Source organism: Schistocerca piceifrons, chromosome 7 (genome assembly GCF_021461385.2).
Source record: "Schistocerca piceifrons isolate TAMUIC-IGC-003096 chromosome 7, iqSchPice1.1, whole genome shotgun sequence".
In the NCBI taxonomy this organism is placed as follows: Eukaryota; Metazoa; Arthropoda; class Insecta; order Orthoptera; family Acrididae; genus Schistocerca; species Schistocerca piceifrons.
This window is the reverse complement of record NC_060144.1, coordinates 447,133,888-447,205,976: the sequence shown is the minus strand read 5'-3', so window position 1 is coordinate 447,205,976 and position 72,089 is coordinate 447,133,888.

Sequence of the window (72,089 nt, the reverse complement as noted above, 5' to 3'; positions counted from 1 at the left end):
AGTGAGTTACAAGTGATTTATTTTAACACTTTCAACATTGCAGCCCAGTCAGCAATCGTCACAATCTAATATATATCTAATCTAATATATAATATATAAGAAACTTAAGCTAAGTATTAAGTCTTGGTGGTGGCTTAGTACCTATGTACCGCATTTTAAAATGTGACTACGTCTACTCAGGCTGATTTTCTTTTATCTCTAGACCATTCCCTTATAGACATATTATAGAATCAGGTATATCTTCTGAAGAAGGCTCAATTACTTGGGCTGAAACCTAGGTAAAGGGTGGTTTCATTACCGTAATCGAGGCTGATAGTTTCTTATACACTAGATTTATTTTAAGCCATCAGTGTTTTGATTTGTTTGATGCTGACTTCCATCTGCCTATCGTTTACTAATCTTCTTATCTCTAGGTAACTACTGGATTAGACATCGTCTGTAATGCATTTGTGTATTCCACTCGTTATCTGCTGCTACAAGGGTTGACTGGCAGCTGGAGGGAGCTGTTACTGCTAAGTAACACTAAATTAATAGGAGCTCGTAGAAGATGCCTCACCAATTTGCCCCTTCGTCTAGCGACTGCCTTCCATATTATTATTTACCTTATTCTGTTTAGCACAACTTCATTTCATACTCCGATGTGATAATATGTAAAATACTTCCAGTTTGTGTTTCTGAGTTGTCCTCATTTCTCTTGCATACAATGAATACGGCGATTGAGAGATACACTATCAAGAAGATCTTCTTTATTTCAGCATGATTACCTGATACCAACATGGCTCTCACTAATATATTCCTTCACCGGTGTCATCTACGTGTGACGCTTGCCTTTTTTTTTACTACCCTGTGTCATCTTGTTTCCTACATAGGAGGATCCTTTCACTTCTTTTACGTACACTGGTCGTCATGAAAACAGCTGCACCCAGAAGGACCCACCCGATCCACAGAAAATTGGGTAGCTGTGTTGCACACCGCCAATAATTAAGTTTGCACCGTCGGCCGCGCACTTCGGGTTCGTGGGTGGGGCCGAACGTCGTACCATCGGATGAGATAAGAGGGCTCCAAGCGGCCACGTCGGCCCGTACGACAGCGGACAGCGTCACTAGAGCATCACCTGAACGTGCATTGGGCCCAGGTGACACGTTCGATGGCGAGTTGCCCAGCTAGACGAGTTTTAGAGGGACCGCAAAGTGGAGCTATGGCAGGCTGGGTGGTCCTGTCCGCGACAGTGGATACAGAAGGGCACGCATGAACGACATCTAGCGAGCCAGTGGGTGTGTTGGACCTTCCATTGAGCTACGGACCCCCTTGAAGATGTCTCCCGCAGTCGGAGACGAAACGTTGGGAATCACCACAGAATTCATCAACCGACCACGGCATAACAGCCCGGATAATTATAATGGATATGATATTTCCGGCCGTGAAAGTTTACATTTTGGTATCTAGCATCTGGTTGTCCGAGACGCACCCCAAGGAGGAAAGACCGATGGATTGTTCGCCACCGCCGAAGAGATCCAACGGCAGAGATAGGGGTCATTCAGTGAGCTGTGTGGCCTTCTAAGCCGTATCTGGTAAATTCCATTACCATTGGAAAGCGGTTGCACAACGCAGGGCTCGCCGCGCGTCGACCGTTACGATGCCTGCCACCCACATCGCGACCGCCTCGCCTGGTGTCGACAACGAAGCGCATGGGACCCTGCGGACTGGCAGCGGGGTCATCTTCAGTATCGTGTCCCACTTCTGCCTTGGTGGCAACGACCAGCGGGTCTGTATCTGGAGGCGCAATAGAGACTGCTACGAGCAGCGGTTTGTAGTTTTCCTTCACAAGAACCGCCCGCCTGCTATGATGTGTGCAGCGATATCCTGCGATGCTCCTTCATAGTTAATGTTCCTAACGGGCTCTACGACAGCCGCACAGTACTTGGAAGGGATCCTGACATACTTGAACGCCCTGGTCCATGCCCTATTTTAGCAGGTCAGCACTCTTTTTACCATCGTCACCTCCAGAGCAACTGTGCATAATCTTCCACGGCCTGCCGACATCACCAGATGTCTCCACGATCGCTGATGTTTGGGCTGCTGTGGAGCGTGCCGTCAGGACTTCAAATTCACCCACAAACATGCGGGAACAGCTCGCTCAGGTGCAATCAGCGAGGGATGTAGTGTCTCAGGACTATATCCGAAACATGTACAACGCCATGCCGCGACTTCCAGATGCTTATATTCACAGGCACAGGGATCTGATGCCATACTAACGAATACGAGTACTTTCTACGGCCGTGTAGGGTAGTAAATGTTGGTCCTAATCTCTCTTACTTTTTTAATTTCAATGAGATATATGTGATGATGGCAGCAGAATTGTCAGACGTTCTTCTTCTGAATTTATACAGCCGAATTTCGTTAAATGTCCTCATCACCCATCTAATGAACCAGAATCTGCTACCACTGAAATTTTTTACCTGGTTAGTGATACATACAAGTAAGGTACAAGGATACGACTGTCGAAAGCCACTACACTAGACTCAATAAATAATACTGAACAAGTTTATTTACTAATAACAGTTCCACATACAACACACATTGGTACTTGAAGCACAAAACCGAACAATCACAAATGATACTTCATATTTAAAATATTCAAGGCAGCACTGACCACTGTCCTATAAAGTTATACAAAAAAGGTACAGCTTAAACAATGACTTACAGCCCTTACACATTCACTCGGTTACTAAACAAAGGGTTTCGAACAACAGTTAAAGAGGAAACCACTAGTCAGTTAAGCAGCTTTAACATGGATGATAGACATTAGGTTTTTATGGAGAAGCATTGTTCATTTAATTACACAACTTCAATATGGTAAAAGAGCCATAAAAATTTACAGCAAACAAGAGACTGACGCATACTGCAGACTGATTTGAATTTGTTTGAACACGTTTGATATGCAAAGCTACATACCGGTACAAGAACAATATCGTGTGGCTAATGGCCTCAGCTACTTTAACTTAAAGTGGCCAGGTTTTACAAAGCTCTACAACACTTGATAATCTAATTACAAAAATTATGTTAAACGAAAACTATCACAGCTGGTTGTTACCAGACATTTACATTCAAAACATGACGTGCACATAAAATTTTTAGTTTAAAATCATTTCGTACACATTGTAAACTGTTAAAAACTGGCAAAGGAAAATTGTTTCACTGCAGGTCGCTTACAATACCAGGGCCTGAATAGCGGTGCCGGACAGATACGATGTATTCAGGAAAAGCGTCTTGTACAAAATCCACTGGTCAACATAGGTTCATCGCCAGCTTTACTTAGTGCTTGCAGATAACAGCTAAGAACTCTAAAGGAAAAGAAACAAGTATAAAGACCCATGTCGTCTCATGGCAAAGCTGTCATGAATTCATCAACTGATACATCCTGTGACCATTTACTGCACCTGAAATTGCAAGTAACTGAGTCGTTAATAAACTTCACACAACTGGCTGCCAAATGACAAACCTTGGTTAGAAAACACTGCCGTCTTGCCCAAAACTCGAACGTGACAGAGTGTATGCCTACAGTTCAGTGTTCACAGGATATATATTTAGACCCACACACTGGCACACAAGCACGTAATTCTGCAAGGCAATACCAAGGCTCAAACAGTACAATGAAGTGTATCAATTGTACAGTAAACTTCCGTGGACAGTTGCTATTAAGCTGAGGCACAATTAACAAGTTCCCTCTGAACTCAGCGTAACATTTAGAAACGGAAGCTCGCCATTTATACGAGCCGGCTGAGAGAATGAAGTCAGCCACACGGATTCGCAGCACGATGCGGAACTTGCTCCCTCGTACCAGGACGTCCCAGGCCCGCAAACAACGAACTGCGTCCTCCCGTGTAACTTGTGCCCACTCTCGGCGGTTCCAGACTGTTAGCCTCGTTGTCTGTCCACACCCGTACACATCAGCATGGGTGTGGCAGCTCTCACGTGGACACAGCTGCTCTCACGTCCTCCAAAACCCAAATGCCTCTCTCCTTTCGCACTAGTGCACAGCCTGCAAATCGTCTCTTGCCGAGGTCTGCTCTCTCTCCCCACACCAGCAGGATGAGCAACTACCGCATCAGCGATGTTGCGTGACGAAGTGTCAGCAAGAACGTGTCCAAAAGGAAATTCCGGAGAAATTCTGGTCCATATACAGGGGTGCATAATTAATGTTCCAGATTCAGAAAGCTATAGAAAGCGAACCACTTCTCCGAATGACGTCAGATTTGAACAGAATATTGTTGATCCAGGGGAAATGTCAGGGACCAAGAAAAGGTTTAACGAAAATTTGACCAATACATCTACATCTACATCTACATTTATACTCCGCAAGCCACCCAACGGTGTGTGGCGGAGGGCACTTAACGTGCCACTGTCATTACCTCCCTTTCCTGTTCCAGTCGCGTATGGTTCGCGGGAAGAACGACTGTCTGAAAGCCTCCGTGCGCGCTCTAATCTCTCTAATTTTACATTCGTGATCTCCTCGGGAGGTATAAGTAGGGGGAAGCAATATATTCGATACCTCATCCAGAAACGCACCCTCTCGAAACCTGGCGAGCAAGCTACACCGCGATGCAGAGCGCCTCTCTTGCAGAGTCTGCCACTTCAGTTTATTAAACATCTCCGTAACGCTATTACGGTTACCAAATAACCCTGTGACGAAACGCGCCGCTCTTCTTTGGATCTTCTCTATCTCCTCCGTCAGACCGATCTGGTACGGATCCCACACTGATGAGCAATACTCAAGTATAGGTCGAACGAGTGTTTTGTAAGCCACCTCCTTTGTTGACGGACTACATTTTCTAAGCACTCTCCCAATGAATCTCAACCTGGTACCCGCCTTACCAACAATTAATTTTATATGATCATTCCACTTCAAATCGTTCCGCACGCATACTCCCAGATATTTTACAGAAGTAACTGCTACCAGTGCTTGTTCCGCTATCATATAATCATACAATAAAGGATCCTTCTTTCTATGTATTCGCAATACATTACATTTGTCTATGTTATGGGTCAGTTGCCAATCCCTGCACCAAGTGCCTATCCGCTGCAGATCTTCCTGCATTTCGCTACAATTTTCTAATGCTGCAACTTCTCTGTATACTACAGCATCATCCGCGAAAAGCCGCATGGAACTTCCTACACTATCTACTAGGTCATTTATATATATTGTGAAAAGCAATGGTCCCATAACACACCCCTGTGGCACGCCAGAGGGTACTTTAACGTCTGTAGACGTCTCTCCATTGATAACAACATGTGTTCTGTTTGCTAAAAACTCTTCAATCCAGCCACACAGCTGGTCTGATATTCCGTAGGGTCTTACTTTGTTTATCAGGCGACAGTGCGGAACTGTGTCGAACGCCTTCCGGAAGTCAAGAAAAATAGCACCTACCTGGGAGCCTGTATCTAATATTTTCTGGGTTTCATGAACAAATAAAGCGAGTTGGGTCTCACACGATCGCTGTTTCCGGAATCCATGTTGATTCCTACATAGTAGATTCTGGGTTTCCAAAAACGACATGATACTCGAGCAAAAAACATGTTCTAAAATTCTACAACAGATCGACGTCAGAGATATAGGTCTATAGTTTTGCGCATCTGCTCAACGACCCTTCTTGAATACTGGGACTATCTGTGCTCTTTTCCAATCATTTTGAACCCTCCTTTCCTCTAGAGACTTGCGGTACACGGCTGTTAGAAGGGGGGCGGTGTAAGCGTCAGAAAGTGCACACCAACGGACACGCGGCAGACAGCTGCATCTCAGTTTGCGTCCGAGACGCCAAACATGACTGTTTCCACGAAGGATCGTGCATTACTGGTAAAGCTCTTTTACAAGAACGGCGACTGTGTCAGTAGCCCTGCAGAGGATCCGGACACTCAGGGCTATGAAAAAAGGCACTGGTCCGACGACTGCTAAGAGTTTGAGAAAGTGATTACATCAAATCGGAAAAAAACGTATTTTAAAGTGCATTGTGGCAGAGGGAGAAAGCAGTTGATGCGACGTCTTTCAAAGATGTTACCACAGCATTGTAGGAGGGGTCGAGCGGTGGTGTACACGCATGCAGTGCACGGGAATTGCCGAACGTTGGATATGCCTGCGAGCACGGTGCATAAAATCCTACGAACCATCCTGTAGTACTATCCATACAATGTGTCCCTGATTCAGAGATTGCTTCCTGCTTACCTGCCAGCAACATAAACGTTCGCTTTGGAATTTCTTGCTCTCGTGGTTGTGGACAATGAATGACCACTGAACATTATTTGGACAGACAAAACACATTACCATCTCCAAGGACATATTGTGGTGTCACCGCCAGACACCACACTTGCTAGGTGGCAGCTTTAAACCGGCCGCGGTCCATTTAGTATATGTCGGACCCGCGTGTCGCCACTGTGTGATCGCAGACCGAGCGCCACCACAAGGCAGGTCTGGAGATACGGGATAGCACTCGCCCCAGTTGTACGACGACTTTGCTAGCGACTACACTGACGAAGCCTTTCTCTCATTTGCCGAGAGACAGTTAGAATAGCCTTCAGCTAAGTCCATGGCTACGACCTAGCAAGGCGCCATTAGCCTTACATAGTTTGATAGTTATCGTATGAATTGTCTCATCAAGAATGCTGTATTCACACAAGGAATAAAAGTTAAGTATTCGAGGAGCTGCATACTTTTCTTATTAGCATTCACTACTTATCCTGTTCCAGAATTCACGCCCGTCTGCGTTAGATAGCGTGCATTTCGGCCTCCTCTATCTACAAGGTGTTGGCACATTTGCCAACACATCACATATCAGTACTCAGAATTGCGGAACATGGGCAAGGGAGAATCCGCACAAACGTCAACCGGTACCACTTCATTCTGCAAAGGTGACTGTGTGGTGCGGGTTGACGGCAGCTTTCATAGTAGGGCCGTATTGACCGAGGAGATGTCCTGCAGATCCTGTTACCTGTACAGTCACTGGTAAACGCTAAGACAGTCTTCTGCGCAACAACCTCATTTCAACCCTTCGGCAACTGGGATATGTGGTTAGGATCATTTTTATGCATTGTGCAGAAAGTGAAGTGGCTGCTGCAGAGGAATTTCGGAAATGCTAGAATTATCAGCCATCATTTCCCTATAGCCTGGCCATCAAGATCACCTGATCTCTATCTGTGTAACTTCTGGTCGTGGCGTTATCTGAATGATCTTGTGTTCAGTGGTCCAGGAACGAACGTAGCTGAATTGTAGGTATACACTGCGCAATTCTTTCTGAACATGATCCCCGAACTTTTGGCAGCAAACGGTGGACAGAATATTAAACATGTCTTCCACTAGTCTCACGGCAGTTGAAAACCGAGCTCATTTTCCCTTTTGCGTGGCTTTCGGTCTCAAGACAATTAAAAACCGATTTATAGCATCCGATGCAGTACGACCTTGCCGTGGTGGATGCGCTTACCTAACTATCAGTGCTACAACTTTTGACTACCCACCTTGTGCAGTCATGCACACTGAACAGTACGGATGGCGTAATGTGCTACTCAAAACATAGCCATCGTATTGCGTTTCATCTGTCATTTGTAGTCGACCCCATTTAGATTGATGGAAGAGTCGCTGCATGACACAGGCTACATATGTGTAACTTCACTACCTTTTAATTGCATGCACATTTTACGTGAAGGTTTTTACTCTTAGCCCTGATCCAATAGGAATGTTTTCAGTGTATCTTATTTGGTTTTACTGATAGTCACACATGCCATTTACTTGACTTGAGCCAGCCGGTGTGGCCGAGCGGTTCTAGGCGCTTCAGTCTGGAACCGCGCGACAGCTACGGTCGCAGGTTCGAATCCTGCCTCGGGCATGGATGTGTGTGATGTCCTTAGGTTAGTTAGGTTTAAGTAGTTCTAAGTTCTAGGTGACTGATGACCTCAGCTGTTAAGTCCCAAAGTGCTCAGAGCCATTTGAACCATCTGAACTTGACATGAAACTCTTTGTTCTGAAATTTGTTGTCGGCAGTATGTGAAGAAGATTGTTTCACAGTTGTTGAAATCTTTATACCTGCAATTGGTTGGCTGATTTTCTGAAATCATACATATAATGTACATACTAAAATATAAACAGTAGACTTAATATTGAACCAACCATCTTTTGTTGTGTGAATTCAGAACAGGGATATCTTGCATAAATAATTTATTCAGAGAAGAGAAGATAATTTCACTTAAAAACCTACATCTTCTTCGTTGATGACATAAATGTTTTCGATACGGTAGATACGGAGCAGTTATGAGGCATAACTGAAAATCATTGAAACTTCAAACCCTTGACTCAAATTATCCAAGACAAGGACATGAATTGTTTTAGATATGGGGCAAAAGTCACCGGAAGAAGATCTAATTAATCAAGGAGTACGCCAAAGTTGTAGCCTCTCTTCAACGGTCTGAACCTAATTTTCATCGTCTTTTAGGATGAATTGACCATCCGCAGAAAACATAGCATTTGTGTAGGCAGTATGCTTTTTTCTAATAATCAGTTAATCATAAAAGGCGATGACGATAAGCTACAGAGATTATTAAAAATGCTAAACGGTATTTGTAAAAGTTGTAAGTTTCATATATCTAGGATGAAAACAAAAGTTATGACATGCAAAGGAAACTACCCTATTCGAGACAAGATAATAATTGACTATCGACCAATGAAACAAGTTTCAAGCTTACTTACGATAGCTGGGATTTAGCTTTTAACGACGACGATGAAGTGAAAGAACGATTCGTCGATTTCAATACGCTTGTGGGACAATTCGGGAAGAGGAGACTCAACATAAATTTTGTAATACCAGCATTGATGTATGGAAGCGACACGTGGGTGAATAAAACAAATCATAGGAACAAAATACGGTACTCTGGAATGCGGGTCTACACCAGTGAAGAGACAGGGCGGCTGTTTTACACTGAAGGGCGAAATAAATTGGTACACCAGTATAATATCGTGTAGGGCTCCCGAGAGCACGCAGAAGTGCTACAACACAACGTGGCACGGACTCTAATGGAAGGAACTTGTAACACCATAGCTCTAATGCTGTACTGATTTATTTTGCTTTTGTTTCATTTAATGTTACATTGCTGTGCTTCTGTAAATGTGTGTGATTGAATCGATAACATAAAATTGTATACTGCTTTCTTTATACAAACTTTGATGTCATGGTTTAGTTCTATGCTGTGTAGCATATCTTTCATTTAAACTCTTTGTCCCTTTTGGAGGGAACAAAACTTACTGTATATAATTGTAATTTTGTGTGAATAATTTTTTGTAGAGATGTCAATATGTGTGAATGTTTTGTTTTATTTAATGCATTTGGTTGCTGTTATGTAAATTGCTGATCCTCACTTAGGGTTTTTAGTTAGTTTGTATGTAAACGGTGTAGTGGTTCCCCTCGGGAACGAAACTGTGTAGCGCGCGCAAATTGTGGTTGGCCTATGTAGAAAAGGTGGAACTGATAGTCGGGGACGAGCTACGAGTCGGGGACGAGCTACGAGTTCGTGCACTGCCATGTAAAAGATGCATATTGTGCTGGTTCCGAGAGAGGCTTTTCTTGCTACTTTCCAATGCCTCGGATGGATGGATAAATAGCTGGAACTATTCTGGAATTTGCATCTATCATCGCCACCAAGAAATGACTGAGTCCAGCAATTCTACCTGCAATTCCACCTACCAACGTGCAGTTGCCACCACATTGCGCAATCATTGCATCGGAATGCTATAATGATGTACAGTGAAGGATCAGCTTACTGGATGTGCTAATGTGCTCAAATATAAGGTAATTTATGTCTGAATTTATGTACCTACCTTGATTTTTCTCCTCATCATAACACCTCTCAGGTTCCTCTCCGTTTGAACTAAAGTGATATCCGAGTGTCCTTACTAAAAGAAATTAAAGCCTAGAGTTTTGCTAATTAATGCCTCTTGAACTCAGTAAAAAGAAAGTTAAAGTCAATGTGGCAAGAGAGTGAGGAGTGAGTTAAAGTAAATGTTGTTTGCTGAAAATAATTTTCCTATTCAAAAACTGCTATTTAAAGTGCTGTTGCTAACTTCAAAATTAAAAGTTCTTAAGACTGAGGCTTATAAAACAAATGATCACATTGTTGTCTGTAGTAAATTCTAAAAGGTGAGTCAGTTTCTTGCAATTTGGTCAGTATTGTGTTTCGCTGTAGTAAAAGTGAGAAAGCTGCAGTTGTGAAACGTTATACACTCATGTTTGCTAAGTGTTTGTCTATCTTGTGTGTTAGAAGTGCATATTAATAGTAATGTTATAAAGTCCATTCACTTTATGTAAGCCTGAAAGTAATAGGGTGTTTCGGTATCTCTTATAATTTTGCAAATAGTTTGTGCTGCTCCAGTTGTTAGCTTCAATCTTAAAACATATGTGTGTGTCAGAGTTCATTGCACTCGCGAGCAGCCAAGTCTAGGTTGTGTTTGTCCGTTATAGTTACTTATACCTACTTTCTTAAACGAGAATGTTAATCATTCTCTTGCCTAGTTAGGATGGCGACCGTTTTCTTTATACGTTAAACAGTGCAGATAGGCAAAAATCTTGTTTGTTACTGTTCGAATATTTACGTAAGTGTGACTTTCATTTCCGATAAGCCACCTCCGTTAGGTACAGCACGGTCAACCTAACAAAATTCCTTCCAGAGGGTAACACTGCTCTGTCGCTTTATACCACAGTTGCTTTAACAAGATAGTGTTATTTCACGACCTGCTTCCAACTTTAAGGTTATGGTATACCACTAGCAGACGGGAGTGTTATAAACTGACGCCATGAATCCATAAACCAGTAAGTGTAACGAGCGGTAGGACATCTCTTCTGAACAGCACGTAGCAAGGCATGCCAGATATACTTAATAATGTTTATATCTGGGGAATATGGTATCCAGCGGAAGTGTTCAAACTCTGAAGAGTGTTCCTACAGCCACTCTTTAGCAATTATGTACGTGTTTGGTGTCGCATTGTCCTGCTGGAATTGCCCAAGACCGTCGGAATGCACAGTGGATATGATTGGATGCAGGTGATCAGACAGGATGCTTACGTACGTGTCACCTGTCAGAGCCTTATCTAGACGTATTGGGGTTCCATATCACTCCAACTGCACACGCCCCTCACCATTACAGAGCCTTCATCAATTTGAACAGTCCCCTGCTGACATGCAGTTTCCATGGATGTACGAGGTTGTCTCCATACCCGTACAGGTCCATCCGCTCGATGCAATTTGAAACGAGACTCGTCTGACTAGGCAATATATCTGTATTCGAATACGCATGCGTACACCGTTTCTTTGGCGCTTGAGTGTATGTTCGCGTTGAATGACAGAATTAACCAAAGCAAGAGAAATTGCGAAAGACACGTTTTTAGAAATAGAGGACAGTAGAACTCCAAAGCTTGCCCTTGGATATGGTTCTTCTGGAATGGATATGGTTCTTCCGGAATGAGAGCTGTTGTTTGACCCTTTAAGATATGGCAGGAAAATGAGGCCAGAACAGGCTAATAGCCTAATCCTAGAAAAGGATGTGGGTAAGTAGAAAGGGGATACGCTCTGAATGATTTAGCCTTGCACATAATTGGTCAAGATAGCAAAGAATGGAAATTACTTAACTCTGCAGGTAATAGAATATCTTGAGCAATGCAATGTGAGTTTTACAATAGGGAACACAGAAATACTGACAACGAAGTGCAGGCTAATATACTCTGTAACCAAATGGTTCAAGACAAAGTGGCCGTATTTTTAGGAGTCGAAGCTGAGACCAACATTATAACTACTCAAAATGCAACAGTGGTCAGCAATTGTTATACGTTATCAAAACTTACAAGAAAATGGACAGTGGGGACCAAATGATACTACAACAAACATAATATAAAGCATACACTATGTAATCGAAAGTATTCGGAAACCACCAAAAACATACGTTTTTCATATTAGGTGCATTGTGCTGCCACACACTGCCAGGTATTCCATATCAGCGACCTCAGTAGTTATTAGATATCGTGAGAGAGCAGAATGGGGCTCTCCGCGGAACTCACGCACTTCGAACGTGGTCAGGTGACTGGTTGTCATTTGCGTCATACGTTTGTCCGCGAGATTTCCACAGTCTTAAACATCTCTAGGTGCACTGTTTCCGACGTTATAGTGAAGTGGAAACGTGAAGGGACACGTACAGCACAAAAGCGTACAGCCCGACCTCGTCTGTTTACTGACAGAGATCGCCGACAGTTGAAAGGGTCGTAATGTGTAATAGGCAGACATCGATCCAGACCATCACACAGGAATTCGAAACTGCATCAGGATCCACTGCAAAGTACTATGACAGTTAGGCGCGAAGTGAGAAAACTTGGATTTCATGGTCGAGTGGCTGTTCAAAAGCCACAAATCACGCCGGTAAATGCCAAACGATGCCTCACTTGGTGCAAGGACCGTAAACACTGGAGGACTGAACAGTGGGAAAACGTTGTGTGGAGTGACTAATCACGGTATACAACGCGGCTATCCGTTGGCAGGGTGTGGGTACGGAGGATGCTCGGTGAACTTCATCTACAGCGTGTGTAGTGCCAACAGTAAAATTCGGAGGCGGTGGTGTTAGGGTGTGGACGTGTTTGTCATGGAGGGGGCTTGCACCCCTTGTTTTGCGTGGCATTTTCACAGCACAGGCCTGCTTTGATTTAAGCACCTTCTTGCTTCCCACTGTTGAAGAGCAATTCGGGGATGGCGATTGCATCTTTCAACACGATCGAGCACCTGTTCGTAATGCACGGCCTGTGGCGGCGTGGTTGCACGACAGTAACATCCCTCTAATAGACTGGCCTGCACAGAGTTCTGACCTGAATCCCATAGAACACTTTAGAGACGTTTTGGAACGCCGATTTCGTGCGAGACCTCACCGACCGAAATCTATACCTCTCCTCAGTGCAGCACTCCGTGAAGAATGGCTGCCATTCCCTAAGAAGCATTCCAGCACCTATTTGAACATATGCCTGCAAGAGTGTAAGCTGTCATCAAGGCCAAGTGTGGGCCAACGCATTAAATTCCAGATTACCGATGGAGGGGGCCACGAAGTTGTAAGTCATTTTCAGCCAAGTGTCCGGATACTTTTGATCACGTAGTGTAGGTACACCTGTAGGTACTGCATGATTACTCATACAATTACAATACACTTAAATCTTAAAAGGTAGTAAACAGTATACAACAGTTGTTTATGTATATATTAATCATTTACAGTTGATGTTCCTGAGACATACTGAGTCTCATCTTTATCTACGATAATGATATGGCTGAAGCAATGAATTAACATTTGTGCCGGTGCTGGGATTTTAATCTGGATCTGTTGCTTCCCGGGCAAGGTCACTAACCGCTGCACCAGTGGCACTGCGTACTAGCTAATATTCTGTGCTGCTGTGACTGCCGCAGTAGAAGTGTGTTGCGGCAGTTAGCGCATCTGCCTAGTAAGAAGGAGACCAGGGTTCCATTCCTATCACTGGTACAAATTTCAGTTTGTTGCTTCAGGGTACATCATTATCGTACTTCCTTAGGTAGCTACCCACAGATTTTAACACTCTCAGTTGTTCACACCGCCATACTTCCGTGATGAATGAATCTGATTCAGCAAATGGTTAATTTCCTTTAAGTTTAAGAAGTCATAGAATTCCGTCACAACAGTATTTCAAACTGACTTTCACTCATTATTGCTATCAAAGCGTCTACTTTCATTTGAGGTTCCTCAGATATCCATACATTATTCATTGAAGAAAATACACACTTGAGTGCTGCATTCGTGCTGCGAAGACATCACAAATTCCACAATCGTAGAAACATTGGCTGTGAAGTTCTGGGACATTTGTACCCAATGCATCAGTAACAGTTTTTTTCTGTGTGCTATGTCTCTATTTTTGGAGGTGTGACAAATTGCTGCATAGTTACACATTCTTGGAGCAAGTCATTACCATTAATTTTGCAGTTTAGTATCACATTTGTAACAGACTCACAGCATTTTTGTACCTCATCCCATATAGTTGCATAGTTTTAAAGAACCCATTTGCAGTCTGAATAGGTGTTAAAATGATGAGTATTGTGAACTGCTGTCACAAAATTCAGACGGTTTCAGTGAATTTAGTAACGTTTATACGTCCCCAGATTCAAGTTTACTTAATTTACTTCTTATAACGTGTGGCATGGATCTGGTTTTTCGTTTTTCTGTTATACCCATTTGTATATCGTGAAGTGCTTCTCCAGCCCCTTCAAATATAACATGCTGACCTTCTACCTTGAATACTGCTGTATGAAAAGTTGATGCCTGATAATGTAAAAACATAAAAATGACTTCAGAACATGGGTTTAAAAAAATTACTTTCATATTGTTGAGCATTTTTCTTCACTCAAATAATATGGTTTCAGTGTCCATAGAACCGCACCCCGTCTTAGTGGTTGGTTTCAAGGCCAACCACATTGTATTTCTGTAGCCAAGCAATTATTTGTACACTATGTCTAAAAATGTGCAGAATTTTCTTAGGATTTCTATATGGGCAGAGTATATGTTCAAGCAATAATAAATATTGTGAATGACAGGCTCCACATCGACTGTTAAACTATATGCAGCTCTCTTTATACCATTATGGGCAATGTGTGCTACTCATCCTACGGCAATGATGTCATGACCAAGCCAGCCCTCTAATTTGAGGAAAATATCGTTTTCCTCTCTTCGAGAGCGTCCACCGAGTTTATGTTGGCATTGTCCCGACAGCATGCTACACCCTTATCACTCAAAGTATTTTCTGTGACGTAATCACTTAGTTTACAACAATGTTTGTAGTTTCACCAGGCTGGTCTTTAAACTGGAGGGTTCTCACACATATGCCTACAAGAGGCAAGAAGTATCGGAGAATGAGGGGAAGATTTTTGTGTTTCCATGATTAGAAGCATCATAAAGAATAGTAATGCAGTGTACTTTGTACAGTTCCCATTGGAATTCATCACGATCATGTGGAGCAAGCACGATAACAATAACGGCTTCACATTTTGTACGGCCACAAATGTACTTCGGTACGAAGCATTTCTGAATAAGTTTGTATGTACAGTCACGAACGAAAACTATGGTTCTCTTGTACTAAATGGAAAGCCCATGTACCTTCCGTCGCACACTTCGAACAAGTTGCTGAAAGAAAGCCGTTTAACTTCCCCAAGGCGCAACGCTTGTAAATGACAACTTGTGTTTGGACGTTTTGAAACCATAGTGTACATTGAAGTGACAAAACTCATGGGGCACCTCCTAATATGGTGTCGGAAATCCTTGTGCTCGGTCTAGTATGGAAACCCATTGTAGATTTCCTCAACAAGTCGATGGAAGTCCCCTGCAGAAATATTGAGCCTGTAGCCTCTATAGCCGTCCAGAAGTGCGAACGTGTTGCCAATGGAGGAGTCTGTGCACGAACTGACCTCTGGATAATGTCCCATAACTGTTCAATGTGATTTATGCCTGGCGATTTGGATGTTGAAGTCATTCGCTCGAATTGTCCAGAATGTTCATCAAACCAGCCGCGAAGAATTGGGGCCCAGTGTCATGGCGCATTATCCTCAAAATGAATAGGTGCAAACATTATCCAAGTAGCTGGACATAACTATTTCCAGTCAGTGGTCGGTTCAGTTGGACCAGAGGACCCAGCCCACACGATTATGGAACCATCACCAGTTTGCATAGTGTTTTGTTGACAACTTGGGACCTTGGCTTCATGGGGTCTACACCCACACTCGAACCCTAAAAGCAGCTCTAATCAACTGAAATCGGGACTCATCTGACCAGGTCACGGTTCTGCAGTCGTCCAGCATCCAATCAATATGGTCACGAGCCAGGGAGAGGCGCTGAAGGTCTCACAAATCTACACAAACAAACTGATCCCGGTCGTTAACTGAAGGCCGCCAGCCACTGCGCTGGCCGTGAGAACGCCTAAAATTTGGTATTCTCGGCACACCCTTGACACTGTAGGTCTCTGAATACAGAATTCCCGAACGATTTTTGAAATGGAATGTTCCATGCGTCTAGCTCCAATTACCACACGGCGTCAAAAGTCGGTCGTGCCGCCATAATCGCGTCGAAAACCTTTTTATATGAAACACCGGATTACAAATAACGGCTCCTCCAAAACAGGGCTCTTTTAACCTTGTTATGCGGTGCTGTCGCCCGCTATCCCATGACTTTTGTCACAACAATGTACGTTGAAATTCCCTCCAACGGTAACAGAAAACTCGCCTCCACATTTCGTACAACGGACATTGTACTGTGTTCGCTCTCTTTTTATTTTGAATGGATACCTGTTTTAAAAGCAAGTAGTGTGAGAGTTGGTTTTTTACTTTGATTTAATTAAAAACAGAGTTATACGTATTCATGACACTAGATTACTAGTACGTTACTTACTTCTCTTGAAGACCCGAATTGAAAATGCAGTACCGTATAGGCATTGCGAAGTTGGTTAAAGTCTAAACGAAGTGAATTAAGAACCGATTTGCTGTGCTACGCGTCGTACAGTACTCACTCCAACGAAATACCCATCAAAGCATTACGATTACACCAAGGCAATTGCAGCTCAGTCATACCATCTTCAGCGTAAGTATTATTGAAGATCTCGAACTAGAACGCGTCAAGCAGATCGTATAAGCGTGTGTCATATTAAATGCGGTAGATTAGTGATACTGTAACGCCGGAAATGCATATCCTCCTATTTCCATCTATTGTACTTTTATTTTTTTCCTTGTTTTGTTACCTCAAGATATGACATTTCTGTCCCTTTATATATTGTAATTGTTTTACTATTTGTATGTATATATATATTTATGCATTTATGTCGATGTATAATTGGTTTGTTTCGTAAATATTATTTGTATTTTTACGCTGGGTCTTGCCTAGGGAAAACTGCTATCGAACGATTACATCGATAGGTCGTGTGAAGAATCAAAGTGTGTAGGGTCTTTGGTAGTGTTAACTCTGCCGCGTGGAGCGCGGGCAGAGCATGGGGGAGTCTGGCTGGAGTAGCGAGTGGAGCAGGTGTGTTGCGTGAAGCTCCCGCGAGTTGCCGCGCTTTCGGGGTTTGGCAGCATGTAATTGCGCTCGACTTGCGATGATAGTTTCTGACATGGTGTCGCGGACAGGAAGCATTAGCTGGCGCACATCAAGAGCCCGTTTCGTCTGGTGACCGTGTCGAGAAGAAGGCGCGCCAACATCCAGCTTCTGCAACAGCGACGGCCGACAATGAGTGACTGTCGCCACATCCTCGATCGACGGCTTCAAACCTTCAATCAACCACCAAGGAAGACTGGAAGCACCTAAAGTTTTAGAACTGTATGGCAGACCTCAGCTTTTCAAACTTTTAAAATTGTTGCATCACAAAATTACAGCTACTTAGCATGAACCTTTGTTGCTCATTGTCCCAATTGCATTACCAAGCAGGGTCCCTTCCTTTTCCGAAATGAACCCGAGTGTCGTTGAAATTCAAACGCCAGCATAATTCCATTTCACTGCTTTAATTTCAAAGCTCAGTTTAAGTATTCATAGCTGGCTACAATATTTAGATTACGCAAGCACAAATTAAGAGTGCGAGTTTTGTTACCGTATTTTAGCTTACCTGTGACTGCAGTTCAGCTTGGTACGTACTAAATCTTACTATTGTTAATTGTTCAGAATCATTTAATTCAAGTTCAAAGCTAAATCTCTTATTTCTAAATTGCGTAGATTCAAGTAGCTTTTGAAATGATTGTTGAGGTAGTCCAAGACTAACCGTATTTTACTGAATTTCGATGTGCTTAAGAAAGAAAGTTTCTTATTAATTTCAGTCACTAAATTAACTTTCAGTTTTCCGGTTTTATTAATTATTTTGCTAAATTAAGTCAGAGTGCAGCGAAAGTTATTACTTCTGACAAACTTTCAGTTTTCACACTACACGTGTCAACCTTCAGTTGCCACGCTTCTAGTGCTAATTATATGTGTAATTACCTTTCTTTTTCAGTTACTATAGTAATTGTCCTTAGGACTGGCGACTGTAATTTCCCCCAAATCTCAAATATCTAATTACCGCTAGTTAATTGTTAACGTAACGGCCGCACATTTACTTTCTTCATTAACTTTACCCCTTTTCAAAATTAATTTCCACCAGTTTCATTCGCATTTTTCCTTTCATTTAGATGTAACCCTTTCCTCCCTCTTTACCGACAGATTAACTTCGGTGACGATTGCTTTTTCCCAAATTTCCATTAGGTACACGCGGTTTAATTTTTCACTGTCATTAAGGTCGATAAGTGAGTGGGAGGTTACAATACGATACTGAAATTAAGTATGGATACTTTCGAAATACTAGAAATATGAAAAGTTACACGTTGAACCCTCACATGACCGAAAATGTGATTTGATTTGTAAAAACTGGAACACTTAAGCGTCCCGCGAAACTCGCCGGAGCTGTCCTAGCCAAATCGGGACGTCCACTCACAAAAGACAACAGGAAGGTGTTTTACAAAAGAACAGTGAGAAGAAAAGATTATCGATATTCTAAGTCTGGGAGGTGATAAAGTTGATTCGAAATGGGATGCTAATGAGTAGCCTAATAAACCAAAAGGTAATGCGAAGGTTCGAGTATTACCGAGCAAGGCAGGGTCAGCTGGCAGTACTTTACTACAGGTATAAACACAGACGTTTGAAAAGTGCATTGTTAGCAGTCTTTAGTAGTTTCTAGGGTGCTGATTACTACAGTAACTGAATAGGAGCAGAAGATCTTGAACTGTTTTTTTTTTTTCTTTCGCTGTTACTTCGCCCTTCCTGCTTTCTTTCCTATCTAAATTTTTATGTAGATAAAAATGTAGACTTTCCTGCAGGGATTTAATGTTATATATTCAATAACGTATAAGTTGAATTACAGATGTATGGAATATAACAGACATCCTTATAATCACAAGACGGCAAAGTCAGATTAACAGCAACAAATAAATAATTGAATAAATAAATATTCCTGCGTACACTTGATTTGCTACAAACAAACATACTTCCTCACTCCGAGTACGTGACGTAGCTGGAGGACCCTGTACGACCGAGCGAAAACTAATCGTACAGTGTCTGGGAAAATAAACAGGAGGTAGTACTGGTCAAATCCGGAAGGAAATTTCTTGCAATGTCACGTCCCGAAAGCAGTACCAGTTGACATAAGGGGTCAGCCTGCCTTCTCATTCCCATCTTCATTTATTTATTTATTTAACCTGAACTGATTAGGGACATCAGGCCCTCACTTACATTTCACCGGAGTTTCACACATACACTACCTTTTTACATCACAGTTGCTTAAGAAATAGCAATTTTAATATGACAAATAGTATTAAAATGGTTTGAGAGTCTACAGTGACAATGTTACTTTAAACCGCATGTTACATAGAAGTAGACACTTTAGCCAGCGCTGCATGTGGTGAAACGTCCCCTTAGAACAATTATACATGACTGTGCTTAAATTGACACACAATTTTTTTAGCGCAACCCAATCTGACTTTCAATAATCCCTACAAAAGAATGGCCCTGACTAACATTAACCTATACCTTTCACAAATCACTTTCCTCACAAAAATCTTCGTTACTCGAACTACTGCAATACAGCGAGCGCCACTACTGCCAGCTAAATAAAAGATTCAAACTACTGAAGGCACTAACTACTGATAGGCATAGTTAGCAAATGAAAGATTTTGATAGAGAACAAACAGTGTATTTACCTCAATAGTGCTCAAAAGTCATAATGTATATAGCAGTTCATGACATCCAGTCTTACAAATTTAAAACTCCGCTATCTCTCTCCCCACATCCACCACTGCTGGCGGCTAACTTCCAACTGCGCAACGCTACGCGCTGTCAACAGCCAACCGCCCAACACTACAATGGCAAATTCCAACAATGCCACCCAGCCACAGACTGCCCACAGCACAGCCAGTGATTTTCATACAGAGCGCTACGTGGCGTTACCATTAAAAAAACCTAAACAGCCTACTTACAGTGGTTATCACGGACGATGGCAGACGTCCTCCATCCCTTCTTCGCAATGAATCATGCACTCTTTCAAATGCACCCGTAACTTCTGCAAATTGTCAACATGTTGTGCACTTTAAATGTCCGCATAGCCAGAAATCCAACGGATGCTTTGCTACTGAACGTCATCGGCCAACCCATCGCCCATGAGACATTGCGGTGACACACTGCCGCAAAGGCCACAAAAGATGGGTTAGTACCCTGTCGTATGTAAATCACAGTCTTTGTCTTTCTGCGACGGTAATGTTCTCCAATAGCGGTGGTAATTCCTTGCGCAGAAATCGGTGCTACACAGCTGCTGTTGATATGGTTGGTAAACTGTTGGCCCTATGAGTCCGTCGCTGACAATTTCTGCCCACACATTGATACTGAAGCGATCATAATGCCTCACTTCTGTTGTTGTTCAAGGATTTATTTCTGCCTGCACGTAGGTGTTGCGGCAATTTATTATGCCCTCTCTTGTCCATCCTGTCTCCTCTGGAAAAAAAAAAAAAATGCAACCTTCGAACTGCGGCTCTTCAGCGTTGATTTCCTGACATACATAGTCATGTCACATTAATGTGACCGCCGCATATGTTCGACGCCAATGTGCAGTAACTACTCACAAGAGGTAGGTGGCAGTACTAACAGCGAGTATAATGAGTGTCGGGTGGATGCAGAACTCAGTGCGGTCGTTGTCGTAAAGCGGTAACGTGTCGTAAAGCGGTAACGGAGGGATTTCTCAGATGTACAAAGGGCATGCTCATCGACTTTTGGGCCAAGAGTGGAAGCATTCCCAAAACGGTTTTGTTTTTAAACTGTTCGCGTGCCTCCGTGGTTAAGGTGTACCGTGAATGGTGAAATGGCGCTATCCAAAACCTGCGCCGACGCAACTATGGTGCAGCATAGGCGACACGGGTGATACACGGTTGCGGAGACGTGTGTGAGTCAACAGACGTGCAACTGTTGAGGAAGTGACCTCCCAGAGGCTACCAACAGTGTCTCTTCAACGAATATTCAGTGAACGTTGCTGCGTATGGGCCTCTGCAGCAGGTGTCTGGTTAATGCACCCATTTTCACTGCTGTTCAGCGGTACCGAAGGCTGGAATTTGCACGCCTATAACGCAACTGGACGTTTATTGAGTGCAGACAGGTGGATATTTCAGATGAATCACATTTTATGCCCTACCGGAAAGACAGCTGCGGGCTTATTCGGAGTGAAACGCCTGAAAGCAAAGACCCTACTACAACGCTGGGGCTCTATGGCCTGGGGAATGTTTTGGTGGCATTCCCCGATTGATCTAGTCATTTTGCAATGCAAAATGTGTCAATAAAAGTATGCATCTATCCTTGGGGACATCTACATCTACATCCATACTCCGCAAGCCACCTGACGGTGAGTGGCGGAGGGTACCTTGAGCACATCTATCGGTTCTCCCTTCTATTCCAGTATCGTTTTGTTCGTGGAAAGAAAGACTGTCGGTGTGCCTCTGTGTGGGCTCTAATCTCTCTGACTTTATCCTCATGGTCTCTTCGCGAGATATACGCAGGAGGGAGCAATATTCTGCTTGACTCCTCGGTGAAGGTATGTTTGCGAAACTTCAACAAAAGCCCGTACCGAGCTACTGAGCGTCTCTCCTGCAGAATCTTCCACTGAAGTTTCTCTATCATCTCCGTAACGCTTTCGCGATTACTAAATGATCCTGTAACGAAGCCCGCTGCTTTCCGTTGGATCTTCTCTCTCTCTTCTATCAACCCTATCTGGTACGGATCCCACACTGGTGAGCAGTATTCAAGCAGTGGGCGAACAAGTGTACTGTAACCTACTTCCTTTGTTTTGGGACTGCATTTCCTTAGGATTCTTCCAATGAATCTCAGTCTGGCATCTGCTTTACCGACGATTAATTTTATATGGTCATTCCATTTTAAATCACTCCTAATGCCTACTCCCTGATAATTTATGGAATTAACTGCTTCCAGTTGCTGACCTGCCATATTGTAGCTAAATGATAAAGGACCTTTCTTTCTATGTATTCGCAGCACATTACACTTGTCTACATTGAGATTCAATCGTCATTCCCTGCACCATGTGCCATTTCGTTGCAGACCCTCCTGCCTTTCAGTACAATTTTCCATTGTTACAACCTCTCGATATACTACAGCATCATCCGCAAAAAGCGTCAGTGAACTTCCGATGTTATCAACAAGGTCATTTATATTTATTGTGAATATCAACGGTCCTACGACACTCCCCTGCGGCACACCTGAAATCACTCTTACTTCGGAAGACTTCTCTCCACTGAGAATGACATACTGCGTTCTGTTATCTAGGAATTCTTCACGCAGTTTGTTTTCGCTCTGCAAGACGGCATGTACCAGCAGGACAATGCAACGCTTCACACTGCACACAGTGTACGTAAGTGGCTCGAAGAACACCAGGATGAGTTTACTGTAGTCCTTGGCCACCAAATTCCTCGGATGGAAACCTAGTCGAAAATCTATGGAACTACCTCGATGGGACTGTTGGTATCATAGATTCTAATCCGGGAAATTTAGCGCAGCTTCCCAAGACACTGGAGGTAGCATGGTTGTACATCCATGTCGGTACCTTACGGAACCCAGCTGACATACATCCTGCACATATTGTAGCAGGACGCGCTGCAGAAGGTGGTTATTCAGGTTTTTGAAGGCGGTCGCATTACATTTGTAAGGGGTCCGCAGGCCCTTACTACTAGGTTTGCACTCACACAGGTCGACAGGGCAACTATCGATTAGTGTGTCAGTCCGCGAGAGCGAGAGTTGAGTCAAGTCAGTGCGTGTTGTAGGTTCCCGCGAGGCGGGCAGAGCTGAGCAGAAGCCAGCAATTGGTAGAAATTACCGACAAAGGGAGTGGCCATCGCCGCGGTTCAACCCCTCTGTGTTAGTATTATACGGGAAAGTGAAAAAGTATAATTACTAGTGTGATTCAGTGACATTTTTGTGCCGATATTTATATTTTCGCGTCTACCGCGCCGGCATTATTTGGATGCAGTGTTGGATTGCAGTGTTGGATTACAGTGATTGAAATTACGTGTGACGATAATAAATAACGAAGAGGCCTGTGCTGAGATTAGCCGTTATTAACAGTGTATTGACGAAGGCAGTGGCTGTCTCCTCATCTTTGTGGTTTTTGATAAGAATATAGGTTTTGTTTAGTGAAGCTGTGTTTGTTGTTCTTCTTGCCACCAAACAGTACATTATTACAGTATTTGCGAAGGACAAAATGGAATGTAACAACTCCGTAGCAGTCCAATCCGATTGCCAGCCCCATTAGGTACACGGTCACATTAATTATTATCTATTTGGGCTGCTATCAGATCCCGATCGAGCGGGATAAGTCAGAAGATTAAACCGGAGTGTTACACATTCCTGTAGGAATTGTGACACTTTTATTTCAGTCATCCTGTATGTGTGTGTCGTCTATGGCATGAGTCACGCAGGGCAGCTGAGATCCTCCTAGGGAGCATTATGATTCTTCTGAATTCATCGATTTCATATTCACATGACAGTCGAGTGATCTCGACCAACAAGTGCAGCAACATTGGACAACGGTAAACTAGTGACTCAGTAGATTACAATCATTCGGCCGAAAAATTTCTAGATGTACTAATACACATTTCACCTACTTACAAAAACTTCTCACAAACAATCAACACGCAAATGCAATATCTGAGTAAAGATCCTGCTGTGTCATCTTTTCTTATATACAGAATATACATAGCTTTACTCCTATCTATTTTCCACCGCTGCGCAGAAATGCTAACCACTCTCATTGATAATCGTATAACACGCTTCACGCTAGTTTGATGTAGTAATGGAAGTAGTAGGATAGTAAATGTTTTTGTTTTTTGATGCCGGCCGAAGTGGCCGTGCGGTTAAAGGCGCTGCAGTCTGGAACCGCAAGACCGCTACGGTCGCAGGTTCGAATCCTGCCTCGGGCGTGGATGTCTGTGATGTCCTTAGGTTAGTTAGGTTTAACTAGTTCTAAGTTCTAGGGGACTAATGACCTCAGCAGTTGAGTCCCATAGTGCTCAGAGCCATTGAAACCATTTTTTTTTTTTTTGTTTTTTGATCCGTGTAGCACTTTGTGTAGGATATTCTACGTGTCTTCACATTAGAATGTAAGCACATCAAAAATAACGTAATTAATACGGACATATTCGGACAGTTACATAAACTTCCGGAAAAAATAGTACACGCGTCTGGATGTTTCCAATTCACTGAAGATTTAATGCTACGACAGTGCATATGGAGTGCATCAAATGATTGCATTTACAGATCGATAACACAAAAGACTCTGAAGTACCAGGTATCGACCCACGCTGAAACACCCACATAGCAGGCCGGTGTGGCCGAGCGGTTCTAGGCATTTCAGTCTGGAACCGCGCGACCGCTACGGTCGCAGGTTCGAATCCTGCTTCGGGCGTGGATGTGTATGATGTCCTTAGGTTAGTTAGGTTTAAGTAGTTCTAAGTACTAGGGGCTGCTGACCTCAGATGTTAAGTCCCATAGTGCTCAGAGCCATTTGAACCATTTGAGCCACCCATATTAGTACAAGATATACCTCCACGGGCGGAAATGCAGGCGCCGACTCTGGCATCCAGCCGATCGTACAGATCTAGAATACTGTCCTGTGATATGTTATTACACGTCTGCTCGACTTTTTCACGCAGTTCTGTAAGAGTTGTTTGTTGACAAGTCGCACGAATCACTTCTAGTCCCATCAAATTTCACACTTGCTCGAATGGAGGCAAGGCCGGCCATCGTCCTCGCCAGGGAAGTTTCTGCACGTCTTGCAGAGAACGTTGAGTTTCACGAGCGGTGTGTTGGCGAGCATTATCTAGTTGGAACAACACATCACCTTCCTGTTACACGAACGGCAAAAGAAAGGGCCTAACAACACTCAGCACGTACCGAATGCTGGTTAGCGTCCCCTCCAGAAATAGCAAAGATGAACAAGAGTTGTAGCTTACCGCACCCCAGACCATGAGATCTGGGGTGGAGCCAGTGCGTCTTGGATGAATGCACTATATGGGACAGTGCTCATCAAGTCTACGTCGTACGCGCAAACGACCATCACTTGCGGGCAAGGAGAATCTGATATCATCCCTGAAGACCACGGCGAACCATTCCATATTCCAAGTGATCCTCTGACGGCACCAGGCGAACAGTGCACGTCGATGCAGTGGTTTGAGCCGCGCGGGATTAGCCGAGCGGTCGAGGGCGCTCCAGTCATGGACTGTGAGGCTGGTCCCGGCGTAGGTTCGAGCCCTCCATCTGGCATGGGTGTGTGTGTTTGTCCTTAGGATAATTTAGGTTAAGTGGTGTGTAAGCTTAGGGACTGATGACCTTAGCAGTTAAGTCCCATAAAATTTCACACACATTTGAACTTTTTTTTTTTTTTTTTTTTTTTTTTTTTTTTTTTTTTTTTTTGCAGTGGTGTGAGTGGAAGACGGGCTAGAGGCGTGCATGCCCGTAGTCCCACTGCTAATAACCAGTTCGCAACAGTTCGTGTTTACACGTGTGGGCTCACAAGCGTCTTACCTGCGCTGTGGTAGCTGTACACTCTACCACTTTTACCGTTACAAGATGACAATACCGGCGGGATCTGTGATGCGTGGAAGTCCAGAACTACGTCTATGTGTTTCAGAATCCTCACGTGACCTCTGATACCAGTATCATTGCACAACTGACGCAGTACATTCAACTTGTGAGGCAGTTCTCCGAAAGAAACATCTCGACACTCGAAAGGCCACAATTTGACACCTTTCAGAGTCGCTCAGTTGGCTGTAGGAATTGCTTCATACGTTTGCAGCCACACGGAGCCTTTTGGTTGTGAGCATCCCGTATTAAAGGGTAGACACAGATGGCGCTCTGGTAGCTATATCATTATGCTACCTGTTGACGGACGATGAAACCATTATCAGAACAGGTGGCATATGCCCCCCAGGTGGCATATGCCGTCATTGGATCAAAATCGACGTCGTCTTGCCAGGTGTACTAATTTCTTTTTTCGGGCAGTGCAGTTACAAAAATGGTTCAAATGGCTTTGAGCAATATGGGACTTAACTTCTGAGGTCATCAGTCCCCTAGAACTTAGAACTACTTAAGCCTAACTAACCTAAGGACATCACACACATCCATGCCCGAGGCAGGATTCGAACCTGCGACAGTAGCGGTCGCGCGGTTCCAGACTGTAGCGCCTAGAACCACTCGGCCACCCCGGCCGGCAGTGCAGTTACAAGTCTAATTTAACAAGGATGAGGCAGGTAGTCGGCCGTGGCCTTATGATAGGAAATATCCCGGATTTGGATTGGATTGTGTGGGGGAAGAGACCAAACAGCGAGGTCATCGGTCTCATCGGATTAGGGAAGGACGGGGAAGAAAGTCGGCTGTGCCCTTTCAAAGGAACCATCCCAGCATTTGCCTGGAGCGATTTAGGGAAATTACGGAAAACCTAAATCAGGATGGCCGGATGCAGGATTGAACCGTCGTCCTCCCGAATGCGAGTCCAGTGTACTAACCACTGCGCCACCTCGCTCGGTAAAATGTTCCCGCCTAAGTCTCAAGTAATGTAGGGGAAATACGGGAAACCTAAATGAGGACGGCTGCTCGAAGATTGGAGCCTCCACAGTACCGAATAGAAGGCCAGTCTCTTTAAGAAAGCGTTGTTTCATTCTGTTTACTTCTAGTGTCCGGTATTGTTTTGAAAAGAAGTTACTTTGCAACGAAACGTGCTAGTGCTACATTGTTACTTAATTTATCATGTCTCCCCTCCTCCCACGGTCACTGCACACACTAAAGGCACTACACACTGTAATGGTTCTTTATTTACGTGACCATTACGGCACTCCAACCCCATTTCTCGATACCAGTAATATCGTACTACTTTTCTGCGAAGTAACAGACGTATTTTTGTGACAATATTCATATTTGGTTTTATTAATGTAAAGGTACTCCGATGTATCGATAGAGTGATGACTGCGTGTTGTCTGATGTCCTTAGGTTAGTTAGGTTTAAGTAGTTCTAAGTTCTAGGGGACTGATGGCCATAGATGTCAAGTCCCATAGTGCTCAGAGCCATTTGAACCATTTTTTTGTATCGATATATTACAGTGATATGGTTCTTGTGTGTATTCATTTCTGTGAGAATGTCATAATCTTTGATTTACTTGTAACTGTTTTGGCGCGAATGCGCACAGGGCAGTGTTTGTTTCACTATGCAGAAGTTAAATTGTTATTTCGCTTTGTAAAAGAACAGTCAAGTCTTGTGTTTGGTTAATATACGAAGATTGATACAAAACTGTTTTCTTGATGATGTGACAATTAAGAAGTAGTATATGTGAATTTACTAGATGTTTAATAAAAATGTGGATCGTGTAACACCAAGTCAAAAATTATTTCTACCATACCATTGTTCTGATCTGGGGTTGTTTGATGATTAAGAATTTCCTGTAAAACGCATTTGTTAGGTTTTCAAATATTGCTAAAATACAGATCTGGACCTTCTAGCAGTCAAAGTGGAATCAGCCTAGAATCAACAAGATGAGCCATAACAACTTCGACGATATCTACGTGGATATCCATTCAAGATAAGTGCCAAAATTAATGACTTTTTACAGTGACTTCATTATTTCTATTCTGACGATACCATCCACAGTCAATAACTTTGTTGTTGCCCGATAAAGCGAACATATGCTGCGTGAGTAACATTATTAATCTGATTTCTAACCTACTTTGCAAGTCATTGTATTGTTAGAACACACATCGTTTCATTATGTAAACTACACATTATCGGCTGATGTACGCCGTTTTCTTAGTGCTTCAGTTTCGGATGCAAGCAGTGTGTTTTGAAAGAAGTTACTGTCGTTCCACCGTGCTTATAGGAAAACGCCGGCTGGGCTGGGAGCAGTAATGGATACCAGGTGACGCGCTCGGCCTCCTACGTCATCGGAAGGCGCCGCGCGGGGTCGGCGACTCGTGACGCAATTTGCCGCTGACCGCTGGCCGCTGCCCGGCCGGAAGGCGCCTATTGACTCCGCCGAGACTCTTCCGGCAGCAGGAGACGCAGGCGAGACCAGCGGGTACATTGCCTCCGGTGATGACCGCCGCGGGGGCGTCGACCGACCGTCGCACTCGCCTCTCAGCCATCGCTCACACACATCGTTGTTTGAGACACTAATAAACATTCTGATAAGACGTTTATCATAGCGCAGCTGACGTCTCTCAGTTATATAGCAATCAGAACCGTGACGAGGTGATACAGTGTTCCTGTCAGAACTGCCAAAACTATTCTCTGCACCCTCTAACCCCGTAAAACTACGTAGCTGTAATTTCTATGCGGGCAGATTAACGAATGTTGTACGAGGCGTGTTTTTTAAGTAAGTACCGTTTTGAAATTGAAAAAAAGACGTGCTAAATTATCTCAATAACTTTATTTTTGCATGAAAGCCTATACCTTAATCTAAGCACTAATGCCATTACAGTCTGATTCTTCCTTGTTTACGTTGTGTACTGAGTGCTTAAGATGCCTCCGATAATTGTGAGTCTCGCCGACTGTGAAGGACGGGCTGTTGTAAGATTTCTTAGTGCTAAAGGCCTAAAAGCGATCGATATCCATCGTGAGATCTGTGCAGTTTACGGAGAAAACATTATGAGTGATGGAATTGTGGGAAAGTGGGTAAGAGCATTTAAAGATGGCCGCACAAATGTGGATGTTGAACAACGGAGTGGGCGTCCTCCGGTCGTTAATGAAAGTTTGGTGCAGGAAGTGGACAATAAGGTGCGACAAAACAGACGCTTTACGATTTCTTCCTTGCGGGACGACTTTCCTAATGTTTCTCGTAGTGTTTTGTATGGCATTGTGACCGAGCACTTGAATTACCGAAAATTGTGCCCACGTTGGGTACCGAAAACGTTGACGGATGTGTACAAAACCGAAATTTAGACAGTGCATTGACTTTCCTTGAGCGGTACTACAACGACGGTGATGATTTCTTAAGCCAAATTGTTACGGGCGATGAAACATGGGTGGCCTACGTCACACCAGAATCAAAGCAACAGTCCATGGAAGTTGAGCAAGGGCATCGTTTTGCTGCAAGACAATGACAGTCCGCATATGGCGAATTAGACTAAAGATCTCATCAGATCTTTTGATGGGAAACTCTAGATCATCCTACGTACCGCCCCGATCTTGCGCCCAGTGACTACCATCTGTTCCTGCACTTGAAGAAATACCTGGGCGGTCAGCGTCTTCAAGACGATGGCGAAGTCAAAGCAGTGGTGGTGCAGTGGTTAACAAGTCAGGCGGCAGACTTCTACGAGGAGGATATTCAAAAACTGGTACAACGTTATGACAAGTGCCTCAATATTGACGGAAATTATGTAGAAAAGTAGATTAAGATACAGGTTTTCATGTAAAAATAAAATTATTGAGATATCTTAGCACGTCTTTTTTTAATTTCAAAACGGTACTTACTTAAAAAAACACGCCTCGTAATATTTTAAGTGAAGTAAAGTATTAACCAAATTAAAGGACGTTCCATATCAGCGCATGCTCCGCTGCAGAGTGAAAATTTCTTCCTCGAAACATCCATGAGGCTGTTGGTAAGCCATGTCTCAACAGTATCCTTTCTAGTCCACCAAGTCTCGCAGGAGAGCTTCTGTGAAGTTTGAAAGGTAGGAGACGAGGTACTGGAAGATGTAAAGTTGTGAGTCAAGGTCATGAGTCGTGCTTGAGTAGCTTAGTCGATAGAGCACTTACCCGCGAAATTCAAAGAAGTCTGACACACGGTTTTAAATTTCATTCTGGCATTCGCTAAGTTCGGTTAGGACACAACATAAAAGGTAGTAGGAAGTGAACCCCCTACAACAGAAAATTAGTTACTGCATTGAAGCGGCACGCTTATACCCGCAGAAATAATTTCATGATTAGAAAAGAAATAATGTTTACAACACCATAAGTTTCAACTAACAATCACTTGTTAAAATAGTGTACAAGATGAATACTCATCTTCAGTTAGATGATGAGCAGGGAGAGCACTATAGTAAAAGATATGAACACAGGTCTGACCTAACTAATGTAATAGATTAGTCTGGACTCCTGTTATTCTGTAGCTCAGGCTGTTCGTGATAAAGGCATTGACACTCGGCGTTAACAGTACGATAATCCCTCGTTGATATTTGCTGGGCTATACTTCGGAAACTGTTGATCTGCATCAATTGTGACAATGGCGACAATCGGTCAGCAGCTGCGAGCGGTCGGAAACTGGCCGAGTGAATGTGTGCAGACGCTTTTATGCGCGACTGGCAGAAGAATCGTCGTCTATGATCTTCTTGTGACTGAAATGAGGATATTTAGGTAGAGAGGATATAGCAGCCGGCTGCTGTGGCCGAGCGGTTGTAGGCGCTTCAGTCCGGAACCGCGGGACTGCTACGGTCGTAGGTTCGAATCCTGCGTCGGGCATGGATGTGTGTGATGTCCTTAGGACAGTTAGGTTTAAGTAGTTCTAAGTTCTAGGGGACTGATGACCACAGATGTTAAGTACTATAGTGCTCAGAGCCATTGGATATAGCGAGTTGTCTTGGATGTAGTCACTGACAGATGCACAGGTTTTAATTTCCTCCTGTTTACTGAATTAGGAGGAGTGATGTGTTTTACTTTGTAACAATCTTTCAATAGTCAAGATCGGATCGCAGAAATTCCTTTCTATTTCTGGCAACCGGTTTCGACAAATATAACTACCAGCTCCTGGTTTGAACAGGTTTACATATTTACACGAGAAGAAAATTTTTTTGAAGACCAGAAGATGACATTTATATCTGTCGAATCCCGTTGTCAAAATTAAAGACGATTTTATGCGATCTCGGCTATTGAAAGCGGATAAATATGATATTCCAACACCTGTGTTGTTCAGAAGTACGATGCAATGTTCCTTCGAACACGCATGCATTGTACTTCTGAATAACACAAGTAGGCCTACTGCAGTATCGTATTTATCCGCCGACATCGTGCAAGCGATTTTCAATTATTGCTTCTCCTGTACGGGAATACACATAATTCATGTACGAGTGCAAAAAACTGTAGACACATTCTGGACTACATATACAATATTGGGGCTGGCTTTGAGGCGTGCTCAGATAGCCTAATGGTAAGGCGATCGTCCGCAATAAGAGAGAAACTGGATTTCGAGTCCTGGCCCAATACAAATTTTTGTTGCTGTCATTTTGTTGTGCTACTGATGGTTTACCACATTTGCAACTGCGAATACGTTTCATATGTAGGTTTCAAAGTAGTGCAGAGTTTGGCAACTAGCATTAAATGTTCAGATGTGTAAAACAGTGAAATTCAGGAAACGGAAACACCCAGACTGCAATATCAATGAATCACTGTTGGAATCGGTCAACTGATAGAAATACCTGGCTATAACACTTTGTAGCGATGTGAAGGGGAACGATCATACAGTCTCAGTTGCAGCTAAAGTAGGTGGCAGACTGCAATTCATTGGTAGAATACTAGGTAAATGCAGTCAGTTTTCAAAGGAGACTGCGTACAAAGTAATCGTTCGAACTCATGCTAGAATATTGCTTAGCTCTATGGAAGCCATGCCAGGTATTACTAGCAGGGGATGTTGAACGTATGCAGAGAAAGGCATCACAAATGGTTTCAGGTTTCTTCGGCATATGGCAGAGCATCACGCAGATGGTGAAGGAATTGAACTGGCAGAATGTGCCGAACCGAGACTCGAAATCGGAACCTTTGCCTTTTCCGGGCAAGTGCTCTACAATCTGAGGTACCCATGCACGACTCACGACTGCTCCTCAAATCTTTACTTTCGCCAGTACTCCATCTTCTACCTTCCAAACTTTGCAGAAGTTCTCCTGTGAAAGTTGCTGGTCTAGCACTCGTAGCGGAAAGGATATTGCGGAAGAACGGATTACCACAACCTACAGGATGTTTGCAGAACGAAATTTCTTTAGTTCGTATCTCGGTCTGGCACGCAGATTTAACCTGTCAGGAAGTTTCAAGTCCATAATAACTCTGTGAATCTTGTGGGCGTCAGTAACTGCTTCAGCAGACACGGAACAGAATCAGTCTTTGTAACTGTCTCATATAGTTTGGTACTTAAAGAACGACACGTTACTATACAGAAAAAAAAACGGTAGAAAGAGGTAATTTCTCACGTGCGCACTTTAAAAATTTTGTGTCAAAAATTCATTTGAACTCGCAAACAATGGACGTATTTACAAATGTAACACACGTAGGGGGAAACATGACATACATCCTAGCTAACCTGAGATTTTTACAAAAGCGAGTGAATTACACAACTATGAGTCGGAGAGAGAGTAGCCGTGGTTCAAAAATCAGTTTAAGTTATTTTATGTGTTGTTGTTGTTGTGGTCTTCAGTCCTGAGACTGGTTTGATGCAGCTCTCCATGCTACTCTACCCTGTGCAAGCTTTTTCATCTCCCAGTACCTACTGCAACCCACATCCCTCTGAATCTGCCCAGTGTATTCATCTCTTGGTCTCCCTCTACGATTTTTACCCTCCACGCTGCCCTCCAATACTAAATTGGTGATCCATTGATGCCTCAGAACATGTCCTACCAACCGATCCCTTCTTCTGGTCAAGTTGTGCCACAAACTTCTCTTCTCCCCAATACTATTCAATACTTCCTCATTAGTTATGTGATCTACCCATCTAATCTTCAGCATTCTTCTGTAGCACCACATTTCGAAAGCTTCTATTCTCTTCTTGTCCAAACTATTTATCGTCCATGTTTCACTTCCATACATGGCTACACTCTATACGAATACTTTCAGAAATGACTTCCTGACACTTAAATCAATACTGGATGTTAACAAATTTCTCTTCTTCAGAAACGCTTTCCTTGCCATTGCCAGCCTACATTTTATATCCTCTCTACTTCGACCATCATCAGTTATTTTGCTCCCCAAATAGCAAAACTCCTTTACTACTTTAAGTGCCTCATTTCCTAATCTAATTCCCTCAGCATCACCCGACTTAATTAGACTACATTCCATTATCCTTGTTTTGCTTTTGTTGATGTTCATCTTATATCCTCCTTTCAAGACACTGTCCATTCCATTCAACTGCTCTTCCAAGTCCTTTGCTGTCTCTGACAGAATTACAATGTCATCGGCGAACCTCAAAGTTTTTATTTCTTCTCCATGAATTTTAATACCTACTCCGAATTTTTCTTTTGTTTCCTTTACTGCTTGCTCAATATACAGATTGAACAACATCGGGGAGAGGCTACAACCCTGTCTTACTCCATTCCCAACCACTGCTTCCCTTTCATGTCCCTCGACTCTTATAACTGCCATCTGGTTTCTGTACAAATTGTAAATAGCCTTTCGCTCCCTGTATTTTACCCCTTCCACCTTTAGAATTTGAAAGAGAGTATTCCAGTCAACATTGTCAAAAGCTTTCTCTAAGTCTACAAATGCTAGAAACGTAGGTTTGCCTTTCCTTAATCTTTCTTCAAAGATAAGTCGTAAGGTCAGTATTGCCTCACGTGTTCCAGTGTATCTACGGATTCCAAACTGATCTTCCCCGAGGTTGGCTTCTACTAGTTTTTCCATTCGTCTGTAAAGAATTCGTGTTAGTATTTTGCAGCTGTGACTTATTAAGCTGATAGTTCGGTAATTTTCACATTTGTCAACACCTGCTTTCTTTGGGATTGGAATTATTATATTCTTCTTGAAGTCTGAGGGTATTCCGCCTGTCTCATACATCTTCCTCACCAGATGGTAGAGTTTTGTCAGGACTGGCTCTCCCACGGCCGTCAGTAGTTCCAATGGAATATTGTCTACTCCGGGGGCTTTGTTTCGACTCAGGTCTTTCAGTGCTCTATCAAACTCTTCATGCAGTATCATATCTCCCATTTCATCTTCATCTACATCCTCTTCCATTTCCATAATATTGTCCTCAAGTACATCGCCCTTGTATAGACCCTCTATATACTCCTTCCACCTTTCTGCTTTCCCTTCTTTGCTTAGAACTGGGTTTCCATCTGAGATCTTGATATTCATACAAGTCGTTCTCTTATCTCCAAAGGTCTCTTTAATTTTCCTGTAGGCGGTATCTATCTTACCCCTAGTGAGATAGACCTCTACATCCTTACATTTGTCCTCTAGCCCTGCTTAGCCATTTTGCACTTCCTGTCGATCTCATTTTTGGGACGTTTGTATTCCTTTTTCCCTGTTTCACTTACTGCATTTTTATATTTTCTCCTTTCATCAATTAAATTCAATATTTCTTCTGTTACCCAAGGATTTCTACTAGCCCTCGTCTTTTTACCTACTTGATCCTCTGCTGCCTTCACTACTTCATCCCTCAAAGCTACCCATTCTTCTTCTACTGTATTTATTTCCCCCATTCCTGTCAATTGCTCCCTTATGCTCTCCCTGAATCTCTGTACAACCTCTGGTTCTTTTAGTTTATCCAGGTCCAATCTCCTTAAATTCCCACCTTTTTGCAGTTTCTTCAGTTTTAATCTACAGGTCATAACCAATAGATTGTGGTCAGAGTCCACATCTGCCCCTGGAAATGTCTTACAATTTAAAACCTGGTTCCTAAATCTCTGTTTTACCATTATATAATCTATCTGATACCTTTTAGTATCTCCAGGGTTCTTCCATGTATACAACCTTCTTTCATGATTCTTAAACCAAGTGTTAGTTATGATTATGTTGTGCTCTGTGCAAAATTCTACCAGGCGGCTTCCTCTTTCATTTCTGTCCCCCAATCCATATTCACCTACTATGTTTCCTTCTCTCCCTTTTCCTACACTCGAATTCCAGTCACCCATGACTATTAAATTTTCGTCTCCCTTCACAATCTGAATAATTTCTTTTATTTCATCATACATTTCTTCAATTTCTTCGTCATCTGCAGAGCTAGTTGGCATATAAACTTGTACTACTGTAGTAGGTGTGGTCTTCGTATCTATCTTGGCCACAATAATGCGTTCACTATGCTGTTTGTAGTAGCTTACCCGCATTCCTATTTTCCTAACCAAAAGTCTTGTTCCTCCTGCCACCGAACTTCACTAATTCCCACTATATCTAACTTCAACCTATCCATTTCCCTTTTTAAATTTTCTAACCTACCTGCCCGATTAAGGGATCTGACATTCCACGCTCCGATCCGTAGAACGCCAGTTTTCTTTCTCCTGATAACGACATCCTCTTGAGTAGTCCCCGCCCGGAGATCCGAATGGGGGACTATTTTACCTCCGGAATATTTTACCCAAGAGGACGCCATCATCATGTAATCATACAGTAAAGCTGCATGCCCTCGGGAAAAATTACGGCTGTAGTTTCCCCTTGCTTTCAGTCGTTCGCAGTACCGGCACGGCAAGGCCGTTTTGGTTATTGTTACAAGGCCAGATCAGTCAATCATCCAGACTGTTGCCCTCGCAACTACTGAAAAGGCTGCTGCCCCTCTTCAGGAACCACACGTTTGTCTGGCCTCTCAACAGATACCCCTCCGTTGTGGTTGCACCTACGGTACGGCTATCTGTATCGCTGAGGCACGCAAGCCTCCCCACCAACGGCAAGGTCCATGGTTCATGGGGGGGATTTTATGTGATGAAGTACTATTACACCATCGACAGATCCAGATAAAGCGTCTTAAAATCGTTAGAAACTGTTATTCTAACGATTGGTATTGTTTTAAAGTTGTTTCGACCCTAAGAGTTCCCGACCTGTGAAGACGTTTTGGTTGAAGAGAGGTGCCGCTATCAATCTCTCGCATCACGCTCTCGTACGCGTTATCTTTGGCCGGAGAAGAGGGCTTGAGGTCTGGCGGGAGAGTCGAGAGAGTGAGAGCGACTTGGGAACTGACCGGCCTGATGTGTGCAGAGAGAGGAGGTGACTTCACGGAGACAGTAGCGATCGAGTCGGTCAGCGTTGTAGCCTTGTGGTCTCTTCTACAGATCAGTAGATCTACTGCCTGGTATTGGCCATAGTACCCGGGGCGTGCTTCATTGGCGGTTCAGGAATGCTACAAAAACGGACTGAGGTGGAGCCGTCCTGTCAGCAGGAGGACATCCGCCGTTAGTCTGTGGAATTCTTCCGTGGGACATCTTTTTTGAAAGCAGCTTAACCCCGAGCAAATGGGAGCATGTTTGGCCTCTGCAAGCTTCTTCGTCTTCGTCGTCAACTTCTTACATTACTTGGAGAACATTCTTCCTTGGCCGGCCGCGGTGGCCGAACGGTTCTAGGCGCTTCAGCCATTTGAACCATTTTTGATCCATTCTTCCTTGTAAATGTTCAGCTTCGGCGTTAAGCCGTCTAACACGGTATCGTTGTGCGCGTGTGTGTATTCCTTCCCAAGTGGTCATTGGCAGTACTAGTACCACACCATATATTGAGTTTAATTTGAAACTGTTGATTCCGTGTTACCTAGAGATTGAAAGTAGTAACACTAACAGTCAAATTGCAGTCACTTCTCAGCCTTCCTAACTTGAAATGGTGTTGACGTACATTTTTGCAGAGTGTTAGTTTTAAGGAGTTTCTTTTTTAAAAAAAGGAATCGTTAATATGTGGGTTATGGGATTGTGGATTTCGGCCGGTTGTTTGATAGCAGGTTTTTGCTGTATACCTTAACTTTTGTGACATCTTGTTGGGAATTTTATTTCGGTAGCGTAAACGTAGTTTGGTCTTAATTGCGTGTTACGTGTGGTTCTTCAAGTCTGTTCGCTTGTACGAGAACCCAAGTTTTGTACTGTTTTGTTGTCGTGCATGCTGCCTTACGCGGATTTGTGCAAAGTAGTTAATAGATGCTTTAGGCCTTTAAATGAACTATTTTCTTGCCTTACCTTGTTGGCTGATCAGCCCGTATGTCACCATTTAAGAATGTAAGCTTTGACAAGAATTAATAACAAAGTTATAATGAAATATAGATCTTTCGCTGCTTACAGACGTTGATAAATAGCAACACCTGTAAGCAGCGAAAGGTTTAGATTTCATTATAAATTCATTCTTCGAGAGCTGTTAGATCACCAGTGATATCTGTACGGATACCAACTTCATATAGAATTAATAATGGTTTCTGGACCGTAGTGCAATTCTCGGCTGTTAAAATTGCGAAACGAACTGCTCCTTCCGGAGCTTTAAGTCAATCATTAATGCCGTGATCTCACTTTTTCAGTACATTTGGCGGCCTTTATTTAAAGAGTTATTACATTTTGAAATAGTGATTAGTCTGTTTTAACTTTATCATGTGCCAGTGTTATGTTATTCTGTCACTGCGGGGTCCCATGATTTAGAGTCGAATTCTTGTCGTTGTAAATATTTCCGACACATTTAATTACATCTACATCTACATCTACATGACTACTCTGATATTCATAATAAAGTGCCTGGCAGAGGGTTCAGTTAACTATCTTTCTGTGGCCGAGCGGTTCTAGGCGCTTCATTCCGGAACCGCCCTGCTGCTACGGCCGCAGATTGGAATTCTGCGTCGGGCATGGATGTGTGTGATGTCCTTAGGTTAGTCAGGTTTAAGTAGTTTAAGTTTAGGAGACTAATGACCTCAGATGTTAAGTCCCATAGTGCTGAGAGCCATTTGAACCATTTTTTTTTTTTTTGAACCACCTTCGAGCTGTCTGTCTACCGTTCCACTATCGAAAGCCGCGCGGTAAAAACGAGCACTTTTTCTGTGCGAGCCCTGATTTCTCTTATTTTATCGTGATGAGCATTTCTCCCTGTGGAGGTGGGTGCCAACAGAATGTTTTCGCAATCCGAGGACAAAACTGGTGATTGGGTAATTAGGTCGGAAATAATCATTTTGTCCCGGATTGGAGCTTAATGAGACTTGCCGACCATTGCATGTTCATGTTTGTGATCTGTTGGTATCTATGTTTTGGAGAGGCGGAGCATGGGTGCTGGGTGTGACTCTAAGACGTCCCGAATGTCTGGGTGACATCGGGGCATATTATTATCCACTGAATGGCTTACTCGCAAGCAGAGTTTACTTATATACATATTTTTCCTGTTCTTGCTATGTAGTTTGCTAAGTTCGATAACTTGTTTCGACCAGTAACTTTTTTCAATGACTTTCATTAAGGAAATGTTAAGAACACTAGTTGCTAAGTGTTAACCTCTTGACTAATTTTCCTCTAATAATTGTTTTAAATCAGTGCATTGGTTTTGTGATTCGATGTGAAACACACTTTAATCATTCTATGTTGGAGATCCGTATTGTGTCTATTCTTAAAACCGTTGTGGATGAAAGCCTAGTGTTTTAACGGATTTGATTGTTGCATGTTCAATAAATGTATTTTAAAATTAGTTGGCGCCACGAGTGATGTTCAGTAACACTTTTGTCCAGTCCTTTCGATCCCTTGGCACCCAGACATGGCAAGCCATGTATCAAAACGGTAACAGACCGCGGTTGACTTTGGAGGTGGTGACTATAAATCTTGAACTGAGCATAATTCCCGTCTTGATAGTCGATAATAACATCCTCCTAGTAACGTTATAATAATGTATTTTATGTTGTCACATTCTATCCTAGCTGTAGGTTTTGAATTGTACTTGGCTATGCCATGGACGCTTGAGTGATACTGGGTGTGGGCTGCCTCAAGAAGGAGCAGCTACGCTACGAATTTCGTATCCATGGGCAATCTGAGAAAGCGGACGTCGCGGAACTGTCCGTACAGCTGCATGGAACACCGGAATGTCCAGTACAGGTGACAGGGGCTCGAATTGGGCAGGTGAATGCTGCTGTTGAATATGGCGCCGTTTCCCTTTCCGACTTAGAGAAAAACATTGGGTTTCTGGAAGATAGTAGCCCGTCTCATATGCAGGTGTACCGTATCGTATTCAGGCTCAGATTGCTCATTGGTTTGTCGTATTGACCATTTGGATTTGATAGTCCATCATTCAAAAGAGAAGTCGAGTGTAAGTGAGTTGCGGTCCCAGGTAACGCAGCTGCAGTTTAGTTTACGTACCTTAGAGGGGGGTGAGAAGACAGGAGTGAGCGGAGAGGAAAATCCTCTGGTAATAGAAAACATTAGTAGTTCTCCAGGTGTAAAGGGTAGCAGTTCAGATAATGTATTGTCCCACTTTTCTAAGCTTCCTAATACTCTCATGACCGTTTTAAAGGGTGTAGATTCTCTTGCTGTTGACACCTTGCAACAGCTAGTAAGATTTTTGTGGTTTACTGTGGTCGTGGAAAAGCAGGTTAGAGTGTTTGAGGTACCTCAGGAAGTCATTTGTGACCATTAAATGCTTTTTGTCACAGTTCCTTGTTTGAGATAGTGAGCATCGCTCTGAGGGAGCGGGAACATTCGCAGGAGATGCGTGCCACAGTTCTGAGAAAGCGAGTGTCAGCTAGAATCAAAGGTGATTTAATGAATCAATGTTTCTTTGACATGCAACAACCACCAGAGTCATTGATTGATTATGTCAGTGACGGCAGCAATTGCCTTTGACGTGAACTTGTCGGAATCTGAGGTAGTTTTCACTACCTTACAAGAGATAAAACAGGTGGATCATCCCCGCATTTTGTTTTCAGATAAGCTCCGTAATTATAACGACTTAGCTCAGTTGGTAAGCGGTATGGAAGGGGTTAAACAGGCTGATCAAAGGCGAGAGCGCGAGGTGCAATTGTCGGTTCGGTGCGACGGGAATGAGGGTTCCGTCAGAAACGTTGGCGCCGTTAAGGGGGTTGTTATTGTTGTGTAGTGCTGGGTCTTTTCGCCGGCAACGCCGGTCACGCCGCACCAAGCATCCGGACAGCTGGCGCCAAAGGAGGCGGCAACAGGTGATTCACTCTAGGGTTGTTAATGAAATATCTATGTAAACCAGCGATATTTTTTATCACCGATATATCGACATCGGAATGGCAATATCGCGTGGTGACATTTTTATTTTATCATATTTTTTCGCAATTGTCACCAAATCTTTGAAATTGTAAAATTTTGATAAACATTTTTGGAACAGTGACAAAAAATTAAAAAAAAAGACATTTTCTTTCAAAAATTCAGTCTTGATCACACCACGTATGCTTCAAGAACATAGGTGAACGGTTTCGGTCATATCACATGACCATCATCAGACATGTAATTTAATTTAGAAAATAATAGAAACCTTACTAGATTGACAATAAAATATGAGGAAATGCTTATATGGATAAAATAGAATAAGACTTGTGATACCCATGGCAACCTTCTTAAAATTGTTCTTTTGAAATTGTAGTAGAACATAATTTTACTTTCACTGGCTGAAGGAATCTTAGTACTTTTTGAGCTTTCATCACGTCCAGTCTTTCTCTTTGCTGTGTGAATCAAGTTCAGGTGGTACAACGAAGAAGTCCGATTACACTGGGAGCCGGTGGTGTGAAAAGAATAACAAGAATAGCACACCAGTTGCGTTACAAAATGTTAACATAATCAGTATGCTATTTCTTCTCATCGGCATTCTTCAAAAACAGTTGCTGAAAATGATGAACAAAAATCTAAATGACAAGATTGGTCTTCGTAGTGGCCGGAGACGTGTGAGGGGAAATGCTGACAGAACCCGTGCTCGACTCTACCAACAGAAACTGCAACGTTTAACTTCATCATATAATTTTGACATAAAACCAGCTAGGGCGCAGGGAAGTCGACATGAAGTGTTCTGGACAAATCAGATATAAGACGAAACCGAACGACGTATCCATCAAACATCTTTTATTGTGCCCCTTACATGCAGTTACAATTATTAGCAATGTGATTATCGCCAAGGGTTACCGTACATCGGTTCTCTTTCAAGTCTTGCTCTAAGCGGACAAGCAAGCTCCTAAGCTGTTGTTGTACAGAATGTCTAATAATAAAACTATACCTAAATATAAAGCTCTAAAACCGGCAGTATATTTACAATATGCAGCCGATATTTTTATAGGCCTTTACGCGATATGTTTTTCCTCGATAAATCGACATATAGTTACTCCCTAGAGACGACAATGATATTTTTTTAAATATCAATATATCGGACTCCCTATATTTTTAAACTAACACGAATTCTTTACAGACGAATGGAAAAACTAGTAGAAGCCAACCTCGGGGAAGATCAGTTTGGATTCCGTAGAAACACTGGAACACGTGAGGCAATACTGACCTTACGACTTATCTTAGAAGAAAGATTAAGGAAAGGCAAACCTACGTTTCTAGCATTTGTAGACTTAGAGAAAGCTTTTGACAATGTTGACTGGAATACTCTCTTTCAAATTCTAAAGGTGGCAGGGGTAAAATACAGGGAGCGAAAGGCTATTTACAATTTGTACAGAAACCAGATAGCAGTTATAAGAGTCGAGGGACAGGAAAGGGAAGCAGTGGTTGGGAAGGGAGTAAGACAGGGTTGTAGCCTCTCCCCGATGTTGTTCAATCTGTATATTGAGCAAGCAGTAAAGGAAACAAAAGAAAAATTCGGAGTAGGTATTAAAATTCATGGAGAAGAAATAAAAACTTTGAGGTTCGCCGATGACATTGTAATTCTGTCAGAGGCAGCAAAGGACTTGGAAGAGCAGTTGAAGGGAATGGATAGTGTCTTGAAAGGAGGATATAAGATGAACATCAACAAAAGCAAAACAAGGATAATGGAATGTAGTCGAATTAAGTCGGGTGATGCTGAGGGAATTAGATTAGGAAATGAGGCACTTAAAGTAGTAAAGGAGTTTTGCTATATGGGGAGCAAAATAACTGATGGTGGTCGAAATAGAGAGGATATAAAATGTAGGCTGGCAATGGCAAGGAAAGCGTTTCTGAAGAAGAGAAATTTGTTAACATCCAGTATTGATTTAAGTGTCAGGAAGTCATTTCTGAAAGTATTCGTATGGAGTGTAGCCATGTATGGAAGTGAAACATGGACGATAAATAGTTTGGACAAGAAGAGACTAGAAGCTTTCGAAATGTGGTGCTACAGAAGAATGCTGAAGATTAGATGGGTAGATCACATAACTAATGAGGAAGTATTGAATAGGATTGGGGAGAAGAGAAGTTTGTGGCACAACTTGATCAGAAGAAGGGATCGGTTGGTAGGACATGTTCTGAGGCATCAAGGGATCACCAATTTAGTATTGGAGGGCAGCGTGGAGGGTAAAAATCGTAGAGGGAGACCAAGAGATGAATACACTAAGCAGATTCAGAAGGATGTAGGTTGCAATAGGTACTGGGAGATGAAAAAGCTTGCACAGGATAGAGTAGCATGGAGAGCTGCATCAAACCAGTCTCAGGACTGAAGACCACAACAACAACATATTTTTAAAATCATCAACAGCCCTAACTCGCTCCCACGGGTCTCTATAAACATTAATCATGAACCTTGGTGCGCCCTCTTGGTATCAGCATCTCCTTGATAAGCCATGAGTGGTATTCTTGACATCAACATATATGTAAACGGTAGCTAAGCACTGTAGAACTGTAAATGGCCAAGCTCTTGCTTTGGTGGGATTGTTGAGTATCTTGTAGAATTAAAGATTTTTTGTAGCCCATTGATGTGTTCGTGGTGAAGGGTTTGAGTAACAGACCTATGATAGAGTGTGATTTCGTTAAGAAGACAGATTTTATTTTAGATTGTTTTCGAGGGAAATTTTATTTCGACCGTCACTCAAATTTAGATTATGCAAGCACGCCAGGTTGTCAGGGGCGTGTGGGACAGATATTCACTCTGGTGAATTTGAAGAAGGGCAGTTGTATCCAGGCGAAATAAAGGATTTACTTGTAGTCTTGTAGGAGTTTCCCGAGGTGTTAACTGATAAGCTAGGGGTCACCAATGAGATACAGTAACGAATCCCACTCTCGGATCAGGTGCCTGTTAGGCAATCGCACTATCGATTGTCGCCCACCTAAAGCAAAGGTCTTGCAAGGGACTGATAGACCTAATGTTAATGGATGGGTTTATGCGGCCATCAATATCCTTTCTCATCACCGATTTTTTGGTTGCTAAGGGTACTAGGAGTTTCCATAGATCAGTTGCAAATTACCAAACGCAAAATTGAGAGATGATTTTGAAGTCTCTTCCTCTCCTGGACTTACGTAATTCTTTTTCCTGGTTTGTGCGGGCTCGGTATTTTACAGTACTCGACCTCAATCAAGTGTACTATCACATCACATTAGCCGAAGAGTCCCATGCCCTTATGGCCTTTGCGGTTGACTGGAACTTAAATGAGTTCAATAGGGTTCCATTCAGCTTATTCAAGGGAGTGGCGGTAATATCTCGATTGCTTGTTTCCGTGTTAGGGAATATTAAACTCAAATAAGTCTACAAACACCCTGGTGACGTAGTAATATGTAGCAAGTCGCTTTCCGATCATCTGAAACACTTGCGAGAGGTGCTGGTGAGGCTCAAAGAAGCTGGTCTGACTGTCAGTCCGTCAAAGGTCGATTTAGCACGGCGGGAAAGCTCCTTTTTGGCCCATCTTGTCTCTGTGGAGCGAGTCTGGGTAGACCAGTATACATGTTCCGTCCGCCCAAGGCCAAAACGGTGGTAGTTTTTTTTCGTGAATTTGTGCCGAATTTTACCGAGACAACGATACCCTCTGCGTAAGAAAGGATAACCCTTTAAGTGGATTCAAAGCCAGCATGCCACTTTTGATGCTCTGAAAACAGCTCTGAACAATTCTACTATTTTGGCGATACCCAATTTCGAACAGGCCTTTATTGCCCAGACAAACGCCTCCAACTCGGGTGTTACAGCAGTCTTGCTCTAAGAACAGTGCAGGGAGCGTCGGCCCCTAGCATATGCGTCTAGGTCCCTGTCTGCGGCATAGAAGAATTATTGCGTTTGTGGTATGAGTTGGAAGCGTTAGCGGTTTTGTTCGCTACTGAAAAATTTAAGTATTATTTAGAAAATCGTGAGTTTACCCTGGAGACGGATAACCAGGCCCTTAAGCGGGTTCTGGCGCTACCTCATAAGACTGGATGTATTGCGCGCTGGGCTTTGCGAATCTTGGCGATACGTTTTTCGGTGCGCCATGTATGGGACGGAGATGATGTGGTAGGCGACACCCTCAGCCGAATGTCTAAGGAGGAAGAGGGGGAACACAATCCTCCCGAGGATTCAGAAGGGACCGAGATCATGGGTGCCATTCTTAGATACGTGCAAGCCTTGTTTGGGGATCTTAACGAGCAGGAGCAGGAGTAGAGTCCAGGGTTAAACTAAACTAAACAAAACTGCGTCCGAACAGGCCTTGGAAGGCGCAACGGTACCGACCGGCCGCCGTGTCATCCTCAGCCCACAGGTGTCACTGTCTAAAAACCCTACCACAACAAAGGTCGAAAATTAATTATGATTGTAGTGTTTCTCATGCTGCTAAATATTGCATTTTCGGGCAACAACAAAGTTATATTATGTGGCAGGTGTCATTAGAGCATAGTTAATAAAGTCATTTCTCGATATAATGGATAAACTAGGCACTCATCTTTTCGTGCTTCCCACGCTGGTCTCGTTGTGAACTCATGGCACAATCGTCGAAAATCTAGGTAGTGATGATTCCAAACTCGGATGCAAAGAGGCCTAGGTGTTATTCTGCGATATTCAAAAGTTCTATAGATGTGTTTCATAAACCATTCTTGAAGATTAAACTTTTGCAAGTTAGGACAATGGTGATGTAAAAAAGTAATCAGCACTCCGAATTTAAGTTACACCTCTTTTTTATTACTTTTGTTGCAATATCAGTAACTCGTTCCAAAACATCACTTCACAATATAAAACACACTTGAAAACATCTTCCTCACTGCTAAAGTTCACATTTCATAAATTGACTACAATTTGCGTATTTTTAACATGACGACCAAAGCTTGACTCTCTAATAACAGCTTACGCGCCCAAAAAACAGAGTTACAAGTACGTCAAAGATCATAGTGACAAAAGAAAGAATACACGTAAGAATAATATCATTGCAATATATACATATCGATGTATCGAAGTGCCTCTACATTAATGAAATCAAATCTGAATGTTGTCACAGAAATATGTTAACTATTTTACAGAAACACAGTAGAATATTGCTGGTATCGAGAGGTTGAGGTGAGGTGCCGTAATGGTGACGTAATTCAAGTACCATTACAACTGGATGCGGGTATGGAGGGGCATGTGATCAGCACACCGCTCTCCCGGCCATATGTCAGTTTACGAGATCGGAGCTGCTACTTCTCAATCAAGTAGCTCCTCATTTTTCACGATCCAGGGTTAGGTCTTATCATACGGATAGGAGTCCGGTGATGAAGCACCAGGGTAGGAACTACGCAAAGGGGGGATCCTTTGATACCGTATGTGCCGTGATGGCAGTGAAAATTCTGCCTTCCCGCGGCTTTGGCACCAGCCGTCAGTGGGCACTAGCATGAGTCATTGACAGGAGATCACTAGGGATTTATACGACGATCCAAAAAAATTAGAGTCTCTGACATTGCCGTAGCTATGCCGTAATGTGAGGAAGACGGTTAGCCAGTGTCAGGCGTATATGGTGGTAAAGCTCAATCCTGATTGGCGCAGGGTTAGTGACAAGCACAGGAGTAATAGTGGGTCAAAGCATCCAACGTCTCACCAAGATATCGTTCTTGTTTGGTCCTCTTATGGTGATGAGTTCGAGAATGCCCCTACCTTCTTGTCGAGGGAATTTCGAAAGTTTTGCTTTCAGAATAGAGTCAAACATCCAACTCGTTACCTCTTATTACCCTCAGCCCTCCGTCACTGAGAGTATTAATAGAAACCTACAGTGGACTGTAATCATCTTTCATGCCCCAGACGAATTGGAATCGTTCCCTTCCCAGAGTAAATCTCGTGGTCAAAGCCGCTAACCACGAAAGACATAAGGCGACCTGGCTTCCCTCATATTTGTGTGCCTTCTCAATTCCCTGTTATATAACATCTGGTCTATCCAAGATCTATGGCTGAGAAAATCACTCCTGAGTCTCTCACGTATAATTGGCGTTAGACTAGGACCAACACAGAGTGGGCGCATAAAAGGGCAGGCGTCCCAGTTAAGGTCGGTATACATCAAGGATTATGGCAGACAGGGGCGTACCGGCGTACCGGCCTGCAGTCGGTGAAATTGACTCCAGGTTTCATAGGGTCCTCTGAAGCGCTCCAGGTGCCCGCTTCAGTCATGCTCCGGCTCTACCATGAAGAGATTGGGTGTGACAACCGAGTGCACCTGAGTCAGTAAAGGTTGGCATGTCTGGGCAATACGCCTCGAGTTAGCGAACCCTTCCCCCCAGGGAGTTGGAGTTTATGGAGGGGGGGGGGGGGGGGTAGTGTTGGTGGAGACCGTTACATGCGGTGTTAGATACCTAGCTTCAAGCCCTCGCGAGGGCTGACAGTAGTGATTCGAGAGAATGAGAGCACGGTGGGTGGGGACAGGCATGGTGCACGGAGGGAGACGACATGGCTTAACAGAGACCTTAACGGTCGAGTCGGTCAGTTTTGTGGTCTTGTGGGTGTCTTTTACAGATCCGTGGGTTTGTTGTTTGGTGTTGGCCCGAGTACACTGAGCAGCTTTAGGAAAGCAACATAAATGGATTGAGGTGGGGCCGTCCGATTAGCTGGAGGACATCCGCCGCTAGTTTGCGGAATTCTTCCGTGAGACATCGTTTTGGACAGCTTTTAGCCAAGCTTCTTCGTAACAGCCCCCCATAAGGTCAGAGGATTTCACAATATGCCCCTGTAACTGTTGGCCCTTCATGAACATACAATGACATTACAGAAGTCAAGGGACAGAAATATGTACATATACAGATGGAGTGCAGCTCGTTAGCTCTCCCAACAAACAACACACAGCCCGGTGGCCTTCACTTATCGACCGAGGGCAGCGGCGTTTGCGTCGAGTTGTCGGTGCTAACATACGAGCAACAATGCTTGAAACAACCGCAGAAATCAATGTGAGATGTAAAAAGATCGTCCGTTAGGACTGTACACCGAAATCTGGCGGTAGCGGACTATGGAGCAGACGACCAACACGAGTGCAGCACGACATCGCCCGCAGGCCTCTCCTGGGCTCATCACGTTTATGGTTGAACCACAGACGACCCAAACCGTGGCCTGGTCAGATGAGCCCCTATTTCATTTAGTAAGAGCTGATGGTGGGGTTATTGTTTGGCGCAGACCCCACGAAGCTATGGACCCATGCTGTCAACAAGGCATTGTGCAATTTGGTGGTGTTTACATGGAATGTACTGGGTTCTCTGGTCGAACTGAAACGATCATTGACTGGGAATGATTATGTTCGGCTAGTCGGAGACCATTTGCAGACATTCATGGACTTCTTGATCCTAAACAACTTTGGAATTTTTATGGATGACAATATGCCATGTTACTGGGCCACAATTTTTCGCATTTGTTTTGAAGAACATTCTCGACAATTCGAGCGAATTATTTGACCACCCACTTCACCCGATGTAAATCCCGTAGATCATGTATGGAACGTAATCGAGAGGTCATTCCATACAGGACATACGGCACTGGTGAAATTTTGGCCATTATGGGCGGCTACAGCGGCAGCATGGATCAGTATTTGTTCAGGGGACTTCCAACGACTTGAGTCCATGCCACGTAGAACTGCTACAGTGAACCGAACCAAACGAAATATCCCACGACTTTTGTCACCTCAGTGTAATCTGTGCTCACCACCACAGTAGTCCAGAAAACGATCGTCGTCATATTGCTACTTAATGGTTGGGGTTTCGCCTCTTTTGCTGGTGGTAAATCCACACGTTCGCATTGTTTAGCTTACTCCTTTATCTCTGTGTAAGAGTGTTGCATCCAGCATTCGTCCATGGCGACTACGCGCCTGCAGAAGACATCTGGAATAACGTGTCACAGCTGCAACACTTCCGCTGCTGCCTGGCGAATTGGGCTGGCTTTTTCATCCGGTGCGAGCAGTCGTGGAACCCAGCGGGCAAGCTGTTGAAAACTAATCTATCACTCATTATCACTTTTCAGTCAATGATGTGTAGGACGAGATCGAAAAAGAGATTTTAATTTTGAAGCACATCGGACAAGAAAATGGGTACGGTAGCTTTACTGTCACACGCATATACAATTGATTACAGCGTAGACAACGCGAACCTCAAGTATGGAAGAATTGTAATCTTTTCAACATCTCGTGCCGTGGCGTAACGTTTGACAAAACTGAAAGGTCCCTACGTAAATCCAACTTACAAGCTGCCTACAGGGTCAACAATGCATTGGGGGCAAAGGGCTGGTCGTAACATTTACGCCGTGGTGTTGATAGGATGATATCTGGTGACTGCCAAAAGAACTACAGTTTCGGAAAAAAACGCAGCACTCAAGAGTAATTAATGTAGAGTGGCGAAATTATGGGAGTACATTTGTCTAGGTGACAGATTTGGGTGATTAACGTTGTAAGACCACAGGTTAATATCAGCAAAGGATACGCCATTGCAAAAATGAAATGATGGTACATTATTAACCCATGTAATGGCCAGAATGTTGGATGCAATTATACAAACGTGCTGCATTGTTTTAAACAGGTGCCGGATGTCAATTTGATGGAGTTCCACGCCCTCTGCACTTCGTCGCTCAGTACAGGGACGGCCGAAGCTATTTGTCGTCCGATGATGCACCATACGTACTCGATTGGGGACAGATCTGGTGATCGAACAGGCTAAGGCAGTATCTTGACAACTGTAGAGCACTGTTGGGTTACAACAGCATGTGTAGGAGAACTTTTTCCTGGGATGCTGTTCATGAATGACAGAACAAAAGATCTAATCTAAATTGTACATAACAAAAATCACTATCAGTATCACTTTAGCAAATTTCAATGTAATTGTAGCTTCCTACGATAATCACTACCAGTATCACTTTAGTAAATTTCAATTTAACTCTAGCTTCCTACGATAATCTATTAATTACTAAGCTTACTTCTCTCTGCTGGCAGCATCGGCCTCTTAAATCACTCCCTTCTCCCTTATTTCCATCCTAAGCTGTTTCAAATATGCTAATTACATTTCTCCTCGTACGACAGAGGATACACAGTGACACACAGCCGTCACTATTTTGGTCATATTCTCCTTGCACAGAATACCACTAATCCATTTTCTATACTCCCGCAACCTCAGGAAATCTTTAGCAGGCGCCTTTCTTTCGGCACTCGCGGTGTCACAAAGAGGGCGTGCAAAATCTCGGACACCCCTGTGTTATGTCAGTGGCCAGTGCCCCTCGCGGCAGGTAGTGCCTAACAAAGGGACAAACCAGTCTGCCACCCTACTCCAGGCTGCTCGGCGGAACGCGTCAGAGCTTTTAGCAGCTCACTGCAACATCCAGTCTTTACCTGCGCATTACGAAGAACTTAGCCTCCTCTTCAACCAACTAAACTACCACGTAATCCTCTTATCCGAAACGTGGTTGAAACCACACATATCCTCTGCATCTTTTCATCTCCCAGGGTACACATTTCTTAGGGCAGACAGATCAAAAAAGCGAGGTGGCGGGGTCGGCGCGTATATACGAACAGATCTCAAAGCGAAAGTCTTATGTACGTCAAATCCTGCTGAAGAAAAAGAGGCTGAATTCATGTTCATTGAAATAAATATACAAAGTCGGAAATTCCTGACTGGCGTCGTGTACAAGCAGCCAAAAATAAGCTCAATGAGTTCCTTCCAGTCGGAATTACATTCACTTCAGTGTCAATACGAACATGTCATCGTAATGGTTGACTTGAACAGAGACCTGCTAAGAGACACTCCCTCCGCAATAAACCTAAGAAGACTGTTTAGTGGCAATAGCATGAACATTCTTCCATTACAACCTACACACCATACGGCGCACAGTCATACTCTTATAGACGTAATCGCAACGAAACAGACTGACAAAGTAAGAGATGTTGGTCAAACATCGGCCCCTGGCCTCTCAGCACATGATGTAATATTCCTGGCCTACTCTGTGCAGCCCCCAAGGATCAAATCGCGTTACATAACTTGTAGGAACATGAAACGTATTGACCTTGACGCTCTAACAGCCGATTGCTCAGAAATCTCATGGCATCAAATAATCAGAAAACCCACAATCGACAGCAAAATTAATGAACTTGGTGATAAACTCACTGTCCTCTATGACAAACATGCACCTGTGCGCACAATCCGTGTAAGAAAATCTCCTGCTCCATGGCTGACAGCTGAATTACGTCAAATGATGACTAATAGGGATGCTGCCCACAGGCGTTTCAAGGCAGATCCGAAACCCGAGCGTTTCGAAGAATATAGAAAGCTACGGAACAGAGTGAAACAATGCATTCGCAATGCTAAAATCAGCCACGCTCGCTCCCTTGTATGCAGCGATCTGACGACCACGACTCTATGGAAGAACCTCCGTAGCTTGGGGGTCGGAAAGGCAAAATCGGAAACTACTTTTCATATGTCAGCTAACGAATTAAATGAATTCTTCTCTGCACCTCTGAATACCAGCACAGCTGATAATTACCGTCCACAAGAATCCCCAAACAGGATAACTAACAACGACACCTTCCATCTAAAACATGTAACAACAAATACGGCAAGAAAAGCAATAATGAGAATCTCTTCTGATGCAATAGGCAACGACAGTATCGGTATAACCATGATTAAGAATGTTGCCGATATCTTAGTACCTGTCTTAACTGACATATTTAATTTTTCCCTCGTGAACGGAATATATCCCACTGCATGGAAAAGAAGCCTAATTCGACCCATCCCTAAGATCGAAAACCTGTAACTGCCTAGTGATTACCGACCAATTAGCATACTGCCTGCTGTTTCCAAAGCACTTGAATACATTGTTCATGACCAAATCACTGAACACTTGCATGAATTCAGCCTATATGACAAATTTCAATCCGGTTTCCGTAAACATCACAGCACAAACACTGCTCTAATTAAAGTAACTGATGACCTGAAATATGCCATCGACAATCGAAAGGCAACAATATTGACGCTACTGGACTTCAGCAAAGCTTTTGACACTGTTAACTTTGACATATTGCTCAGAAAAATGCAACAGCTTAATTTCTCTGATAGTGCAATGAGATGGTTTGAAAGCTACTTAAAAGACAGACAGCAATGTGTTGTCTGCGTAAATGAAAAATCTTCCTGGAAACATGTTTCCTCGGGAGTGCCACAAGGATCAGTCTTAGGACCACTTTTTTTTTTTCTTTATATGTCAACGATATTTCGTCGGTTCTGTCCTCCTGTAAATATCATTTCTATGCCGACGACCTCCAGCTCTACCTAAGCGTCGGACCTGAAGATGTAAACACTGCAATCGCTCAGATGAATGATGATCTGTCTTCAGTAGTGAGATGGGCGAAAAACCTAGGGCTTAAACTAAATGCAAAAAAGACGCAAGTAATCTTAATAGCCCATCAGAAATTAATAAGTTCAGATTTCCGCGAACGGCTACCTCCTATTCTGCTCGACGGTACTCCAATACCATATCAGAAAACAGTGAAGAACTTGGGTGTAACTTTGGATGAGCATCTCAACTGGGTGGAGAATACAGTCGCAGTGTGCCGAAAGATGTCTGCTTGTCTCTATGCTCTCAAAAAGTTTCGGAACGTATTTCCACAGGACTTGAAAAGCCAGCTCGTGCAATCACTCGTTCTACCGAACCTCCACTATTGTGATGTGATTCAACAAGGCATGAGTAGTGAAAACAAAAGACGGCTAGAGCTAACCATGAATGCCTGTGTGCGTTACACCTGCAACATTCGCCGATATGATCATGTTAGTGCTTCATACTCCGAGCTAGGGTGGCTGCGGCCGGACAAATTGCGTGACTACCACACTCTATGTCTACTCCACCGACTCCTCATCGCGCAAGCACCCCAGTACCTTGCTTCAGAGATTAAAAACCTGTCATGTCATCATAATCGAAACACGAGGTCACTCTTTTTGGCATCCTAACTGTGCCCACTCACAAAACAAAAACCTTTGCAAACTCCTTCTCAGTTGCCGCTGTCCGCCTCTGGAACAAACTGTCCCTTACCTTGCGCAAAATTCGATCTCCTGCTGCTTTTAAGAAGAAGTTGAAGCATTTCCTACTATCATCCTCACAAAGTTCTCCACAAAATTAATGTACAAGGACAATCCCCTCATCTGTCAAATAGCAAAGCTAGCGTCTCCTATCTTGCTCCTGAGATGCCTTCCTCTTCATCTTTCTCTATTAGCCACGCAATCTTCTTTTCCTTTATATTTCCTTAATTATGTTTCATCATGTCTCTATTCTTCTCCTCACTTCACCATGAGTCTCCCTCATACTCCCTGCTGCCGGCACTCCTATCTAAAATCTGTCTCTTCAATAGTGTCTAATTATAACAGTACTTGTGACCTAAGAATATAAACTCTATATGTATGTATTTTTCCAGGTGAACCTTTCAAATTGTTTATTTCACTTTTTGTACTAGATGTAGTTTACATGCCTACTAAAACATATGAATGTAAAATAAGTAGAATGCCTGGTTAGATGTAAGAGAGGGCCTGATGGCCCTAATCTTGCCAGGTTAAATAAATCAATAAATAAATAAATAAATAAAAATAAATAATCGCTATACAAAAGTACAAATTGGCGTTAGGGTAAGTGGGATAATCACTAGAGCGCTCCTGTTGTCGGATGAAATGAAGACTTCATTCCTGGTGTATGTTCAGTGTGTCTAGGACGCAGACAGGTTGGTTGCAGTCACTCAACTGACCTCTTTCTAATAAGAGGCCACCACTGGCACCGAGACAGAATCATCTTTCTTCAAAAAACACAACAGACTTCCACCATGCCCTCTAATGAGTTCCAGCTTGACACCACTGAAGTCGCAAATTGGGCTGGTTTAGGATCAGTGGAATGCATGCAACAGGGTGTCTGGCTCGGAGCTCTCATTGAAGTAAATGATTTGTAACAGTTGAGTGTGTCACTGTGGTGCCAACTGCTGCTAAAATTGCTGCTTGAGATGCAGTACGATGCTCCAGAGCCATACGCCAAAAACGATGGTCTCCCCTGTCGTTAACGCCAGGTGGCGGTCCTTAAAGGCATTCTTGATTAACATCAGCTCACCACGTCCAGTCTCAAAGGTAACTGACGCTCGCGACCATTACAGAGTGTATTTAAAGGAAACCTGATTTGCATTCTCATAGTGGCGCTTCTAGCGCCAATCTTATGCAACAGGCGCGTAATTCGTGTAGACGTCATCTTCTGGATGCAGAAACACGCCTACCATCTTTGGTTTATGTCGCAGGGCTCCTTCTTGTTGTTGCGATTTTTTTTTTCGTCAATGTGGTTGGAAGTCAGTATGGTTGGAAGTTTATGGCTGTCGACTTGGACGCACGAGTTTCGGTGACAGAAATATTTTGGCATCCCTTCAATGGTACCTACAATAATAAGGCAGCCTTCACGAGAACTTGCGATTTTGCGAGAGCAGTTGTTTGGGCCCTGACTTATTCAGCGCTGAGTTTGTCTTAGTCTCAGATTAACCTGCAGGTACTTTATCTACGCTGAAGTGACTTAGTCTGTCGATTTGACATTTAATTGGTGGAAGTAGTTTGCAGTTAGACTTCAGTGATTTACAGCAATGAACACTTCCTTGTGTTTTCGAGAACATTTTATTTATTTATTTTACATAGTGTGTTGTCACCTACAGGGTGATTACGTAAGAGCTTGCAAAAATGTAACAGGGCGTAGAGAACGCTCCTTTGAAAATTTTAAGTAGGGAACCTGGGGTTGGAGAAGCCAGCTTACGAGATACGGAAGGAAACTAGTCTACCCTTTGTCTAGCATTAGTGTTTTCCGGCTTATTTACAACCAACATCCGTAAAAGTTTACATATACTGCAGCGTTTATTTAAATTTACATTCTTCATTTCCTGTAAGGAAACAAGGAGGACGAGCCTGATTACTAGGAAGTCATGACGCAGGTTTCGTTTACATTAATTATCCATAAGGTGTCTTTGCTGCATCGTATTTACATCGTCCCTCTACAGAACGTGCTATGGATCAGTGACACATCCATTCATTACTGAGTGGTATTCAGAGAGGTACAGTACAATACGATAGAGCAAAACCGGAACTGTTTCGCAACACTCACTGTCATGCACCTCGTGTATGGGGAAGTACGCTGCAGTGCTCTGTACAGGGACCCATTTCCTAACGGGAATTATCCGTCACGGCAAGTGTTTACTACTCTCAATCGACGAATGTGCGAGACTGGTTCATTAAAAAGAAGAAGCGAGCGACGTAGCACCAACATGAGGATCACCCGCACACCCAATTTTGAAGAGGAGTTGCTGGAACGAGCTGTAGCGAACCCAACTACAAATACTTGTTGTATTGCACGCGAAAAGGAAGCTGCACATACAAACGTGTGGCGAGTAGTCTACGAACAACAATTACATTCATATCACCCACAACGATCCCCTGCAATGCTTGTGACTGACTTTGCACCTTTGATCGCATTGTGTCAGTGGGTGCTCCAACAATGGATTGATCGACCAATTTCCGCCAGATCTTGCTGTTTGCTGGCGAGGCCTCATTTGATCATGATGGTATTTCGAACAGCAGGAATACCCAGTGTGGGATGAGGAAAATACTAACACTGTAGTAGAGTCACACCATCAAGTACGCTGTGTGCTGTGAATATCTGGGCAGGCATTGTAGTCGTCAATCTCATTGGGCCATATCGTCCACTTTCCGGTCTGAGTGGAATTCTGAACTTGAGGTTCGTGCAAAGAGTCCTACCTGATTTGTTGCAGAACGTACCCTTGGCTGTTCGTGAGATGATGTAGATACAATACGATAGTGCATACCTCAACTCAGTGTGGTTGTCATCAATCATCTCAATACTTTCAATACTTCCCGTGATTTCCCTAAATCGCTCCAAGCAAATGCCGGGATGGTTCCTTTCAATGGGCACGGCCGACTTCCTTCCCCGTCCTTCCCTAATCCGATGAGACCGATGACCTCGCTGTCTGGTCTCCTTCCCCAAAACAACCAACCAACTCTCAATACTGTATTTCCTGGTCGCTGCATTGGAAGAGGAGGTCTTATCCCTTGGCTTGCGAGGTCACCTGACCTGAATCCCCTTGATTATTTCCTGCTGGGATATCTGAAGTCACTTGGGTATGAGACCCCAGTAGATACGGATGTGGAATTAGTTGACAGAATTGTAGCTGCCTGTGATGTGACTCGAAACACATTAGGGATATTTGCAAGATTGCGTCAGAAACTAGTTTGTCTATTTTATGCTTGCATTGAGGTAGACGGCCGTCAGTTTCAGCGCATTTTGTAAGATAGAGTACAAATGGTACTTGCATTGTGTCAATGAATGTATTTACAGTTAAATGCAATTGATATAAATAAAGTATGCAGTAATGTGATTTTATTCCTATTACCTCCTTAAGCTGGCTTCTCCGACGCCAGGTTACCTACCTGAAATTGTTCAGTGGAGCATCCTCCATGTCGTGATAAATTTTTGCACGCTCTTGCGGAAAAACCCTGTATATTGGGGTTTATCAGTTATTATCAGTCGGATAATTGATTTTGTGTTGATCACCAATCTACGATTTACTGTGAATTTAACGGACTATAAACTTACATGCTTAGAGTTGGTATATATTATTACAACAGTCATCATGGAGTATTATAGCGGTTTAGAGCGTGCGCACTATTGATTATTGTTTCATGCATCGAAATCCGCTACTACAGTTTACAGACAATCCAGGAGTAAATACGGCAAGCCATCACCTCAAAGTGAAACTTATCTTAATCGGTACAATCGTTTTATCACATAGGACGCCGCGTCAGGGTCGGCCAGCAGTTACTGACGCAGCACTAAACAAGTTCGCCAGTCTTGCATTATCAACTGAAGACTTAACGCTAAAATTGAGTCTGTGATCATATTTTAGCACTTTATTTTAAAGGCCAGTCTTGATCATACAAAATTCTATACTTCACTGTTATCAATTTCGGCTGTTGTGTTCTTCAGAGCCGCGCGGGATTAGCCGAGCGGTCTGGGCGCTGCAGTCATGGACTGTGCGACTGTTCCCGGCGGAGGTTCGAGTCCTCCCTCGGGCTTGGGTGTGTGTGTTTGTCCTTATGATAATTTAGGTTAAGTAGTGTGTAAGCTTAGGGTTCAAATGGTTCAAATGGCTCTGAGCGCTATGGGACTTCACTACTGTGGTCATCAGTCCCCTAGAACTTAGAACTATTTAAACCTAACTAACCTAAGGACATCACACACATCCATGCCCGAGGCAGGATTCGAACCTGCGACCGTAGCAGTCGCGCGGTTCCGGACTGCGCGCCTAGAACCGCTAGACCACCGCGGCCGGCAAGCTTAGGGACTGATGACCTTAGCAGTTAAGTCCCATAAGATTTCACACACATTTGACCTTTTTTTTTGTTCTTCAGATCTGTTACAAACAAAAAAAGTGACGTCACCAGCTAAATTCAGTTGCTGAATCTATATTTATAGCAGGCCTGGTGATAAGATAAGAAAAATAAAAAATATTTACATGATCAGCAGCCATGCATAATAGCCATATACACCATAAAATATTCTGACGCAGATATCAACGTCAAATTATACATGTAGGTATCTAGTAAGTGCTGGTGATGACCTGGATGTGTCTGGTATTTGTACAAATAACTGTGACAAACTGAGAGAATTTTAGCTAGCGTACATGAGTGAGCAGTATCACAAATTTAATACTTAAAATATAGTATATCTAGCCATTAATTAAAGTTACTTCAACACATGGCAAAATGAGCGTCTGACGATGAAACATGTATTAACATGCAGCATGTGGAATCAGTTCCATACTTAAAATCCATATAAAAGGTGCAAATTATAATAATGGGAAGTGCCTAGCCTGGCAAAGCAAATCAAATAATTGTGTAACACCCAGTACAAAAAGTTTCAAAATAAAATCACATCGATAAATCGAAACCTTCCAACATGACAAAACAATTAAGCTATAGAAAAGTAACGCAGTGATGGTAATTAGCGAAACAGCGACTATTAATTAAAAAGCCGTTAGTCGATTATACATCCGGAGTGGGGTCTCAGTGGTGCCGCTTCGTGGCTTCTCTGCATGAAGTTCTTGTTTTCCTGTTGCGGAACTTGGCGGAAGTAGGACCAGTCTCCTCTTCTCTGGTGGCCGGCGGACACGAGCGCACGCCACGCTCTGCGGAGCTCGACGTTGTTCCAACTTGTAGGTTTCTGAATACATCAAAATAAATTTTACAGTTTTTTGCATACAGTCGTAATCGTAAATTACAACAGTTTTTTGAACAAAATCCTGACGTTATGTAGACGACATCATACTACTGTGCAAAGACGAAGAAAATGAAATACGTGTGGTAGCAAAAAGAATGAGCGAGATGCACGAAAAACTTATGTTCACACTGTAACTGGAAGAAGAAGACAGTATAAGTTTTTTGGATCTTAGATTAACTAAAAGAAATGGAAGTCATAAGATTAGCATATTTAGGATGATGACGGCCACTTACACGATTATAAATGTGAAATCCTCTCACTGTAGCAGTATAAATTGGCGTACTTCAGAACCATGATCAACAGGATGCTAATAGTACCACTAATCCACAACGAAAACGTCGAAGAATTAAATGAGATTGGACAAGCAGCCAAAGAAAACGGGTATAAGGACCGTGATGTAAGGAATCTTTATAATAAACTGAAGTCAAAACTACTTGACAAGAAGGAGACAACAGATTCAAAGAGCAAGAAGTTTGTTGCTATGTCATACAATGGTGAATTTCCCGACAGAACTTCACAAGCTTTCAGAAAAACGAAAGTGAAAATTGGATTTCAAACGAAAGGTACAATTGGCACTGGGGTACGCCACAAAGCTGGCAATAAATATTTAAAATCTCGTGTCTATAAGATCACATGCCAGACTGCGACGACTTTTATATCTGTCAGATGGGACGGCATTTCAAGACTCGTTTCAGAGAGCCAAAATAAGGGCGGCTTCGGTACATATTTGAGTAAAGAAAAACATTCGCCAGGAAAGTGTTGTATAGCGTGCCAAACGGGCAGTTACTAAACCTACTCGAAGAAATGGATATTTATGTACACAGAAAACGGCAACCGGAATTACTGCTGAGTGAACAGAGTGAGCTTAAACCTGGTGCTTATTTTGATGTATTCAGAAACCTGCTAGTTCGATAAGCGTTGAGCGCCGCAGCAGCTAGGCTGTGGTCGTGTGCGTCGGCCATCAGTGGCGAGGGGACAGGGCTTTCTCCCTCAAGTTCCTCCACAGTAAAACAAGAACTTGAGACAGAGCAGCCACGAGGCGGCGCCATTGAGATCCCACTTGGGATGTATTATCGACTAACGACTTTCTAATTAAGGGTCACTGTTTCCGATACGCTGATAGCAGGTCTCAAAGTTGCGGGGAGTGAAAGCACCAAGTCCATATAGGATTGCCAACAACAAACTTTATTTACCAACCATCGAAAGAACCAACACTGGTAACAGCATACAGACACAATGATATTACAACTTACTAATCTTTCGATTAATACACAAACCAAAAATGAATTGCTTCACCTCGGTTCCGAGAGTTCCGGAACCTGTACAGAAAATTGCAGTAGAGATCAACATAAACATCATTTCCGCTCTTTTCATTGCTCATGAAAACTACACATTGCATGGTGTACCACCATACACCGATACCTTCAGAGGTGGTGGTCCAGACTGCTGTACACAACGGTAACTCTAATACCCAGTAGCACGTCCTCTTGGATTAACGCATGCCTGCATTCATCGTGGCATACTATCCACAAGTTCATCAAGGAACTGTTGGTCCAGATTGTCACACTCTTCAACGGCGATTCGGCGTAGATCCTTCAGAGTGGTTGGTGGGTCACGTCGTCCATAAACAGCCCTTTTCAATGTACCCCAGCCATGTTCGATAGTGTTCATGTCTGGAGAACGTACTGGCCACTCTAGTCGAGCTATGTCCCAAAACAGCTGGGAACCTACACCTTGCTGCACTCGCTGGACAGTGTGTCTAAGGCGTTCAGCCTGACCGGGTTGCCTCCAAACACGTCTCCGACGATAGTCCGGTTGGAGGCATATGCGACGCTCATCACTGAAGAGAACGTGATGCCAATCCTGAGTGGTCCATTCGGCATTTGGTTGGGTCCATCTGTATCGCGCTGCACGGTGTCGTAGTTGCAAACGGACCTCGCCATGGGTGTCGGGAGTGACGTTGCACCTCATGAAGCCTGTTGCACAAAGTTTGAATCGTAACACGACGTCCTGTGGCTGCACGAAAAGCATTATTCAACATGGTGTCGTTGCTGTCAGGGTTCCTCCCAGCCATTATCCGTAGGTAGCAGTCATCCACTGCAGTAGTAGCCCTTGTGCGGCCTTAGCGAGACATGTCATCGACAGTTCCTGTCTCTTTGTATCTCCTCCATGTCCAAACAACATAGGTTTAGTTCACTCCGAGACACCTGGACAGCTCCCTTGTCGAGAGCTCTTTCTGGCACAAAGAAACAATGCGGACACGATCGAGCCACAGTGCCGACCATCTACGCATGGTTGAACTGCAGACAACACGAGCCATGTACCTCGTTCCTGGTGGAATGACTAGATCTCATCGGCTGTCGGACCCTCTCCGTCTAGTAGGAGCTGCTCATGCATGGTTGTTTACATTTTGGGCGAGTTTAGTGACATCTCTGAACAGTCAAAGGGACTGTGTCTGTGATACAATATCCTCAGTCAACGTCTATCTTCAGGAGTTCTGGGAAGCGGGGTGTTGCAAAACTATTTTTGATCTGTGCACATAAAGTCAAAAACTCAGGAAAATCTTGCAAAGCAATAGGCGTAACGTGTAAGACGACATATTTTAATGTAGGACAACTAGTTGTGATTTCCATCATTATAGCTTTATATCTAATCTAAGGTTGGAACTTATGCTTTAGCTTGTGACAAAACTCAATTGTAAAATACAGTTTTCTTTTTTTAAAAATAAGGAACATGTTTTAGGAAAAGAGTTTACAGATATTCTACTTGTTCAATGAAAATAGTTTAGATAAAATTATTTGACAGAGGACTAACAAGCCTGGTGGCTCCGAAAGGGGTTGATATTGTTTCATTAGTTTAAAACACCAAAAACATGATTTACAAGATACAGTTTAAAAAATATAATCTTGGAGGTAGAATGCACGCATAATTACAGTACTGCTCGAACTCAGCAGCCTTCCGTGATCGCAGACCCACTAGTTGCACCGGTCACGCGACAGCCCGTGAGTAGCAGTCCCGTCGCTTTAGGAAAAAATACGTTCCTCCTATAACACACAAAACAAACTACTAGAACATGGCCCATCTTACACTAACAGTGACGGCAGCCAACATATGTTAAATCAGATATTAATGTGCAGCCTTGCAAACAGCCAATAAGGCAGTAGCTCCTAAAGCAAATTGCAATATTTTAAAGGAGGTAAGACATTTTTATTGCAACTGTAACCATAAAATGATATAAGTAGAGCTTACTGAAATACTCTAGCAGTGCGCAAAGCAGTAAATGCAAAGTTCATTATAGGGTTAAGATAAAGTCATAAGTTCAGAATTACAACTGAAATGGCACTGCATAACTGGAGCTGTTTGCGCACACAATTGAGTAAAGGTAACCAGAGCGTAATCAAGTACTGCAAGAGCAATCTTTAGCAGTAATCTAGTTGACTGACAATTAACACTACATGCACTGCTATTCAATACAACGTACTTCAAAAAACGTAACATACTCTACCACAGGCGCACATATAGAACTTGGGCAGGCATTAGGCTTTAAATAAACAGATATTACTCCGCCAAAATTTCCCAGACGCCAGCTCTATACACATTGTACAATTTGCACAGCTTCCGTAAGCTGGGCAAAGTAAATTATGCAAAGGACACAGGTAGTACTTGTGAGCCCAAAGGCACTTACAGGGCGGGGATTCCTAACGCACAAACGCGACTGTTGATTTTAGGTAAGGCAGCTCAACGCGAAAGTCGTAAAGGGCCATCCAACGGTTAATCGTACAAGGACGATCCTGGATGGGAAAACGGCTTACCCACCAGAATTAACGCAGCGGCAGACGGAAGTCTCGGTACAGTGTTAGGATACAGACGGTTTTATTCAGTGAAGTTAAAATCTTCTGGGTTAGTAGGCCGCGTCATGTTTCTTCTAAAACGTTCGACGTTTCGTCCCCTCTGCTGGGATCGTCCTCAGGATTTTTTGGTGTCTACTACTGCTAGAACACTGTCAGAGACGAGTGTCGCGTCCACTTACAAAGGGGGAATTTCCTGGCGTTCGTGCTGGAGAAGTAATAGTATTGGTTAAAATACATGTGGCTACCAATCGTGGGCCGTCGTCATAGGCTAATACAGAAGAAGGGGCGTTGGTAGCTCATCTCCTGCGGATATCATTGGCGGTCATCGTCATTGGATGGAAAGGCACTGTTCCACATTTGTGCTGGAGAAGGATTATTGGTTGAAACGCCTGCTACCGCTGTTGGTTGGTCGTCATCAGTGGCTAGATTCGAAACGGACAGAGCAAGAGAGGGGGAATGTTTACCCAAAATATTATTGTCCGCCGAGGTGACTTGCAGCGCTTTGTTTGTGCCCCTCCCACACCGCGGCCGCGTATTTCCTTCCTTGATGGCGGGGAGCCACGATGCCGGAAGCCTATAGCCGTCCTCTCTGTTGAAATTAGATGAATTCTTAGAAATTTCAACCGCTTCTCGGACCTTTCTTCTATCAATGTTTGTTTCTTTAGCCAGTACACGTACGTTATTAAAATCGATGTCAGAGCCACAGTTCTCGTGATGTTCCGCTACTGCCGATTTTGCACTTTGATTTAGCCGCATGTGCCGTTCGTGTTCCTTAATGCGTTCTTTAACACGGCCACATGACACTTGATAGACGCCTGCATTGTGGAGGTAATGAGGTGCATCCGTTTTCCGTCGGAAAAAGTCTTTTATTCTGTTTTGACTAAAGAAAGATGTCTGAATATCATTTTTCTTTAAAATTCTGCTTATGCGGTCAGTGACCCCAGAAACGAACGGGAACCTGACGGAGTGAGAAGGCGGTTCCTCGTCATTCTTATTAGCGGTATAAATATTCCGCCTAAAAGGCCTGTCGATTAAATAACTATCATACCCATTTGCCTTCAACGTCCTTTTTAAAAAATTCACCTCAGATTCTAAGTCGTCGTCATAGCTGATACGGAAGGCACGTGAAGACAGAGTGTTGAGTACTGCTTGCTTCTGGGCTGGGTGGTGGTGCGAAGTGGCATCTAAATACCTGTTTGTGTTAGTCAGCTTTCTGTACCCTCTGTGACCTAGAGTGTTATCAGATCTTCTGTATACCAACACATATAGGAACGGGAGACCGACCTCACTCTCAACCTCCAACGTGAAGTTTATTTTGGGGTGAATTCCATTTAGGAAATTGTGGAACGCATGAAGTTCTTCTTCGCCGTGTGGCCATATAACAAATGTATCGTCCACGTAGCGGAGCCCGACAGAAGGCTTCAAAGGAGCACTATTTAACGCCTGTTGCTCAAAATGTTCCATAAAAACGTCAGCTGCAACTGGCAAAATGGGTGAACCCATAGCAAGGCCGTCAGCCTTTTAATAGAATACTTAAAATAGCTCGAGCGAAGACATAATTCAATTAAGTCACAAACATCTTGAGCAACATTCTCTCTTATGGCTCTGAGCACTATGGGACTTAACATCTATGGTCATCAGTCCCCTAGAACTTAGAACTACTTAAACCTAACTAACCTAAGGACAACACACAACACCCAGTCATCACGAGGCAGAGAAAATCCCTGACACCGCCGGGAATCGAACCCGGGATCCCTTCTCTCTTATGATCTCCATTGTATCTGATACTGGGGCGTTAGTAAATAACGATGTCACATCGAAGCTAACAAGGACGTCACCTGCAGATATCCTCAGTGTGCACATAATTTCTAAAAAAATGTTTCGAATCTTTTATAAAAGCATTTGTTTTACCAACGAGATGTCTCAGTTTGCCAGATAAATAACGTGTTAAAAAATAAGTCGGCGAGTTAATCCCACTAACTATAGGCCTCAAAGGAACCGATTCTTTATGTATTTTCGGTAGTCCGTACATTCTGGGTGAGACAGGTATTCGAGGTGTTAGATTATTTGTAGTAGAGCTGTCCAGTCTGGAGTCTGATATCAGGTTTTTCATTTTCCGAACGATTCTGTTCTGTTTTAACTTGCGATACACAGGATCAGCTAGTAGTTGTTCCATCTTCCTGTGATAATCCACAGCGTCCAAAACAACAATAGCATTCCCCTTATCCGATTTTGTTACAACGATGCTTTCGTTTCTCATGAGTTCAATAAGAGATTTCCTGTCCTGCACGGCTACACTGTCCTCCAGACGGAGCATGGCCCCAATTCCCTATTAGCATGATGTCTGTCGCCACATCATCCACTCACGAGCGTTGCTTCCGTACCCGGCCAAAACAAACCCTGGGCTCGCAAGATGACGACTGACAGGGTCACTGCCCTCTCTCGGTAACCACTGCGTCTATCTGCTGCTGCGCCGACTCCCCACTGAACCGTTCTGCGCGCGCTTAAATAGGCGATCGCGATCAAACTCACAGCGGCAAAGCGCGGGCACGAGAGAGAACCGACACACTAAACGTTCCAGAGATAAGTTGCGGCTCAGTTTCATCAACTACCTTACACTTTACGGTATTTTGTCGTGATGGAAGGTTTCGATTTGTAGATGCGATTTTATTTTGAAACGTTTCATACCGGCTTTTACACAACTGTGTGTTTTATTGTGCCAGATTAGGAGCTCCCATTACTACAATCTGCACCTTTTATGTCGATTTTAAGTATGGATCTAATTCCACGTATTGTATGTCAGCAGATGTTTCATTGTCAGATGTTCATTTTGCCATGCCATGAAGTAATTTTAATTAATGGCTATTCATACTGCACTTTTACTAATACATTTGCGATACTACTTACTGATGTAACCTAACTATAGTTCCCTCTGCTGGCCTCAATTATCCAGGTCATCACTGGCAGTTACTATGTACCCTAGACACATGGCGTTGATAACTACATCAAAATTTTTATGGTATGTATGACTAGTTGCATAGCTGTGAATCAGGTAAATATTTTTCTTTTTCTTATGTACCACCAGGTCTGTTATAGATTTATTTCAACTAATTGAACTTGGTTGATTACACCACTGCCGGCCGCTGTGGCCGAGCGGGTCTAGGCGCTCCAGTCCGCTGCTGCTACGGTCGCATGTATGAATCCTGCCTCGGGTGTGGATCTGTGTGATGTCCTTAGGTTAGTTAGGTTTAAGTAGCTCTAAGTCTAGGGGAATGATGACCTTAGATGTTAAGTCCCGTAGTGCTTAGAGCCATTTGAACCATTTGATTACACCACTGTTTTTGTTTGTAACAGATCTGAACATGGCAGCAGCCAAAACCGGCATTAGTGAAGTGTAGAAGTTTGTGTGATCAAGACGGACCTTTAAAATAAGGTTTTGCCATAGTAGTTTGGGTAAATCACCGCGATATGCCAGGTTAGAGATGAATACGGCAAATTTGACAGTGTGGAGGATATTACCGAAACGCGCCATTCAAAGACTACGATCTGGAGCTGTTGCAAGCTTTAAGAGAAAGTAAGAAAGTAAAACGAGCTGAGAAATGTTTAACAAAATGTAGATTGAAAAAGATTTTCTTAATAAAACTGTATTCAGTGACAATGACACCTTCCACACCTGCGGTAAATTGAATCGACCTAGTGTTCGGGTACGGGGTGAGTAGAAACCACGTCATGTAATCGACCGTTTACGGAAATTGCCTAAGACAAATGCTTTATGCGCTGTAAGCTGTAACAGGGTTTACGGTCCTTTCCATTTGCCGACCCTAATGTAACTGGTATAGTCTCGGGCATGGATGTGTGTGATGTCCTTAGGTTAGTTAGGTTTAATTAGTTCTAAGTTCTAGGCGACTGATGACCTCAGAAGTTGAGTCGCATAGTGCTCAGAGCCATTTGAACCATTTTGTAACTGGTATACCGTACCTAGACGTGCTTGAACTTTATCGAATGCTTCAATTACAACAGAATTTATATTCGAGCATCTCCATAGGAATGTGCCGACTTCGATTGGACTTTGTGGAACATTATCCTGGTCACCAAGATCACCTGACAGAACCCCAACGGACTTGTATTATGAGGTCACATTTAAGACAGAGTATTTGCTCTTCTGCTTCCGCGAGAAGTTGACGAGCTGCGACAACCGGTAACACAAGCAGTTGCCACAATGCATAAAGAAATGCGTTAAGGGATTTGACAGTTAAATGATTACAAGTAGGACATCTGTCATGTCGGAAAAGATAGACACATGAACATATGTAAATGAAAGTTGAAGATGTATTGCATTCAGTGCTGTATCAAACATTTCTATAAGTTATTTACCTTTTTTCAGAATTAAAGTTTATTTTTGTATAACTATATGAAAAGTTTTTCCATAATTAAGATAGCGACATCCTACAACTGAGATAACCTAACAATCATCCGTATTGTGGAAGCGACTTTCTGTCACCATAGAGATAGATAACATACCTTCGAAACTTCTAAAGTCACAGAGCGAATTGTGAACCGAACGATTATTTTATAGTGTAGACATACCACTAGACTTTGGAAGAACAACATTGTCACAGGCCTGAAGAGAGCAACGGCAGATAAATGCAACGAATATCGCCCAATCAGCTTATTAAAACGTGAATATATGTTATTGTGAAGAACGGTGTACAGAACAAACAGTAGAAGAAGTGCAGAAAATGTGCTAGATTGGAAGGAAAATAAAGCTTGGTCGAGGGGAAGGAGGGAAAGAAGGTTAAGGTTTAACGTCATGTCAACATCGAGGTCATGAGAGACGGAACACGATCTCGGATTATGAAAGGACGGGGAAGAAAATCAGCCGTGCCATTTTCTGGGAAACCGTCCCAGCATTTGTCTGGAGCGACCTAGGGAAACCACAGAAAACCTACATCTGGATGCTGAGCGCAGATCTGAACTGTCGTCCTTCCGAAAGCGAGACCAGTGTGATAGTCATGACGCCTGCACGGTCGGTATGATGGTCAATGCAAGGAGCATATAGGAGACCAGCGCATGCTAAGAAAGCATTCCTCGGTAAAGTAAATCTACTGGTACCAAACGCACGCTTTAGTTTAAAGAACAAATCTCTGACCCTGGAGAACAGCACTGTAGCGAAATGAACCACTGACTGACGGAAAACCGGAAAAGAAGATCATCAGGGCATTAGAGAACATGTGTATTATATGGGCTGTTAAGATGAGAAATGAGAATGTTCTCTATAGAACTGCCGAGGAAAGACACATGTTGTAATTACTGACTTGTAGATCTTACAGGATGACAGGATGACAGGACATGTGCTAATTCATGTCCACAGTGCTATATGGAACTGTAGATTGCCATAGCTTGAAAGGGTCCTGTAGTCCCCTTTCAATATCACTTTCTTTGCTTTCAAGTGCACTTTGCATCCTACAGAACAATTCGGGTGTTTTCGTTGCTAAATTTCGTACCAGAGAAGCCTGAGCTATGATTCAATCGAGCCGTAGTCTATTCCTTTCGACGCTTTGCAAGCATCATATGGCTGTTATGTTGGTTCTTTTCAGACTTGCAAATGCGTCTGTAACGCCGTTATAAGTCTTCCATGTTTTTGTATGTAACCTAACTCACGACTATGATCCCATAAGATGTTTATCCCTTGTTCTCATATTTCAAAACTCTCTGGCATGCGTGAGTGAATGAATGTGGATGTGTTTCATTTTGCTATACGTTGGTTTAGTCTGCTGCAGAAAATCAGCGGTAGTTTACAGAATGGCCAACCCTTGTAGTTTTCAGGTAGGCAAAGAAGTTTGTTTCCTATGTGTGAAAGTAACCGGTATTAGGTTGGTGGCGGAAGCCTCATCTGTGGGTTTTCTTGGCCGCGGGGTTGTTTGGGAGAAGTTTTAGTGTGAGATAGGCAGTCGGCTTCCAGCTCTCTGAGGGTCTGCAATCGAGGTCTCCTCGATGAAGGGTGAGTTGATTTAATCGTCTGACGCTTGAGAGGGGAGCTTTTGTGATTCAGTTTCACTGAACTTGCACCTTGTGCAGATTTTGGTCACGCATTTGTATTATAAAGATTGCTTTGCCCAGTCGCAGCAAGGAATGCAAGGCTTTTGCAGACTTCCAGTTTGATTTCTTATGGAGACTTTGGTTCGTAAGAAGTGCGTCGCAGAACGGTGTTGCATATGTTGAAGCGATCTCACGCAGGAAGCGCGCCCTCGGTTCAGTGTGAATGTTTGTGTGCCTGCGAGAACGTGTGTATACATTCCAGTCTTTCCCGATCTTGATAATTTTTGCCTCTTTGTGAATTTTCTTTATTTCATTACAATATGTCCGTTGGAAACCAGCCACATGGCTTAATATTAGAGTTTATTGGCCCTCTTCCTTCACCCTTTGTCTATTCAAATGTGTCCTCTGTAAAATGTTAATTGCGCGACTGCGTGGCTGAATGTTGCTAAAATTTGGCCACGATACGTAGAATTGTGTTTCCGCGAACCACGCGGCTACACGAGTTAACTGCGAGCCTAACTTTCCCGTGGCCCCCCTGCCTCTGTCCTAGAGTTTACTTATTGATCTGACGTTGGAATATTAAATATATCCTGTCCGGATTATTCAATTGTATTTTGGGTTTGTGATTTGATGTTAAGCGCGTAAGAGTGTGTGTGTGGCCGTCGTTGAGGCGGTTGCTCCTACTTCCTCAACTTTAAATGCAACCGTGATATTCAGATTTACTCTTTTATTTAATCATTTCTTAACAAAGCGGAACAAACCTCCTAGCTTCTATACATGTTGATGCTGGGGCCGTCCTTGCTGTTCTTTGAGTGAATGTGGGTACAAATGCGAGTATTAAACCTTTCCCATCCCCCTCTAATTACGACCGCGATGCTAAATTAAGAGATTCTGCTGTGAATCGTATAGCGTTTCACAAGCAATCTTACGTAGTTACCAGGTAACAGCAGCTATATAGATGTCTTATATAAATGTCTTATGAAATAAATAATTTTGTTTCAAGTCTTATCCAGTATACCGATATTACGTCTCTTTTACCTACGCCATTTACCTTGTAGTTTCCTTGTTAGCCCATCCATAGCGTTTCCATGCGCACAGGTCCAATAATTAGTGTTCCATGTTTATTTAAAACAAATTCTTTAGAATAGATCTTGTTTTCAGAAATGTTTCTGGCTACTCTTACTCCCAGTGTTCACACACTTTTTACTTTATTTTAATATTTGATTCATGTGAATAATCCCTGGATCATGTTAATAATTACCTCCCATTTTTTATGAGTGACATTACAATAAATGTTCTTTTATCAGTTTTTTCTTGTTGTGTTGTGGTCTTCAGTCCAGAGACTGGTTTGATGCAGCTCTCCATGCTACTCTATCCTGTGCAAGCTTCTTCACCTCCCAGTTCCTACTGCAACCTACAAACTTCTGAATCTGCTTAGTGTACTCATCTCTTGGTCTCCCACTACGATTTTTACGCTCCACGCTGCCCTCCAATACTAAATTGGTGATCCATTGATGCCTCAGAATATGTTCTACCAGCCGATCCCTTCTTCTAGTCAAGTTGTGCCACAATCTCCTCTCCTCCCCAATTCTATTTAATACCTCCTCATTAGTTATGTGATCTACCCATCTAATCTTCAGCATTCTTCTGTAGCACCACATTTCGAAAGCTTCTATTCTTTTCTTTTCTGAACTATTTACCGTCCACGTTTCACTTCCATACATGGCTACACTCCATACAAATACTTTCAGAAACGACTACCTGACATTTAAATCTATACTCGATGTTAACAAATTTCTCTTCTTCAGGAACACCTTCCTAGCCATTGCCAGTCTACATTTTATACCCTCTCTACTCTGATAATCATCAGTTATTTTGTTTCCCAAATAGCAAAACTCATCGACTATTTTAAGTGTCTCACTTCCTAATCTAATTCCCTCTGCATCACCCGATTTAATTCGACTACATTCCATTATCCCCGTTTTGCTTTTGTTCATGTACATCTTATATCCTCCTTTCAAGACACTGTCCATTCCGATCAGCTGCTCTTACAGATCCTGTCCTGTCTCTGATAGAATAACAATGTCATCGGCGAACTTCAAAGTTTTTTATTTCTTTTCCATGGACTTTAATACCTACTCCGAATTTTTCTTTTGTTTCCTTTACTGCTTACTCAGTATACAGATTGAATAACATCGGGGAGAGGCTACAACCCTCTCTTCCCCGAGGTCGGCTCTACCAGTTTTTCCATTCGTCTATAAAGAATTCGTGTTAGTATTTTGCAGCTGTGACTTATTAAACTGATAGCTCGGTAATTTTCACATCTGTCAACACCTGCTTTCTTTGGGAGTGGAATTATTAAATTCTTCTTGAAGTCTGAGGGTATTTCGCCTGTCTCACACATCTTGCTCACCAGATGGTAGAGTTTTACAGGGCTGCCTCTCCCAAGACTATCAGAAGTTCTAATGGAATGTTGTCTACTCCTGGGGACTTGTTTCGACTTAGGTGTTTCATTGCTCTATGAAACTCTTCACGCAGTATCATATCCCCCATTTCATCTTCATCTACATCCTCTTCCATTTCCATAACATTGTCCTCAAGCACATCATCCTTGTACAGACTCTCTATATACTCCTTCCAACTTTCTGCTTTCCCTTCTTTGCTTCGAACTGGACTTCCATCTGAGCTCTTGATATTCATGCAAGCGGTTCTCTTTTCTCCAAAGGTCTCTTTAATTTTCCTGTAGGTAGTATCTATCTTACCCCTAGAGATATACGCCTCTACATCCTTACATTTGTCCTCTAGCCATCCCTGCTTAGCCGTTTTGCAGTTCCTGTCGATCTCATTTTTGAGACGTTTTTATTCCTCTTTGCCTGCTTCATTTACTGCATTTTTGTATTTTCTCCTTTCATCAATTAAATTCAATATATCTTCTGTTATCCAAGTATTTCTCTTAGCTCTCGTCTTTTTACCTTGTGAATCGTTCCCTACTGCTCTCCCTGAAACTCTCTACAACCTCTGGTTCTGTCTGTTTATCCAGGTCCCATCTCCTTAAATTCCCACCTTTTTATATAACCAATAGATTGTGGTCAGAGTCCACATTATGCCTCTGGAAATGTCTTACAATTTAAAACCTGGTTCCTAAATCTGTGTCTTACCATTATATAATCTATCTGAAACCTTCCAGTATCTTCGGGCTTCTTTCATGTATACAGCCTTCTTTCATGATTCTTGAACCAAGTGTTAGCTCTGATTAAGTTAAGCTCTGTGCAAAATTCTACCAGGCGGCTTCCTCTTTCATTTCTTACCGCCATTCCATATTCACCTACTACGTTTCCTTCTCTCCCTTTTTCCACTCTCGCATTCCAGTCACCTGTGATTATTAAATTTTCGTCTCCCTTCACTATCTGAATAACTTCTTTTATCTCATCACACATTTCATCAATCTCTTCGTCATCTGCAGAGATAGTTGGCATATAAACTTGTACTACTGTGTTAGGCGTGGGCTTCGTATCTATCCTGGCCACAACAATGCCTTCACTATGCTGTTTGTAGTAGCTTATCAGCATTCCTATTTTTCTATTCATTATTAAATCTACTCATGCATTAGCCCTTTTTGATTTTGTATTTATAACCCTCTATACACCTGACCAGAAGTCAGATTCCTCCTGCCACCGAACTTCATTATTTCCCAGTATATCTATCTTTAACCTATCCATTTCCCTTTTTAAATACTCTAAACTACCTTCCCGATTAAGGGAATTACATTCCACTCTCCGACCCGTAGAACGCCAGTTTTCTTTCTCCAGATAACAACGTCCTCCTGAGTAGTCCCCGCCCGGAGATCCGAATGGAGGACTGTTTCATCTCCGAAATATTTTACCCAAGAGGACACCATCATCATTAACTGTACAGTAAAGCTGCATACCCTCGGGAAGAATTACGGCTGTAGTTTCTCCTTGCTTTCAGCCGTTTTGGTTAGCGTTACAAGACCAGATCAGTCAATCATCCATACTGTTGCCTCTGCAACTACTGAAAAGGCTGCTGCCCCTCTTCAGGAACCACACGTTTGTCTGGCCTCTCAACAGATAACCGCCTCCCCTGCCCCCCCCCCCCCCCTCCCGATTGTGGTTGCACCTTCGGTACGGCTATCTGTATCGCTGAGGACGCAAACCTCCCCACCAACGGCAAGGTCCATGGTTCATGGTGGGGGTGGAGGAGAGGTTTCTTATGACTGAATTAGTGAATTTTCCAACCTTGTAGAATCTCTTATTTGTTGTGCGGCTAGAGTTGGTGGCGACTCAATCTTTTACTTTGATTTTAATGTCAGATAGCATTTCCATTTGCGTGTGGCTCTTTTAGGCATCTGGATATAGCTCAGGGCTCTACTCATTTCATAAACACCACTTAAGTGCACGTCACCTACAAGTTATAGCGCAAGAGATAAAGTGAAATACATCCAACAAATAGCTAAGACTGTCCGGTGTAATTGCTAGTCTAGTAAGCAGAAGTTGGCACAGGAGAGGGAACACTGTGGGCCGCATGAAACTTGTTACAACACTAATGACTCCAAAGAGAAAAAAACCAGCAATTAGTGACCACATTACTGTATCTGGTATTGTACAAGTTCGTGATCATAAACTATACTGTCAGCCCATTAACCGTACAGCAAAGCTTAAGACAGTGTCTAGTCGGAGACGGTAGCTTCGTTTTCGTAAAAACAACTTTGTGATACTAATGTTGGAAACGGCTGTCCATACAGCAGAGTCAGTGTACACTACATTTTCAACGTCTTGTGATTACTGAAACATAAAATATTGA